Raw genomic sequence first — 72089 nt, forward strand, 5'->3', positions numbered from 1 at the left:
GTGAACTTGCAATTGTATGTTTTAAATAGACACAATACACAAATGTAAATCTTGGACCATAAATGATAAAATATTTTTTTTTATAGGTTGCATTTCATTTTCCAATGGGCATCTTTACAATTTTCTCTGACAATTTCCTTTTCACGAAATGGAATTCCTCCAATTGTGTTATACTATCTTGAAGAGAGCACCCACATTTGTTAACACTACAATAATTGACCTAATGCACAAATAGTAAGAAGTTCAAGAAAGTGTGACTATGGATTAGAAAAAATGATTTAGATTATTTATGTTTTATTAAATACTTTTGTGATGGTAAAAATGCAAGATTTTTTACAAATGAATATGTCAATCCGAGAGGAATATTCAATATTGATTATTGCTAGGACTACTGTCTCATTAATAAATGAAAAAGCCTATTTATCATGCATCACTTTGTAGGCAAATTCTTGGTGTTGCTTGCAGTAGCGTAAATATAGTGCACTTTGGTCACACGGCCGGCATTTTTGAGAGAAATAACTAGATCGTAAAAGAAATTTTTTTGATAGTAGTGTCAGGCTAACTTAATGCAAGAAAGCCGATCAAGTGCAAGTGACAAGTTGGCATGCTTGATTAATGTGGAACCAATCAAAACATGATCAAGGTTGCTTTTAGAAGGTTTGACATGTTTATCTTTGATGTGAAATGCTTTAAGGTAGTAACAAATGGACCAAATACAGCCATAAGGAAGAGACAAGAGTGGGTTTGTTCAAGTTGACTCTATGAAGTTTTGGACCGACAAGAGGAACACCTTTGTGCTACTAGAACATTATGAGCAAGTCGTCTTTAAAGCAGATCCAAAGAATCCAAGATGGGTGTTTATAGTCCAAGTTGCTCCTTGTTATAAATTTTTTTTTTTGAAGGTGAGCAACTAAAAGAAGAACCAGAGAATCATAATGATGGAGTTGATGTTGTTGAAACTCAAGAGTTTAATGGCATATTTGATGTTGAAATCTAAGAGCCAATTATGATGAACCTAGGCATGAGGGAAAGGTCATCAAGTTTTGATGAAGAGCCAAGTACATCCAATGATGAAGGGGAGCAGATAGATGACCTTGATCCTATAGAAGAGCAAGCCATTATAACTAATTGGTTTAAAACTCCTTAGGTGACATTGAAGAGGATGTAGAGGCAATCCTGGAAATTGATCTTTTTGGGGCCATAGATCTAGTCGAGGATGATAGAATAGATGATGATCTATGAGTTTGTAAGTATTAAATTTCAATAATTTTCTTGACTAATAGCTCTAAGAATTAACACAATATACGCAGAGAGAGGTATTAATCGGCTGCTGCCAAAGGAGTACTCCCAAAATTATGTAACTTCAGCTAGAGTGATAATTAAGTGGCCATATATTATAAACATATCCATTAGCCGCCGTGAAACTTTGTAAAAGTGAAAATAAATTACTATTTAGCATACATATGCAAGGTTCACCACTATCCCATCATCGAAAGTTTTGATCCTCCAAAGTACCCAAAAAATAGAATCTAGCAATATTTTTATTTTCTACATTGAATTACACATTTTTAATATAGTAGATGAGCTCAAAAGGGCCAAATGTGGTAATTTTGACCATAAATATGAACATGCTTCAATATTTTTTTTAAATCTGAAAAAAAGCAAAAAAAAAAGTTCTTTTGCCCAATTTATTGGAGCATATACCAGTACATGTACTTGCGCAAATACCGGCGTATATACCAGCGCTTTATGATATGCCTTTTCCCATGGTGTACCACTGCTTATACTGATGCTCGTATGTAAACCATCATTCCCTTCTAGTGTCTTACATAAGCATGAAATCCATTCTCTCTTCTCTCAACTCACATACACTACTGCAACGACAATATTAGGGAGTTTGGGAAATCCCATTTCCCACTTTGTAAAGATTCACAAATGGGGAGCATAGTGAATCCTATCAATCTTGTGTCAAGACCCCCTCATGTGACATATCATTGGAAAGCTCTTATCGTGTAGGCTCTAAATATACAATCTTCGATAAATTTGGAGTTGATTCGCTCAAGATACTCTAATAAATAGATTCAAAAGTCCCACCATTAAGAATTCCCAAAGTGTGGAGATTTCCCCAAACTCCCTAATATGGTCTTTAACACTAGCTAGAGCTTGATAGTTGTGAAATAAAGAACAAGAGAGAAGAGAGTAGTCTTAATCTTGACAACAAGGAATGCACAACATGAGGAAAATTGGCTTATATACTTTATAAACCCTTTTACACTAGGTCACCCAAGAGTAAGTGACCCAAGGGTGCCCATTGCTAGTTCTAAGACTTAAGAATATAATTAGCCATATAAATTAAGGTTTTCATATACTAGCTTGACATTTGGGTTGTGTGGCCATCCCAAGGATGTGTACAATATAGTAAACACATTTTTACAATATATTGGTGACATTATAAAGATGTCTGTATTGACATTAATGATGAAGACATTGTTGATATTGACTTAAGTTTATCATAGTACTCCATACTAAGCAAAGTGGTTAACATCAATACTTTTTCTAGTACATAATCTCACTATTACATAGCCAATATAATCCTAGTTAGATTATTAATTAGGTTAATAATTAAAACTTACTCTTACTGAAGGCCATCTCCCATTCTTCCTTTCTTACATGCCAATCACAACCTTTTGCAAGCTCCTTCTCCTCCTCAAAGATACACTCACCATCATGTTTTACTTGTGTTATTATTGCATCACGTCATCTACTTGAAGGGAAGATGGGTAGTTGTGCAAGCTCCAGAGGATGTGGCAGGTTTCTTGTCGTTCGAGTCCTCCTAAAATTTTGCCGAGAAATGATACATTGTGCCTTGAACTCCTCATATCTTTAAATCCATCTAACCATAGCCTTTGAGTTCCAAGAGCATGGAGTGGACCATGTAAAACTACCACATAAAAATCTGCATGAAGCTCCAGCATTTGTATCATAGGCCAAAAATAGCCTATCACCACAAAGATATGTCAATGAAGAACCTTCAGCAATTGGTACATATAACAATGTCGATCCTCCAACAGTTGAGAGACAAATGCCAATAAAGGAACATCACTAAAAGAATAAGTCAATGAAGCACATGGTGAAATATTATCACTATAAAACCAAGCCAAAATAGGATCTAAGCATCTGCATCAAGAAAGCATGGATGGTTGGATCATCCTCCAAAGAGAATACCATCACATCGGAATGATCCACCAAAGGTACTAGATCAAGAGTATGATCGTCCACTAGAATATCATCTAGAGCATCATAATACTCTTGACTTAGACACAACATCATAGAACATATCATCATTGAAAGAATGATCATCAAGATCATCATGACTATGATCATTGAAAGAATGATCATCAAGATCATCATGACTATGATCCACATAAATATCTTCATGAAGAACATGTGCGTCACCAATCAAAGTGATATCATAAATCTGCTCCTCCTTCCTATGCACTGCGCATAGCACAAGGAGTACCCTCAAGAAACATATATTCTCAAAACATGAGATCATACTCATCAAATAAAATGAACACGTAGGAGCATAAATGTATGATATTTGCATGCCAATAGCATAGGAAATTCCATGCTCTCCTACCATAATATATAATCCACAAGCATATGTCTGAATAACCATCATATAAAAGAGAATATGAAAATATCCATAAAGATCCACATGTCCTGTTACCCATCATAGGTAACAAGCTGAATATATCTCCTATGAATATCTATAAATCCACTTTTGCATGGATAGGCAAATCAATCCCATCATGCACAAAAACATCATGAATATCATCATGGGCCACCATGGTATCATAAAAAATAATATCATGAGAAACATCATCATAATTATGATAAAGAGAAAGCAATACCTGCATAATCACTGCACTATTAACATGATTGGAATGAAGATCAATATCATGTGAACCTGGAGAATCATTAAATAAGATCACATCAATGTGGTCATCACCATCATGTATAGTCGAATCAAATGATAGAGCCTCTAAATCCGGATCATGAACATCAGGAACCTGAAAAATATGCTCAAAGAGATCCTGAATATCTGCATCAATACTAGCCAAAGCTAGCTCCTAATCAAGAATTTGAATGAGATCATCATCCACCACATCGTAAGATACCTGGCTATCGTCAGCCATACCTAAAACTACATCATGTGATGAAATAGACTCAACCACATATGAATCACATAATATGCATCTCTGTGCAAGAATGTTAGCAAAAACAATCTCCCACCAAATCCATGTGGTGCTACCATGACAATGGGCTCGGCAATTTGCATATCCATAGACTACTCTAGAACCATAGAACTATCCTTCTCTGAAAAACCAAAAATCACACCATCGTCATGGTGTACATCATACTTCATATTAGATGGCATCCATCCTCTACCACATCATCAATGCTCTCAAAATCATGAGGCAATATGACATCATCACAGACATGTGAGTCGGAACTATGTACATCACAATATCTATCATCCTAACCATCCGCCAAACAACAAAAAATATCCAATGTGAAGCTAGTGACATATGAGGACTCCACCTAGCACTGCTGGCCTTCCTGATCCTCCCATGCACCCTCAAATCTCACCATATCCATCCCAATATCATGTCTATCAAGGTCAACATCACTCTCATCATCATCCTCATTGTCCACTAAATCATGACATATGTGCACTAGCTTCTTTATAAGCTTTCTCCTTCCCAAGATGTCATACAACCCATCCATCGTTGATTGCAATGCCTCTAAGCAACATAAGTGATAATGTGTGCTCTCTGCTCTTAGTCCATGCATATGAAACCATCCATGTGCTCTATCCAAAGATGCATGAGAAGCTTCCAAGTTGACTTTAGCCCTATGCAATCATCTATGTGATACGGCATGTGCAAGATCATCAAACTTCTCATCCAATGCAAAGTAAACAATATTTTCTTCTATGCCCAACCTCCTTGCATGATGAACATGGACGAAGAGGACACTTAGGTTTGTCATGCCCTCTCTCCACACAATAGGAGCATTTATTTTTCTTATTCTTTTCCCCCATCAGTTCAAAATGCATTTAATGACAAGAATGTAGGCTCCCACATATAACATCCCACATTGATGCAAGACCAAGCATACCATCGATAAGGAGAGCTCGGTGTAGTACCGAGATCCAAGTCGTGAGCTATGCACGGGCCGCCTAGACCCTCATCAGTAAGTGCATAGAGAATTGAATGAAAAGCACCAAGCAAACGCATTAAGAGTTGTGTGATATAGTTGAATGGACAATGCACTAATTGAGAATTTGTGTTGCATCCTTATGGCCTCAACACGAAAAAAAGGATAGAGTTTGCTCTCGGAAGCCATGCAAGTAGTATTACGATGATCCCATCACAATGATCTCCTTCACTCAGGAGTGTTTCTCCATGATCATCCCTAAGTACCACGTTGGATCAACCTTCTCTCTCTCTGATCGATCTGGCACAAGGCATGCACTGCAATTATTCCGGATCCAAATTAGGTGACTCTTACGTCGATCAGCTTTCGCCGCCTGGAGCTTCTGACTATCGTCGTCCCATTGCCATCCTTTCTATCTTCTGGAGAACTGATCTGTTGACAGCAATGATCACCGGCACACTGGTCAAAATACTCGGCTCCTATCACCCGCCCACTCTGCACACAATCGCCTTATGCATGGCATAGTTGGTGATCTCCATATTGCCATAGAGAACGTTGACCATCACTGCTGGCATGGCACCTTTGCAGCAATTCTTCATCACCAAAATGTGGCTGCCTGCAAGATTCGTTCACGCCCAGCAGGATTGCTAAAGTGTTCGTGGAAAACCTCGATTATAATGAACAGAGAAACTAAAGATTGTTTGACAGTGAAAACTTCTTTGCTTGTTTCACTAGAGAATATGCACGTCGAATAGAAGACGGAGGAGGTTATAACTCCTTACCCATAATAAAGGGGTATGAGTGAAGAGATATGCCTTTAGCTAAGGTTAAATGACCATATTGTTATAATGTCCATGTGCATGCCCTAATGGATAATGTGTGCATGCGACGGCTAACATTCACCATCAAACATGGACCTAAAAATGAGCATGTAGTCGCTAATTTTCTATCCAAGATAGAATCCGGAGAACCGACAGTGGATGGCATTCTAGATTGGTTTTTGGTTGCAGAGATGTTTATTTTGGACATTTCACCAAATACATGGTATGATGAGATGCTGATGTTCTTGATGAATGGATGATTTCCAAAAGGTATAAGTAGAGATTATCAAAAGATGCTGACAGTTCGAAGCGGAACATATATAGTTGTTTGCAGGATAGATGTACAAGATGGGAGTGGATCAAATCTTGAGGTGGTGCGTTCAAAATCACAAGAAGATAGCCATAGAAGTCCATCAAGGCATCAGTGGAGGGCACTTCTCTCGTGAAATCACAGGCTAAAAAATATTCTAAGCTGGATTATGGTGGCCGAATAGTGTTGAAAGGTACGTGGCAATTCGCCAAAGCCTTTGATTTTTGCTAGAGCTTAGGGCCACCACATGTAGTGAATAGGATGTTGCACAACCCAATGCTTGGATTTGTGGGCCCATTTAAACCACCAGTTTGGAGGATTGGCAACAAACATATATATTGGTGGTGGTCACTCATTATTGTACCAAATGGATGGAAGCTAAGGCCCTCAAAGACAACACAACTGTTTCTATAGGAAATTTTTTATATGAAATGATAATTCGGCTGTCCAGTGGAACTGGTTAGTGATTAGGGTGGACAATTCTTGAATTAAGTTATCCCGAAATCTTATTGAATATCATACGATCATTCACAAAAATTTTACAGTATATTATCCACAAGCCAATGGTCAGGCAAAATCTACTATTCAAGTATTTTAGCGACTAATGAAGAAGATCATGAATAAAAATAGACTAGATTGGGATCAAAAGCTGTATTCGACACTATGGGCATTTCAGACAATACATAAGGTAGCAAAACTAGAAGTAATCCCTTCTCATTGGTGGTATATGGTCTGGAAGTAGTGGTGCAAATGGAAATCATAATCCCTAGTCTCTGAAGGAATCAGTCATGCGTCAGCTAGATCAACTACTGGCGTTGGGTGAGAAAAGCATCAAGAGTAGCTGGAATGCTGATGTCATTGAGAGACAACGAAAGCTTTTTGTTGACAAAAATACTAAATTTAAAATTTTTGATATAGGTGACCCGATATTATTATTTAGTTCCTTAATGGGTCCACATCCAAGTAAACTTAAGTTAAGATGGACAGGCCCATAGCGGATATCTGCAAAGCTCGACACTGCTACATTTGAATTAACATCATTGGATGGTGTGAGATTGCCAACAGCCAGACAACTTGGACATTCTATGAAATGTGTGTATTCATGTCAGTAGAGGATACAATTGTTGGGACAAGCATGGATACAATTGTAGTCCATGCCAATTGCACTTAACAATCTTTTGGCCTCCGTATGAGAGCTTAGGATCTCATTTTCCTCCAGCAAGGTTTGTTCCTTTAATAACCTACCAAAATGAAACAGTTATGCTTAACCTCAACACCATGTACATTATACACATAAGAAAATTACATCATACGCATGTAATAATACACACATGAATAGTTCTAACACACTTGAATTAGACCACATAAACATCATACGCATGCCATACACACCTGAATAGTTTTGACATGCTTGAATTAGACCACCTAAATATTGATTGTGAGTTCCATGTAGATAGGCATGTGCATAATTTGGATATCCAAGCATGAGGATAAAGTGGTAGATGTGCAAGGTTACGCAATTCCTCTTCTTTGTGTATTGTATCTCGATATCTTGATGTCGCACTATGCTAGCATCCTCCTCCTAAAGTTTATGGACCGAGCACATGTTTGTTGGGATGTTTTTTGTTTAGGGCTAATGGGGCCTCTTATATATAGGAAAGACTAAAGGCAAAGTATCAAATTATGAATTTGAGTTTGCAAGCAAAATGATGGGTGCTAGTATAGGCATCGATATATGCACCAGTATAGGTTTCAATATAGATGCCATTACATATTTAACGGCAGCCATACTAGTGCCTATACCAATACGCATACTGGCAATTACGCCAACATGCATACTAGCACCTATATCGATGTACATATTGGAACATATACCAATATCCATAAAAATTATAGAAATGAGTTTCCCGAACTATGCAAATCATTTTTGTGTTTGTGTGTGTTTGTAAGTTACAGGGTAGGTATACCCTTCTTTCTCCAACCCTTTCCCCTTCTTTCTCTTGCCCTTTCCCCTTCTTTCTCTTGCCTTTGCCATGAATTTTATAATGTGTGTGTGTGTGTGTGTGTTGCAGGTTCATATCTTCTTGCTTTTCTCTGTCAAGTCAAGGTAATGTTACCTAGGGCTTGGCTTGCCCATGTTTCCTTGGCCCTAATTGCTCTCTTATCTATTAATTTTTCCTAATTGGTTTTCTCCTTTTGTGTGTATTTGCAAGACAATGCCTTTTCTTTGAGCCCAAATCTTATCAACCATTTGGGGTAAGCTCTTTTTTTATTTAAGCTTTTCTTGTTTGCACCCTTGGGTGCTGGGGTTTAGGATTAGAGAGAGAGAGAGAGAGAGAGAGAGAGAGAGAGAGAGAGAGAGAGAGCATGCTCTATACTACATGCATAAAGCACTCTTTATACATGCTTAGAGCCTGCATATTCTATGCATGATTTGGCTTAGGCTATGGATAGCCAAGCCTATGCATAGGCTTTGTGTAGAGCATATAGTATGCATGTTCTATGCATGCATGAAGCATACTCTATGGTCTATGCTATATGCATGCATAAAGAGAGCATGCTTTATGAGCCCAACTCTTCTTAGAAACTTGAGACCTAACCTCTTTTTCTATTTAAGCTTTTCTCGTTTTCACCCGTGGGTGTTGGGGTTTAGGATTAGAGAGAGAGAGAGCATGCTTAGAGCATGCTCTATGCATGTATAAAGCATAATCTTTATGCATGCTTAGATCTTTCATACTCTATACATGCTTTGGCCTTTGGCCTAGGCTTGGCTATGCATAACTAAGCCTATGCATGGCCATGCCAATACATAGGCTTCGTCATGCACTCAAGAGATTCACTTATGAAGTATGTAACCTATCACCTGAATTCAACAGAATGACATTATTTATTTATTTATTTTTGAGAGCAATTTATTTATATAAGGGATTCATTTAATAGGATTTTGAAAAAATTACAGATTTGTATTGAAAAAGGGTTAGTTTTAAATATGCAAAATCTGCGGAAAGGAGTTTTAGACCTTAAATGCACGTTAAATACTAGGTTTACATGTAGTGATCTCGCCGAGGCTTGCATATGTGTAGAGCACAGAGCATGCATACTCTATGCATGCATAAAGCACACTCTATGCTCTATGTATGCATGCATAAAGTATGCATAGTCTATGCATGCATAAAGAGAGCATGCTTTATGCTTGCATAGAGTATGCATCCATGCTCTATGCTCTATGCCCTATGCACGCCTAGAGTATGCATAGAGTAATAGTTTTTATGCATAATGTTTAAGCCTAATGCCTTTATGCTTATTGCGTTTTATTGTTTTGTTTTGGAGGTCTCTCTATTCTTGAGCCCAACTCTTCTTTTAACAACTTGAGGTAAGCTCTTTTTCTATTTAAGCTTTTCTTTTTTGCACCCTTAGGTGCTGGGGTTTAGGATAAGAGAGAAAGAGCATGCTTAGATCTTGTATACTCTATGCATGCTTTGGCCCAGGCTTGGCTATGCATAGCCAAGCCTATGCATGGCTATGCCTATGCATAGGCTTTGCCATGCATATGTGTAGAGCATAGAGACTAGAGCATGTATACTCTATGCATGCATAAAGCATACTCTATGCTCTATGCATGCATAAAGAGGATGATTTATGCATGCATAGAGTATGTATGATCCATTCTTTATGCTCTATGCTTTATGCACGCCTAGAGTAAGCATAGAGTAATGGTTTTTATGCATAATTTTTAAGCCTAATGCTTTACCAAGTTTAACTTTCTGTAGGTGTGTGTAGAATCATGGCTGAAACCGTGGAATGTTACATCCCCTTCACCTAGCCTTCTCAAGATTTTGCTTTCATGCCTAGGCCACAAGCCATGAGACCTTAGCTGTTTTGCTAGTTCATATCACAAAGCAACGCTCGAGTAGAGAGCTATGGAATGAATTAATTTGGGGGGACTGGGCCCTCCCATCCCTCTACCACTATAGTCACACTTATCCCCACTGCCTTACATACACTGGCGCCACACACCCCACCTACTCGTCACTTGTATACGCATATGCATGGTAGTAGTGGGGGTGGTTGTTGTGGTGGGAGTGGTGGCACAGATGGATCGACCCCTAAACATCAGCGCCCACCCATATCCTCCACATCTAGTACAACATGCACATATAGGAGTCCTTACACTCAGCGCACAACATCCATAGAGAAAGTTTATTATGTGCACAATAGAGCGGTCGTGCAGGATGAGACATGGAAGGGGATGAAAATGTGTATCCACCAACTGCTTAAGATTCAGTTTGTGCAAAAGATGATAAATAAGTGGGAAGCCTTAGAGGAGCAAGACAAAAATAACTTCATCATCTCGCAATTTAAGAGCGAGTACACTCCTGCATGTGAAGTAGTGCCTCATCAAGCATGCAATGGATCAACCATGTCATGGTTAAAACCATGGCATCACCACCCAGATCGGAGGCAAGGGATTCTTTGAGGGAGGGGAAGCCAAAGCTTATTTGGCTAGATTAGGAGGAGTGGTAGATGATCAAGGTAGAGTATAGGGACACACTTGATAGATACAATCACGAGAAGGAGGCTACATGGTCTTGGATGGAGAGTGTAGGCTCATTGCATCTTAATAGTGGAGGGATACGAGTCCTTGCAAGTGAGCTACGGTACTTTGTAAGTTTTTTTTACATATCTTTGTAATTTTGCGTCTATTAGTTACGTGCATTTAACCTCGTGGAATTTGTTGGTAGGTCATCCTCCATTTCTACAAGAGGAGAAATATGGCTACAAGTTTGGCACATAGGCAATCCTCAAGAAATTGGAGTTTGAGGGCATGCCCATCAATTGGGAATTGGTAACGACTGATCTGGCAAGTATCCTACTTCTATTTGCATCCATCTACTTATTTGCATTGCCATGTTTGCATTGTATTGTAATTTCTTCTTTTGTATGCATTGATGTAGGATGACATGACCCAACCTGGTAATAACCACTAGTAGTGCACTATTATCTAGACACACCTCTTTTGGCATGCTATTTTGACTTATACACATGATGTTTTGGCATATACATAATGTTTCTTTCCATGCCTTGGATTAACATCTCGATTTAATCTTGTAAATATGTAATTATCATTTTACATAAAGTTTTCTCTTAACCAATTGGATAAGTAATCTTACCAATAGGCAGAATGGTGCATCCAATTACAATCTACTAATAGGCAGAATGGTGCATCCAATTACAATCTTACCAATAGGCAGAATGGTGCATCCAATTACAATCTACTACCTGGATACACCATTTTACCCAAAAATACACAGAGAGCACCAGTACAGGCACTGGTATAAGCACCGGTGTGTGTGTTAGTACTATGCATTAGTACTACGCAGGTACCTATGCCTATACCAACATCTATGCTAATGCTTATATCGGTGTCTATACCAATGTTTACACCAATGCCTATACCGGTGTCTATATCGATGCCTATAACAAAACCTATACTGACATCTATACTAATGCCTACTTGTGCTTATACCAGCATCTATAGCGATGTCTACACTGATGCCTATATGAACACCTATACCGATGGCTATACCAGTGAATATGAACCGACACCTGTATCGACATGCATACTAATGCTCGAGGCATTTACAATGCCATGTTTTGGCATCGATATATGTTCAGGTAACCCATCATTCCCTTGTAGTGAGAGTTATTTCCTTTTTCTTCCCCTTATCCTTTACAAATAGGAGGTGGTGGCCACATAGTTTTTTCCATGTGCATTACTCCATACTCAATATATAACAGAGTGCCAACAACATGGGCATGTAATTTGAGTAGCTTTCTACCACTAGGAAGTTTATCATAGGCATGTAATTTGAGTAGTTTTCTACCACTAAAGTAAGTTCAGCATGGTGGTGCAATTTGAGTAGTTTTCTACCACTGGGAAGTTTATCATGGGAGTGCAATTCGAGTAGTTTTCTACCACTATGAAATTTAGCATTTTAAGTAAGAAGTAGCTACCCCAATGATGCTTACATTAACAAGGCTATAAATGTTTGTATATCCCCCCTCCCCCCCTCCCCAACAATTATTTAGGGGGTTCTCTCGACGTGTGGTTTTGGTTTGGTGTCATCCCCACCTCAAAGATTCATATTCCCTCCCTCCGTTATCTAGGGGGCGTGCTCTCAACGTGCAATCTGGGTATGTAATTTTGGGTCTATGACCTTGGCCACTTTCTAGATCGGTGGGGAAAAGGGCTTTGGCATCAATTACAATGCTGCTTTGGCACCTTCCAAGAGGCCTTATGAAGGGTGTGGGAGCTATGGCCATCTAGTGGTGTAGTATAGAACACGGGTCTAGCCATATGCTTGGTTTGAGGGTGCTCATGTGAAATAGGTCTTTATGGAAATATCCCTCCAAGTTTGTGATCATTGTATTGTTGAGTGGTGTGAGAGTGATCACTATGCACTTGTTGTAATGAGTGGGCCACTAAGATGTGTGTAGAAGATCATCACCTATGTAAGAAACAATGCCAATTCTGGCCTTTAGATGCACTCCACCTATTCTCTTTCTATATTGGATCAATATCTCTTTTGGTAGGTGGTCTTGTACTACTTGTATGGGGTATCCACCCTATGTCTCTGTCTCTATTGGATCAAGATTCCTTATAGGTGGTCTTGTACTACTTGTACGGGGTTTCCACCCTATGTCTCTATCTCTATTGGATCAAGATCCCTTACATGTGGTTTCTAGTGATCTTATACTACTTGTATGGGGTATGCACCTCCTTTGACCGAGTGAGGTTGATCTAGAAATCCTCCTCCTTACTTAGCCCTTTGATGACCCATGTTTTGTTTTGAAGATAGTGATGAATTGGGAACATCTATGGAGATTTGCCCCCATGGTGACAAGATGATAAGGCCTCCATACTCAGCACACTATATATGGCATCGAATCCTCCTAAGCTTCCAAGGTATAGCAATCGGTGGTGTGATATATGGCCACATATGCGAGGCTCTGATTGGTACTAATAGTAGAGTGGATGACTCAACCATTCACCACATCCAATATTGCCTTGTCCACCCAAAAGGTCCCTCCTTAACAGAGACGGAGTGCTCGAGGGATATATGCCTTCTCCTTGTTGGTGGGTGTCTCTGTGTTTCAAAGATCTAAGAGTGCCCTTGAAATCAATATCCTTGGTCATTCTTTCTAGAGGGAGCGTGTTGTACAAGTAGAGAGTGTAAGCTAGGGAGCAAGAAAGAGACTGTAAACTTTAGAGAGTGTGTTATAAGAAAATTTGCAATAGTTTGGCTAAGACCTAAAGAATGACATGAAAATAATAGAGGGAGTACCTTTTTATAGCTTTTCATGAATGATAAGGAGGCAACCCTGGAATGATATATGATTCATCGTGCTCTCATGAATGAGGAATGACGTGTCATAGACAACACTAGCACAATCGTTTTTCCTATTATGGAATTTGAGCAAAATGATGCACGATTCAATGAAGTGCAACAATGCGAGATTTGATAATATGAAGAGTGCATAATTCACACTACTATGTGATTTGGTGAGGATTCTTGGCTAATCATTTGGAATGGTACATGGTTCGGTGAGGAATAATGTGTCACCCATAATAGGGATGATGTGTTCAAGGTGCACCATGATTTAGTGTCAAATGATGTGCAATTATTCATAGTTGGACATGTCGTTGACATGAATGAAGTATAATGAGGAATAATGTGTCACTCGACAAGAATGGTGTGTTCAATTTGCATCATAATTCAAGCAATGTATAATTATTCATAGTAGGACATGGTGGACTCGAGGAATAATGTGTCACTTGGTAGGAATGATAAACTCAAGTTGCACCATAATTCAGTGTCAAATGATGCATAATTATTCATAGGAGGACATGGTGGTCGAGGAATGACATGTGATTTGGTATAGAATAACATGCGATCTGACACTTAACAATTTTTTTAATTTCATATGACTAGCCATAGTGACTATTCTTGTGTAGTGCTTTCATTAATTACAAGAAGAGGGAACTCTAAAGGTACTTAATTAATGATAGGAAGAGGGATGTCTAAAGGTGCTCAATTAAAAATACAAGTGCTTCATGGCTGGAATTTGGTGAGGAATGCACACAATTTAGTGCACTTCCTAACTTGAGCATGTGGTGTTCTAGATAGGAATGTCGTGCGATTTGGAAATGCACGATTTGACACTTTAACAAAACTTTAGCTAGTTGTAGTAGTGCCTATTTTGGTGTAGTGCTTTCATGATAAGCAGAGGGATGTTTGAAGGTTCTCAAGAAAACTTACAGGTCTCCACTCTACTTAACTAGTCGTTCAGCCCTCCACAAAAGACAAGCCTAGGTAAATTGAAGATAGGTGTCCTTTTAGACTATATATACCATCATTTCATCTTCCACACTACCTTTGCATGTGGGATTACTTGGCATCTCTTTTCCTAGCTTGCAGTCCCCACCACTACCCATGTGATATTTGCACCTCCAACACCCCCCTCCAATTGAGCATGGAAGGAAGTGGTGAGGGAACATGAACCAGGGCTCTGATACCATCTTGGAAGCCAAGAGTTATCATGCCACCCATGATGTGTTATTATTCTCACACCACATTTGGGTACAATGGCAAGCCCACACATGTACCTTTTCTTCCCACCACGAGGGCTAGTAGCACCCTTGAAGGGACACACATCTGCATGAACCTGAGGTTTTGCATGCTAAGGCAAGTCCCCAATCTACCTGACCAGCCGTCCAATCTTCCACAAAAGACAAGCTTGGGGGAGTTGATGATAGGATGGTTCTTCCCTTTGGTGGATGGTACCCTTTCATCTTCCAAACTGCCTTTGCATGTGCGATTACTTGGCATCCCTTTTCTCATCTTGCAATCCCCACTACTCATGCAAGATTGCACCTCCAACACACCCTCAAGCAACGAGATCTAGTAACAGATTACAATAATTTATTTTTTTTCCGTCATCATACATATATATCTTCCATGACATACGCATGGGTGTCCTAAGCACCGTGAGCTCATGCATCTTGCTGGTCAGAACCCTCCAGGATCCTCCCTTAGGTGTCCTGGCACTTCACTTAGGGACTGCTTCATCGGCCCTCACCCATCGTACCGAAAGCACACCATTTTTCACCATACCGAGGCTAGTCAAGACTGCGCAGGTTTTTGCCATGTGAGCCGTCCTTTGAACACGCCCCGCCAGCTGTTGCAACCGAACTTCCCTTAGAAAAACACATATACCAAATGCTCCCTCTAGCATTCTGGCGTAAGACAGTCCTTTAAGAAAATAGGGTTTCTATGCAAGTTTTCAATTTTGATTTTCTTTTGAATACAATGAGTATATCTTAAATCTGTATCCAAGACTTCTAGATCGTAGGTCTAAATTCCAAACAGAACCCCTCGAATTCTATAACCTTGATCCTCAGATCAAAATCAAAGGGTCTCAACTTAGTTTCAGATTCGGTGGGTGATTTGAGTGTATTTTTCTTGAACTGGTCACATCGTCTTTCCTTGAAACTGACAAAGGAGTTTGTTGGTCTTGGTCATAGCGTGATTCAGGATTTGAGTTTGGTAAGGTCCTTCCCGAACTATCTTTCTCAAAAGGGGTGATATTTCAATTGCTATTTTTCTGAATTTCATTCATTAAATATTTGCTTAATTGATTTCTAAACTAATCATGAATTCCTATGAAGAATAAATTAAACACTTCGATAGTTTTTTTTTCTGAGTTTTCTCATTACCATCCGAGTGAATATGAAACGATAGATTTTTTCTCTCACAGAGTATTTACTTATTCATTTATCAATTATTCATGGAAATTAAACATAGAATTAAAGAGAACTCTAATTTTGATCTTTCTATGCATAGAAATTAGTTCTAATGAAAATAACGCTTTTATAATAAAAATATTTCCAATATGCATCTTTCTATGCATAGAAATTAATTCTAATAAAAATAACGCTTTTATAAGAAAAATATTTCCAATATGCATCTTTCTATGCATAGAATGAAAATAACACTTTTAGAATACACAAACGGAGGGAATTACTCTTTTTGAATAACATAAAGATGAAACTTATTTCCACAAAATTTAAGAAAATTTTGCCATAACCTCCTTTGTATGGTTGATCATTTCTCAATTTTTACATTCCAAATCTACTTAGAATTTACCCCAAGATGAATTTAGCACTCTAATCTAATCAATTCTCATTTTCTTAAGAGTAAACAATACAAAAAGTTTAACTCTATTTATTTGATTACACAACTTGGATAAAGAAGGACTGAATTCACAATGAAGAGAAGGGGGAAGCCTTTCCATCAAGGCATAACATCCAATTTCACATTAAAAAAAGAAAGAAATCAGAAAACCATAGAATAGAATTTAAAGAAGAAGAATTTCTAACTTACATGGAGTTTTGTGAGCTTTCCTTTGGCTTAGGGGATTGAGGGTTCTACTCTTGCTTGGATCAAGAGTGGCCACCAATTCTTTGTAGAGGAATTAGTAAAAAACAAGTGAATAATCAATGAATTCAATGTTTTTGGCTCTGGGAAGGAGTAGAGTAATGGTGCATAAAACACTATTAAGCTTCTACAAAGGGGGAGGCTTCTATTTATAGGAAAAAATGAGCCTCTAACTAAGCAAACTGATTCTAGAATTTTCCAGATCAGTTTGGTCAATTTTTGACCATTTTTGGGTCAATTAAGTTCACTTTTTGGATCTAGTTTTGAATTAGGAGAGAGGAGAGATGAAATATCTAATTTTAATGATTTAAAATTGAAAAGCAATGATGTGAAAAAGGCACCTACTTCATGAGCGGGAATCCCTATCCTTAGGTATCAAAAATTAGCTATTTTTCTTGGTCCTTAGTCCACTCTTCATCTTATGTGAACATTAACTCATTTTTGGGGAGGTTTTTCTTTTATTTTTCAATTTATTTCCTCCCTACATTTGGATTAATCTTATTAGTCCATAGGAAGCTTAATCTAAATTTTTTTGAAAATCTGGACCCTTAGACTAAGGCCTTTTGAACAGATTATAATTTATTTCTAATGCACCTTCTGAAATTCTTTTTGAACTTCTATTTCATGGGAATTTATTTTAATAAGAAGGGATATTTTTCCATCCAAAACTATCTAAAAACTAGATAACCTCTCTCTAGAAAATTTTCTCTCTCTAAGCCAAAATAGGTAGAAACAAGATCTTTTATTATTCTGAAGAGGGGATTGATTACAGGGGAAGATACTGGACATCTTGAGGGCTGGGGATGAATCTTACATTCTCTCCTACTTGAAAAACGCGAGCTATCCTCATCTCGCAAACTGGGGGTAATCGTGCAACAGTTCGACTTCTTTCTCCCAGGTGGCATCTTCAAAAGGATAGAACTTCCATTTGACCAATAATTCTCTCAGAATTCTGTTCCTGAGAACCTTCTCTCAAACATCAAGGATTTTTTCAGGTTGGAGTTCGATCTGCCCTTGGGTTGAAGAAAATAAGATTTCATCATCAAGCACATGATTCGGGCTTGGTACACACTTTTTAAGTAGGCTGACATGAAATACATTATGTACTTTGAGATGAGGAGGCAGAAGAAGCTCGTAGGCTAAGTCACATACTTTCTTTGTAATCAGATATGGCCCACAATACCTAGGGGATAACGTCTTGTACTTCCCAAGAGATAGAGAACTTCTTTTGGGGCGTACTCAAATGAAGACCATATCTGCTTCTTTGAATTTTCTGTCTGTCCTCTTCTTATCTATATACTGCTTCTGTCTATCCTGTGCAGCTTTTATATCTTTGCAAATTGAGTGCATCTGCTGCTCCATGTCATCAAGAATCTGTCTGGACATCTTGACCCTAATCAATGGGTCGGATCAAGTTAATGGAGTTAAGCAATCTTGTCCATACAGAGCTTTAAAAGGGCTCATCCCGATACTTTGGTGATAAGAAGCATTGTAGGCGAACTCGACTATGTGTAGATAGCTTAGCCACTTCTTGGGTTCCCTGCCACACATAGCATGACCGAAGTATATCTTTGATTACTTGGTTTACCCTTTCTGTTTGACCGTCGGTCTTAGGGTGGTAAGCTGTGCTAAGATCCAAGAAAGTTCCTACTGTTTTGAAAAATGCAATCCAGAATCTTGACATGAACTTGGGATCTCGATCACTTACTTTTCTCCTGGGTAGGCCATGCAATCTAAAGATTTCTTTGAGGAACACTTTGACCACATCCACTGCAGTGTAGGTTTCTTTTACTGGAATCAAATGGGCAACTTTGATTAGTCTATCAACTACCACGAAGATGGAGTTGTAACTTGATTGCACTGAAGGTAATCTAGTAATAAAATCCATACTGATACATTCCCAATTCATATGGGGGATGTCTAATGGATATAACTTCCTAAGCATTTTTACTCTCTCGGCTTTGACTTTCTAACATGTCAGACATTGACGTACATGATTAAGTACAACCTTTTTTAGACCAAGCCAAAAAAAGCTTTTCTTTACAGACGTAGGTCTTGATGAAACCTGGATGTCCTGCAATAAGGCTGTCTTAATGAAACCTGGATGTCCTGCAATAAGGCTGTCATGAGCTTCATTTAGAATTTGACCCTTAGTCCCCTCATCATTGGGAATGCATAGCCTGCGATTATAATAGATAATTTCATCATCCAGGTTGTACCCTTGAATTCGGTTCAACTCCTGTGGACTTTTGCTTTCTTGCATGAGTAGGGTAGCAATAGGGCCAAAGAATCTATCCTGCATGATCTTCTCTCTTGCTTTTGCTTCATTAATCAAAGGATTTGACACTACAATAATTGCAAGTAAGGAGGCTTTTCTGCTGAGGGCATCTGCTACCACATTGTCTTTGCATGGGTGGTACTTGATTTCAAAATCAAATTCCTGCAGGGTCTGCATCCACCTTCTTTGGCGCATGTTGAGATCCTTCTGAGTGAAGATCCACTTTAAGCTCTGATGATCTGCCATCAAAGTGAATCTTTGACCCAGTAGGTAATGTCTCCACAACTTCAAGGCATAGACTACTGAAAGTAGTTCCAAGTCGTGGACAACATAATTCCTCTCATGCGTTCTGAGTTTTCGGGATTCATAGGCCACTGCATGACCTTCCTGCATGAGTGCACCTCCTAGGGCAAAACCACTGGCATTAGTTTACTACCTCAAAGGGTAGAGAGAAATCTGGCAACTTCAGAATGGGATTGGTTACCAAGGCAGTCTTCAGCTTATCAAAAGCACTCTGGTACCTGGCAGACCATTGAAACAGGTTATCTTCTTGAGAAGATTAGTCAGGGGGGAATCTATGAGAGCATACTTTGGTATAAAAATTCTATACCAACCAGTCAATCCCAAGAATCCCTTGACTTCTTTCACTGTCTTTGGTTCAGGCCAATCTATGACTGCTTGGACTTTTACAAAATCTGGAGAAATTCCATCTTTGGATACCAAAAGGCCCAAGTATTCAACATGGTCGGCAGAGAAAGTGCATTTGCTCTTGTTTGCAAAGAGTTGGTGCTTCCTTAGAATCTCAAGAACTTTTTGGACATGAGCTTCATGGTCAGTTGCATTCTTTGAGTAAATCAGAATATCATCAAAGAAAACAAGAACAAAATCATCCAAGTATTCTTTGAGAATGTCCCACATTAGGCAATTGAATGTAGCTGGGGCATTTGTCAATCCAAATGGCAGGACAATGAATTCATAATGCCCATAGCGAGTATTGATGGCTGTCTTCGGGATATCTTGATCATTATTCTTGATCTAGTAATACCCTAATTTAAGATCTATCTTTGTGAAGATCTGGGCTCCATTTAGCCTGTCCAGAAGCTCATCAATTCTTGAGATAGGATATTTATTCTTAACTATCAGCTGGTTGAGACCTCTGTAATCGACACAGAGTCTTAACTATCAACTGGTTGAGACCTCTGTAATCGACACACACACAGAGTCTTAACGTTCCATCCTTCTTTTTCTCAAAGAGAATTGGCGCTCCCCAAGGTGAAACACTGGGTCTTACAAACCCTTGTTCTAACAATAGTCTAAGCTGTTTCTTGAGTTTGATGGCTTTAGGAACTGACATTTTGTACGTGCGCTCGGCTACTAGCTGAGCTCCGGGGGTCAATTCTATCACATGATCTACTTCCCGAATCGGAGGCATCTCTGTTAGCTCTGCTGGGAATAAATCATCATATTCACTTAACCATTCAGGTTCTTTAGCTTTTAACTTTGTGTCTACTGGATTCATTTTGACAACATAAATCAGCTGCTTCTTTCTAAGTCCTTTCAGTAATCTAGAAGCTTTTACTAACTGCAGATCTGGGGATCCAAAAATTCCAGTTCCTTGAACTTTTTTCCCGTGAAGGTCACGGAAGGAAATGGTTCCATTGTGACAGTGTATGTCAGCTTGATTTTTGTGGAGCCAATCCATTCCAAGGATTCTGTTGAAAACTCCCAAAGGTAAGACTCTGAACTGGCAGTTATATTACCATCTAGATTGAACTGAATACAATCAGTTATATTACCATCTAGATTGAACTGAATACAATCTGTCTCATGGGTGAGTGAAAGAATCTTCCCACTGGCCAATTCAACTTGCATAGGTTTCCCTGATTTCTGTTCTAAGACTAGCTTCCGCAAGCATCCTGGGAAATAAATGAATGAGTACTGTCTGATTCAATCAAAAGCTTAAAAGGCTTACCCAGCTGGAGTATGGATGACAGAGAATTGACGATTTGGCCCTTGGTTTTCAATTGCTGCATAAATCTATCCTCTTTCCTCTTCCACTACTTTTGCTATTGTGACTGCTCTGGCTGCTGACTGCAGATTGGGATGAAACTCTTTCTCTTTGGTTACCCCAGTTCTGGGAAGGAGTTTTGAGACTACTCTGAACAGAGGTAGATGGCTGAGCTGGAGTTCTCCTGGGATTACCTTGATTTTGGTGAGACAGACCCTGATTTGACTGATACGAAGGGGTTGGTCTTTGCACTCTTGGTCCTTGACTTCCCTATCCCCTTGACATGGCAGGAGTCGGGGGTAGTCTTTTAGCTGCTGGTGACCAAAACCCTGACATCCAAAACACCGGTTCTCACTACTACTGAGCTCATCCCTCTAAATCCCTGAAAGAGGTGGGGCTCTTGAGAAAGTGTTCTGTGGGAAGGGTCTTCCTTCACTTCTGAATCTCCCAGTATCCTGATTCTAATTTGGGCCTTGTTGCCTCTTTGGGGGAGGAAAGTTTGAAGTACTTCCCAGGGTTTGGAATCTTTTAAAGTTAGAGGGTGCAGGCTTCGGCGGAATCTTAACAACAAAGGCTTTGGCAAAGTCCTTTGCCATTCTTACAGCTTCGGCCATTGAGACAGGTCTGACATTCTTCACTAAGGTGTCCAATGGCTAGTTTATTCCTCGAATGAATCTGGCCATCAGCTGCTCTTCATCCAATTGTGGGGAATATTTGAGGAGAAGGCAAAGGTCTAATGGTACTCTTCAATTGTGTTGAAATTTGAGCATTGTGTGATAAGCTATGGTGGATCAAACACTAGAATCAATATCATTAACAAAGTGATTAGCAAATAATTAAGATGTAATTAGTGGATAATTAGCAAATAATTAAGATGTAATTAGTGGATAATTAGCAAATAATTAAGATGTAATTAGTGGGTAATTAGCAAATAGATTAATGTAGGCATGGATACTCAAAAACTAGCAAATTCTCATTAGAGCAATGCCTCAATTTATAGAGTTTACATCAAGTATCAAATCCCACTGATTTCTCCATGATTCACTCCACCTCTTTTCCTTGATAGAGTTTACATCAAGTATCAAATCCCACTGATTTCTCCATGATTCACTCCACCTCTTTTCCTTGATTCTCTCCACCTCTTCACTTTTCCCAGAATATCTCCACACTTCCCAAAATATCTCCACACTTCCCAGAATATCTCTCGCACACACCCTATTCACTTGTATTTTCAACACCTCCCCTCAAGTGAATACTCCTAGTTCACCTAGACCCTATACCAGGTTTGCCTCCCCTTACTTGATAGTCCGCGACTAGTGTCTACACCTCCCCTCAAGTTATCTTAGCACACCTGGACCCTGTATCAAGTTTCTTTCTTACTTGACAGCCCGCGACCAGTGCCTCAAGTCCCTAAACTCCATAGTCCTTGACACTCTTTCTCTCTATGTGTCCAAGGCTACTATAAGTGCCCGCCGCCGCGACCTTGACTAAAGTGCTCACACATACATCTATCTACCACGTGGCCTACATCATCAGTGGCTCAGAGGTGGTTTTACTTGGTTGGGGCAGGTTACATTGGGTTGTGGGGTCTCTCTCTCTCTCTCTCTCAGAAAAGATGATCCGACTCCACTTCCTTTGGAGCCTCCATGAAGTTTGCCGATGTCGTTCCTTCTCCACTAGGTTTGCTGTAGCAGTCTCTCGCCATGTGTCCTGGCTTTCCACATTTGTGGCAAGTGAAGGTCCTTCCTCCTACTCTGCCTCTTCCTCGTCCTCGTCCTTGAGAGAATCCTCCTCGGGTGACGAATGCTTTTTCTTCTCCTGCTATTGAGTCGAGCCATTTCTTCTCTTTGCCTCTGCTCTCTTGCTCTAGTAGAGCTGCTTCTATCTCGTGTAGCTTCAATTCAGGTACATTCTTTAGTGTTGCTACATTCTTCTCTTTGCCTCTGCTCTCTTGCTCTAGTAGAGCTACTTCTATCTCGTGTAGCTTCAATTCAGGTACATTCTTTAGTGTTGCTACAATGTTTTCATATTCACCTTTGTCCACACTCTTCAGAAGCACTGCTAGTGCCTCATCATCTTCTACCTTTTTGCCAATAGCAGAGCCAGCTGTTGCTTAATGCTTTTATATTTGTTTAAGTGTGTGATTAAAGGTTCACTTTCCTTCATGTCCAATTTGTAGAATTGCATTAACAGATTTATCTTTGAATTTTTTGCTTGTGTGCCAAATAATTTATTGAGTTCATCCAATGCATCTTTTGCCCATTGTATCTCTGTGATGTGATGAATGATTTCATCATTTAAACTGAGTGCAATAAGTCCCAATGCTTTTTCATTCCTACTCTTCCACGCATTTTCTCCTCTCTCTGGGCATTCATCTCTTCCCTCAACTAATCCCCACAGATTTTTCCTTATGAGCAAATACATGATTTTTGTCTGCCATGTGTAAAATTGCTCCCCATTAAATTTGGCTATTTCCTGTGCTGCTGTACTCATGGTGATGTGAAGGGGGTCTTACCTCTTGATCCAATTTCAAGATTCAAGGGCAGTGTCTACCCTTTTACAACTCAATCTGGTGTTTAATAGATGATTATAACAAATTTATCAGCATAAAATCACCAAAAATTACATTAAATTAAGGGTAACCAATTTGTACGGAATGGTTGGAGTATCAAACCAACTCCGAATTGAAATCTGAAGTTATAGGGATCTGTATTAGATACCTAATGGTTAATTTGAACCCTCAATTGCACCAAAATACAGTGATTAGCACTGATTAGTAAATTAATCCACTATTTTGTGTGCAGAAAACAGAGTATGTGGGGAGTCTAGATTTGGTGCCTTAGACTTCAAATGAGCTGAAATGCTTTCAAAGGCATCAATAGCAATGAGTCTAGTAGAGGATTAAGCCAAGAAACATAAGATTTGACCAAATATTGAAAGCTTAATCTCTGTTTTACCAAAGTCTTGCAGATTTGATGAAGAGCTTGGATCTCACTATAGACTTGATGAAACTGAATTCTGTCTTCACCAGCTTGTAGAGCATGTTTGAAAACCCTCGGGACTAAGAGGAATTGGAGAGATTTGATTTGATGAAACAGCAATGGCAAAAACTCCTCAGAAAATTGGCGCCAACGAAAATGACGATTTCTCCTAAACGCTTCAGCAGTTTGCTGCGCTGATTTGATGAGCTTGAAGACAAGTGAGATACCTACCTAGGGCTAGAAGGGTTTGGCCTAATTTAAAGTATGCAAGGAGCTAGAGCTCCTCCACCGGCTGGGGGTACAGAAAGCTTCTTGAAAATAGCTTAAAAATTGATTATTTCCTAATTATCTACTAATCTTGATTACTTAGATAATGGGCTCATAAACCTGATGGATTCTAGGCATGGCTCTGATACCATGTTGAAATTTGAGCATTGTGATGAGCTATGGTGGATCAAACACTAGAATCAACATCATTAACAAAGTGATTAGTAAATAATTAAGATGTAATTAGTGGGTAATTAGTGGGTAATTAATAAATAGATTAGTGGGTAATGGGTAATTAGCAAATAGATTAATGTAAGCATGGATACTCAAAAACCAGCAAATTCTCATTAGGGCAATGCCTCAATTTATAGAGTTTACATCAAGCATCAAATCCCACTGATTTCTCCATGATTCACTCCACCTCTTTTCCCTGATTCTCTCCACCTCTTCACTTTTCCCAGAATATCTCCACACTTCCCAAATCTTCTCATGCTACCCTTTATTCTCTCCCAGTAGATTCTTCTCACCTTTTCACAGGTTCTTTCACATTTACATCTTCTCTTTTACAGCCTCTAACCAAGGGCTTGTTCCCGCACACACCCTATTCACTTGTATTTTCAACAAATTGTCCGGCTATCCTGCTTTAGATCTAAGAAATCATTCATTTTGGTTTCAAGGAAGCCCGGAGGACAAAACCTTTTCCTGAGGTATGCTTTAAGATCTGACCAAGTCTGGGTATTTCTGTCGAGACGGTTTGTCTCGCAATGGTTCCTCCATGTGACCCTGGCCATTTCCATAATCTTTAATATGGCGAGAGCCATCTTGCTTCTCTTATTATAGCCAGTTACATCAAAGTATTCTTCCATTGCCTCAATCCACTTTTTCACTACTTCACCTAACTGCTCCCCTTCACCCTTGAAGGGACCAGGTTGGGATTTGTGCAGGGCTTTATGAACATCCGAATCTAACTCTTCCTCATCGATTAGAGGATCTGGTTGCCTTGCATGGGCCGTGCGCCTCATGATTCTGACAAAACGAGATTTTCGTCAACTTAACTTCGACAACAGATTTATGATTATATAATTTTTACAATTTATTCTTTAAACAGATCATTATTTCATCATACTTCTTGAAACAAGATTTACTCTGATAATTTTATTAACCATATTCACAATCATGAAAACAATTTGGATTTTTTTTTGCAAAACATCATTTATTATCAAAAGTTTGAGATATATAATAGAGCATCAGGGCTCCAAAGTCACTGCCTCAATCGCGTACGCATATAGAAGCGAAATGCAAAGGAGACATGCCATGATAAACACGATTCATCAATGAAAGAGGTGCTGTGATTCTACTTCTAGGGATAAAGCGGCTAAGAAGCCTAAAAACTCGGCAAGAAAGTCTAAAATTCCTAGGTGAATGATTAAAGAGTTGTACATAATGAACAACCCCTAGCCTTATCAAGATCATGGCTAAGGAAATATTTTGCCTGAGTCTCTGCCGCCGTTGATTGGTATTGATATTAATACATCTTCCTCCAGAGAACCACATATACCGACGTCACTCTATAGGATCAGGGAAGTATAGATTCTCAAAGTGACGGGCAAGCCTCACTATGCTTACACGGGTTGTAGCGGAGTTGACGAGATGTTCGAAGGCAAAGGCGATCATATCCTGACTCTGCTCCAAAAGTCCAGGAATGCTAGACAAATTTGGCGTATCCATCTAAAATTCCAATTCAATTTATGAGTTTTCAATTTATGAATGCATTTCAAACATAATCTTAGCAAGTGAAAATATTTTTTTCGGCACAGATTTACTTTAGAATTTTAGGCAGTTTCTGCTGCTGTTTCATAAGTTTACAACAAACACCATATTAGTGAATTTGGGAATTTTCCAATTTCTATTTTTGAATACTTAAAAAAGGGGACATGGATAACATGTTTGTAAGTTTCTCAAAACCCTATCATATGACCTATCGTTGGAAAGCGCTTGAAAAATGGAATCTAAAGAGCTATAAAGCGCTCATTTCGGATTAGTGGTGTTCAAGTTATGGTTAATCCAAACTTTTGACCACGTGTCCCAAACTTGTGGAAAATTCCCATATTCCCCAATATGGTGTTAACAGCGCTTTGATACCAATTGTGAGATCCCACTGCCCCCTCCGTGCACTGGATTCCCGATTGCTGGTAGCGAAAGCAGCTCCCTCTTGCGCGGGGGGCAGGGTTTCCCACTCGGGGCCTCGCCCTCGAATGTCCGAGCACAAGACTAAGCTGGTGGTCATTCCGAAAACCAAAACTGGGAAAATTTTCCATGCCCGAAAAACGGGGACGATTTCACCATTTTGATTTTCTTAACGAATTTTTCTAACGAGGTCAAGATACTAAAATATCCTTCACCTGAGTAAACCCGATAGAAGGAAAACTATCATTGACTTGACTTGAAGAAATCAACGCTTTTTTCCTAATTCAAGATCAGGCACAGCCATTTATCTATTCATTTGAGAAGTCTTTAGGTTATTATTTAACTATTTGAGTTCTAAGCGTATTCCTATTGTTCAATTTCATTTTATTAAAACTCTACTGATTCCAGCCTAACCCCATCTGGCCCATGGGTTAGCCACCACCCTACCAGTCGAATCCATAGAACCAAATAATTACTCACCCACCCATAAATTAATGCCTTTCTTAACTTTAGCTTGCACACACTCCTCTTTAAAACTTGAACTTATAAAATGATCCATTGAACAAACAATTATTGATTACAGATATCATAACTCAAAATTTCCATCCAGTTCCTTGTTTCTCAAAAAGAGGTATCACTCTGGACTCTCTGCAGAGACCAGCTCGTCAGCAAAAAACGAGATCCAGTAACAGATTACAATAATTTATTTTTTTCGTCATCATACATATATATATCTTCCACGACATACGCATGGGTGTCCTAAGCACCGCAAGCCCGTGCATCACTTGGTCAGAACCCTCCAGGATCCTCCTTAGGTATCCTGGCACTTCACTCAGGGACCGCTTCGTCGGCCCTCGCCCATCGTACCGGAAGCACACTATTTTTCACCATACCGAGGCTGGTCAAGACCTGGGCAGGTTTTTGCCACGTGAGCCATCCTTTGAACACTCCCCGCCAGCTGTTTTGCACCGAACTTCCCTTAGAAAAACACATATACAAAATGTTTCCTCCAGCATTCTGGTGTAAGACAGTCCTTTAAGAAAATAGGATTTCTATGCACGTTTTCAATTTTGATTTTCTTTTGAATACAATGAGTATATCTTGAACCGATTTCTAGATCACAGGTCTGAATTCCAAACAGAATTCCTCGAATTTTGTAACCTTAATCCTCAGATCAAAATCAAAGGGCCTCAACTTAGTTTCAGATTCGGTGGGTGATTTGAGTGTATTTTTCTTGAACTGGTCACATCATCTTTCCTTGAAACTGACGAAGGAGTTTGGTCTTGGTCATAGCCCGAGTGAGGATTTGAGTTTGGTAAGGTCCTTCCTGAACTATCTTTCTCAAAAGGGGTGATATTTCAATTACGATTCTTCTGAATTTCATTCATTAAATATTTGCTTAACTGATTTCTAAACTAAAATTCTTATGAAGAATAAATTAATCATTTATGTGAAATTCTGACTTCGATAGTTTTTTTTTCTCGAGTTTTCTCATTACCATCCGAGTAAATATGAAACGATAGAATTTTTCTCTCACAGAGTATTTACTTATTCATTTATCAATTATTCATGAAAATTAAACATAGAATTAAAGAGAACTCTAATTTTGATATAAAAATAATTTATGCATAAAATCAATTTTGATGAAAGTAACACTTTTATAATTAAAAAAATCTTTTATGCATCACTTTCTGCATAAAAGTTAATATTGATGAAAGTAACACTTTTATAATAAAAAATTTCTTTTATGCATCACTTTATGCATAAAAATTAATATTTGTGAAAGTAACACTTTTATAATAAAAAAAATTCTTTTATGCATCACTTTATGCATAAAAATCAATTTTCATGAAAGTAACACTTTTATAATAAAAAAAATTCTTTTATGCATCACTTTATGCATAAAAATCAATATTGATGAAAGTAACACTTTTATAATAAAAAAAATCTTTTATGCATCACTTTATGCATAAAAATCAATATTGATGAAAGTAACACTTTTATAATTAAAAAAAATCTTTTATGCATCACTTTATGCATAAAAATCAATATTGATGAAAGTAACACTTTTATAATAAAAAAATTCTTTTATGCATCACTTTATGCATAAAAATCAATATTGATGAAAGCAACACTTTTATAATAAAAAACTATTTCCAATATGCATCTTTCTATGCATAGAAATTAATTCTAATGAAAATAACACTTTTATAATAAAAATATTTCCAATATGCATCTTTATATGCATAGAAATTAATTCTAATGAAAATAATGCTTTTATAATAAAAATATTTCCAATATGCATATTTCTATGCATATAATGAAAATAACACTTTTAGAATACACAAATAGAGGGATTTACTCTTTTTTTATAACATAAAGATAAAACTTATTTCCATAAAATTTAAGAAAATTTTGCCATAACCTCCTTTGTATGGCTGACCATTTCTCAATTTTTACATTCTAAATCTACTTAGAATTTACCCCAAGATGAATATAGCACTCTAATCTAATCAATTCTCATTAAATTTCAAGAGTAAACAATACGAAAAGTTTAACTCTATTTATTTGATTACACAACTTGGATAAAGAAGGGTTGAATTCACAATGAAGAGAAGGGGAAAGCCTTTCCATCAAGGCATAGCATCCAATTTCACATTAAAAAAAGCAAGAAATCAGAAAACCATAGAATAGAATTAAAAAAAGTAGAATTTCTAACTTACATGGAGTTTTGTGAGCTTTCCTTTGGCTTGGGGGATTGAGGGTTCTACTCTTGTTTGGATCAAGAGTGGCCACCAATTCTTTGTAGAGGAATTAGTAAAAAACAAGTGAATTATCAATGAATTTAATGTTTTTGGCTCTGGGGAGGAGTAGAGTAACAGTGCATAAAACACTATTAAGCTTCTACAAAGGGGGAGGCTTCTATTTATAGGAAAAAATGAGCCTCTAACCAAGCAAACTAATTCTAGAATTTTCCAGATCAATTTGGTCATTTTTGACCATTTTTGGGTCAGTTTAGTTCACTTTTTGGATCCAGTTTTTTGAATTAGGAGAGAGGAGAGATGAAATATCTAATTTTAATGGTTTAACATTGAAAAGAAATGATGTGAAAAAGGTGCCTACTTCATGAGGGGGAATCCCTATCCTGAGGTGTCAAAAATCAGTTTTTTAACTATTTTCCTTGGTCCTTAGTGCAGTCTTCATCTTATGTAAACATTAACTCATTTTTGGGGGGGTTTTTCTTTTATTTTTTAATTTATCTCCTCCCTACATTTGGAATAATCTTAATGGTCCATAGGAACCTCAATCTAAAATGTTCAGAAAATCTGGACCCTTAGGCTAAGGCATTTTGAAGAGATTATAATTTATTTCTAATGCATCTTCTGAAATTCTTTTTGAACTTCTGTTTCGCGAGAATTTATTTTAATAAGAAGAGATATTTTTCCATCCAAAAATATCTAAAAATTGGATAATCTCTCTCTAGAACATTTTCTCTCTCTAAGCCAAAATAGGTAGAAACAAGATCTTTTATTATTCTGAAGAGGGGATTGATTACAGGGGAAGATACTGGGCTGGGGAGGAATCTTATAGCCGGGTCTAGAATGCGGCGCCATGCATGTATCCAATTAAGCATTTGCTTTCTTTGCTCTCCTATATCTGTAAATGTTACTGGCAAGAATATACGGAAGTTGTAGCAGACATGTGAATCTCTTTGCTTTGCCTTTGGAAACTCCAATGGTGTCGACCTTTTCTTCAGTGGCATGTACAAAGGGTCCACTCTCTGTGTGTTGGTGGTGCACACATATATTGATGGCTATATTATGGAATTATAAGGTATTCTTTCCTCCAATTCGGCTGTATACCAAAATCTTTCAGTTTGGGGTTGGCATCATCTGTGAGAATTGTTGTATAACCCCCTCTTGTGTGGACTGGATTAGCCTTTCTACACCTGCGGAAGTAGTAACTGATCATAAATGTAACAATTCTGATTTCCAGTAGATGTGTCAAGTGTGGGTTTGCCAGCTTTGTATGTCGCACAACATTGGACCATAACGTGCCCTCTCTAGCCAAAGGCAATAGCTCTTCTAAATGGTCTTGGTGCTCAGATAGAGTATGGTACATATACGGCTACTTTGTTGGTGTGACATCTGAATAGGCTACGGATAGAATCCACTGAGTAGGTTCAAAGGGTGTTATTTACATTAACACCTTGAACACTAGCTTTGGCTTGAGTAGAGGATTCTTGACTTTTATTAAACCTTCTCATTCTGCAATAGACAAGGACTCAAGAATAGAATCATCAGTAATGGCTCAAGTGTATCTTGTGGTAGACTGTGACTAACCTCTTAAGTTGGCCGTGGTGGAAATGGGTCTGGTGCCGGTAACTCCTCGGCGGAAATTCTAAGGTTAGTGGGAAATTCTAAGGGTTGAGAAATAAGTCTAGAAAATATACCGTCGAGAAAGAAGTCTAGAAAATATACCATCGAGAAAGAAGTCTACAAAATATACCGTCGGTCTGAGATTTGTCTCAGTAGGTGGAGCACTTGGATATGGATTAAGTAATTTACTTGTGACATTTCAATATACAGGGTAAGTAGGGTTAGGTGATGAACTTGATGCTTCTTCTTGACCCTCTCCTGAACTAGGGGGTGGGTGGCTAGGTTTGTGGAGCTTCATAAATTCTTGTAGCTCAGTGATATCCTCCAGAGATATGTTAGGATACTCAATATGTGTTTTATCAAAATTATAAATTATGGTGGTTAACATGGCTTCTAGATGTTTAAGGATATTTTGATATAGTTTTAGAATACCAAAAGGATGGTATAATATGGACTCACACAGATTTAAATATTGTTGAGTATTATATACCTCTAACCACCCATGGCTTCTGATCCATTGATAACTGTGAGCTAGAACCTCGTTAGTTGGCCGGTGTTTCAGGAATATCATCTGGAACAAACAGGTCTAATTTATCGACGTTGTTATCCAGGATGTCTGCGTTTTGTAGCACCCGACACCAACTACGAAGGTTGAGCACAATGGGGTGCAATGGATAGAAGAAAATATCTTTAGGATCAATCAGTACTAAGTCCACCCAAAAAATATCAGTCAGTACTAAGTCCCCCCGAAAAATTCCCATGATGACGATATGATTAGCATCACCTTCTGTATTTTGTTTAATAAGTGTTATTTCTCCTAGGCTCAATAGGTCATCAAGCAGATTGATATCATATTGGGGTAAAGAGAGGGTTAGTGTAGACAAACAGAGAGTCAGAGTTTGAGGAGGGGCTCGAGGAGTTATTGGCCAATGAACCTATCTCCGAGGCTCGCTCAAGGAGTAGTCACATCTCATCGGTTGGTTCTTGTCATTGGCTACGTTCCTATGTGCGAGTCCTTGGTGGTGAGAAGATCAAAAATAGTTGTTTCTTGAACCATCCTTCAAATCGCCTTGTTGCTGCCTCTTGTGCTCATTTGGTTGGAGCCTCCATTCCTTGAGCCTCTATAATCTTGTGAAGTCTTTTTGCAGCCAAGTCTTGACTTTCTTGGAGCTACTGTGTTATTTGCATCATTGCTTCTTTGTGTATAGACATCATCCTCTACGTTTATGTCTTATCGGTGCTGATGGTCTCATTAAGTGCTCTTATTTTTTTTGCATTTGCTCTGTTGCTTTGTTCTCTTTCTTGTTAGAGTTGGAGCACTCTTTGTTCTACTTCTTTGAGAGTTGAGGATAGGGAATTTATTCTTCCTTGTAGTTCTTATTCCCTAGCTTGGTAGATGTGTTGTAGCTCCTGTAGCTGTTTAGCCTAGATAGCCACTTGTTCCTTGTTATGTGTGACTTCCCTTTGAATTTTCTCCTTGGCTTGTTCTATCTGCACTTTCAAATCTGTATTTTCCTTGATTTTTTGCACTAAAGTTTGACTCAGAGCAAGATTGTTATTTTCAAGTGTTTGGTATCTGGCTTCTTGCTCCTCGGCAACTTTTAAGCTTTTTATGACATCCTTGTGTGTTGCTTCTGCTGCTGCTAGATGCTCTTTCAGTGTTTGAACTTGAGTGGTAGCCTCTTGGACCTGCTTCCATAGTATTGCATTTCTATCATGAAGCATATGGGTTGTAAGAAGATGGCATCGCCATATGCGTTGCTCTTGTCCCAAAGGGAAGCACTTGTTATACTGGCTGCCCCTTCCAGTCCCTAGAGTGTGGCAAGTGCAAGAGTCCTTCCAGTCCTTCCACATTCTCTTGAAATAATCTGTCATAATCTATATTATGGAGGAAAGATGTCTTTGGAATCTCCTCTGCATTCTCTAGACATTGCCTTTTACTAGGACTTGGTGTCTCTTCAGCCCTTTGTCGTTTCCATGTATCCAGTGTCTCTTCGGGGAGTCCTACTAGGAGTGATGTGGCTTCTTCATTTTCTTGGGGCTTTGCTTCTAGAAATGCCTCTTGTTGAGACTCTTTCTGCAGCTCAGCAGAAGCAGGTGTATCGGACATTGTTGAATTTTTAAGAGGGGAAAGGTTCTTGAAAATTAGTTGTGCTGGACTTTGAGGGCGAGTTAGATGATGTGCTTCCATCCTCTCTGGAGGTGCTATCAAGCTAAGACTTGTTGATTCCTTCTGCCTCGATGCTTCTTGGTATGACGCTATTTTCTAGGCTAGCTCGGCCTCGAGACTTTGTGTCTCCTTAGCAAGGTCCGGCATAATGCCTCTCATCTTCTTCTTTCTTGATCTCCTTCATGATTTCTTTTGTTTCCAATCAGTATGGCTTGTCCTTCCTGCATTTCTTCAGCCGGGTAAGTGGTGACATTACGCCAATTACGTCCTTTCTTCTGGTTCTAGATCTAGAAGAGGTCTCTAAGCTATGTGATTCAGCACTTGTGTCATCAAATAAGGGTTGCAGATCTTTGACTGGTGTGCCTTTAGATAATTTTCCATTTCTCTGTGGATGTAATAAGCCTAGTCATCTTCTTTTCCCTCATGTACTTTGGCTATCCTATTAAGGGGCACCCTGTTGTACTTATCTACTGGCTTTACTTGCATAATGAGCAACATTGCTCTACATGCCTTTTCTGTTACCTCATTCCCTGATGTTGTCACACTCTCGGCTCCATTGGAGTTGTCATACTCTCAGCTCCATTGGAGTTGTCATGCTCTCGGCTCCATTGGAGTTGTAAGAACTCTTCTTCAACATTGCATCCAGGGGCATCTTTTCGTAATTATGTGTGTATTTTAATTGATGGTGGTAATTGTAAAGCCTCCCGCATCAATTCTTCTGTGGTGATCAAATCTTGCTCTCTGGTGCCATCCTCTTTAGTTACCTTTCCCCTCTTCATGGCCTTGTCGTATGTCTTGATGTATTCTGTACACAGCTCTGTATTAATGGTTCGGGCATTGTGCCATCCGCCCCCTAGGTCCACTTTCTCTAGTTTTTCCTTAACTTTAGTATCCTCCAAAATCTGTATAATAAGCACTGAGGACTGTGGTATTGTAGAGCTACCTTTCCATGTGCAGTGTGGAGTTCTTTGTTGATGATTACGTCATGCAATGCCTAGGCATACTAACCCAGATAGCTCAATTTTGGGCCCCATGTGTGGGTCTTCTCTTTCAATTAACTCGGGATCCCATTGCACTGGCTTGTGTCACTGCCGAAGTCTCTGTGGCTTCCGGGTCAGAGGTAGCTGAGGTCAACATCTGTAACATTGAGAAGAAGGTCAGATGCCTTGTTGTTTTCTCTTCTTCTTCTTTGGAAAGTGTCAAGGTTAAATTTGATGGGAAGTGTGTTAATGGAGTGAGCAAACAAAGAGATATAAATTGAAATTGAGAAGGTGCACATCATGATAGTACCGTGAGACGACAGGGTCCAAAACCTGTGAGGTGGGTAAACATCGAGAAAGTGCAAGTTTTTAAGCCGTGAAAGGTGTTTCCATGAAATGGCCTAAACTTGTGAAATGAGTTTTCCGTGAAATGGTGTCTCCATGAAAGTGCAGGTTTTCAAGCTATGAAAGATGTTCCTGTGAAATGGACAAAATCATGAAAGTGTAGGTTTTAAGGCCGTGAAAGATGTTCCCATGAAATGGCCTAAAACCCACGAAATGAAATAGCCGTGAAAGTGCAAGTTTTTGAGCCGTGAGAGAAAGGTGTTTTCATGAAATGGCCTAAACTCCTGAAATGGACAAAATTGTGAAAGTGCTGGTTTTTAGGCCATGAAAGATGTTCATGTGAAATGGCATAAACCCATGAAATGGACAAAATCGTGAAAGTGCAGGTTTTAAGGCTGTGAAAGAAGTTTCCATAAAATGGCCTAAAACTTGTGAAATGGTGTTTCCATGAAATGAAACAGCCGTGGAGAGCACACCCCATGGAAGGGCAACTGTTCGGTAATGATTCGATCACAACTAAGCGAACCACATGTGTACAAATATGCCAGCCCACGGTGAAAATTTCCAAAGAGCAAGAGAAAACAGAAATGTTGTTGAGATTTAAGCTTGATGTCAGCTTGTGCCAGTTGCACTATGTGCTGGCATGTTAGGTAGTAACATGTGTGAGACATAAATGACCGCGTCTAGTTGGTCATAGTGTGTGGACTTTAGCTAGGGTTAGCTATGTGTGGACACAACACAGGTAGTGTGTTGTAGATTATGGATTATGGCTTTATGCATTGTGTGAGAAGGGAGATGGCTTCCCTCTATGGTTAGGGTTTGATAATACATTAGGGTTTGCTCTTGTGTGTGTGTCTCCTCTCCCTCTACCTGTTTTTTATCATGGTATCAGAGCCTGGTGCTCTCTATTAGGGTTTATGAGTGAGTGAGAGACGAGGGAGAAGAAGTTGTGAAGAGAAGCTGTGAAGCTTGCCATTGGAGCTGTGAAGCTTAGAGCACACCAATTTTCATCAAATATGAGAGCTTGGCCTATTGGGTAAGGACTGCTAAACATCCTTGAACAGATTGCAGGTGCAAAAACACACACAACACCAGATTTGAGTTGCCCAAAGCATAGAAAAATTCTGTTTTGCAAGCTCTCCATTGAAGCTTGAGTGTGGTGAATGTATGAGGCAAATGGTTGCAAATCTGACAAAGAATCATTTATCTGGCAAATGAGAATGTATTGGAAACTCATGTGAAAGCCCTACATTGAATTTGGAGCAAAGTTGATGCAAATTAGTGAATGGAAATTCACTGGTTTGAAGTCCTCACACAAAAACAGAGAAGAGATGTCCATTGTGGATGAAATTAAAGCCGATTTTTTGCAAAAATCACCTCATTGATGGATTGTGCACATGCCTTGGAGTGTTGGGTAACTATATATGCCCTCAATTATCCCAACAAACCTCTCAAATCACCCTTACAACAGGCGGCGCAAACAGAATTGAAGAAACAGAGTAGATTTTTCATAGTTTGAAAAGTGGAGGCTAAATTCTAGTTGTGTGATTAATTAAACCCAAAACTTGCTTAGCAATTTTGTGATTCCATACTTGAGAAGGTTGCTATGTGATTGGTTGGAGCAATTATGCATTATGGAGCTGATTAAACAGGATGTCTACAGTGATTAGTGAAACAGAGGGTCATTAATCAGCTAATTACTCTCTCAACTTAAACAACTCGTCTAATTCCTTTTACATGGAGTTAGTTGACATCATTGCTAAGATAATGAATGCTTGGTCTTTCAATTTGGACAAGAATCAAAGGAATTATAGCACTTTTACTACTAGTTTAACTGGTTTTTCTCAAAACAGAGAAGGGGATTTGATATTTTTGGTATGTACGCACCTTGGTTGGTGTTGATATGCAACATTGAGCTTGTTTAGGTGTCAATGCAAGTTATCAACACTTGATTGAACCACTACATTGTAATTTGAAGCCTTGGAAAGCACACCAAAATAGGGTACTGTGGATTGCGTATGCCAGTTCAATTTGAATGCAACCAGTTTGATTTTCTACATCAACAGTGAAGTTTGTTGAGTACTTTGGAGTACCTGGAACACTTATTAGAGTGTGGTTGACCTGAGGAAGGCTCTTTTATAGAATTGGATGTGTGCGGAAGGTGCATTTGCACTAATCAAATATGTTAGACAACCCAGTATAGATTGTGGGTGAGAAGTTGGATAGAAAGAACTTCCAGGCATGGAAGTATAGGATTAAAAGCTTTTTGAAGGGAAAAGGATTTTGGAACCCTATTACAGGTGCAAGGCCAGAGCCGAAACTACCCTGACAACCGACACAACAACAAGTTGTAGCTCATAAGCAATGGTCAGAGAGAGCATACAAAGTTTTGCATTACTTGTCTATATGTATCTCAGATGCTATACTCATACATATACATGATGTTGAGAATCCCAAGGATGCATGGGATACTTGGTAAAGCTGTTTGTTGATACAGATACTAGTGCTCGTAAGTCTCAATTGAGACAATCGATTCATAATGTGAAGCAAAAAGGAAGGAGCATCCATGATTATGTACAAGAGATAAAGAAGTATGTAGATGCATTGGCAACTATCAATGCCCCCATGGCGCCTGATGATGATCTGGTAGACATTACCATGCATGGTCTTAGCAAGGAGTACAAGTCTTTTGATACATCTATCTCTATTCGGAGTACAAGTTTACCAGATTTTCATGAGTTGGTTTCACTCTTGCTTGTTGAGGAAATCAAAATCAGTGACTCTTTTCATGATGCATCTACTAGCCATGATGATAATGGCAGAAATCATGCTTTCTATTCACAAAGGGGATTTAGAGGCAGGGGGAGATTTGCATCACGTAGTCGTGGTGGTAATGGTCGTGGATGGAAAAATAGGTCACCACCACAACAGAATTTTCAACCTACATATGGTGCTAGAGGTGATCGTGGATATACACCTCAGAGAGGCAGAGGTAATCCTCGTGTGGTAGAGGACGTTGGCAAGGCCAACAGACATCTATGCAAAATGTCAAATGCCATTATTGTGGGAAATTTGGTCATATGGCACGAGGTTAATAGTTAAAAAAGGGAGATATTTAGAAGTAATGATGCATTTTTGACACCTCTGCATGGGGGAATTCCCCTCATGAAGGAGGCGCCTATTTCACATGCTTGAATGAGTTTTAAACTCCCAAATAATAATGAGATATTTTCATCTCTCCTCTCTCCTGTTTCAACTAGATCCAAAAAGTGAGCAAAACTGACCTAAATTGACTAAACTGATCTGGAAAATTCTAGAATCAGTTTGCTTGGTTAGAGGCTCTTGTTTTTTTTTAAAATAAATTTGATGAATGCATGATTTGATTGAATCGTAGAGCGGGGTTTGTGTAAGGATGATAACAAAGGCAATCAATGATTATGACATTGTTCGGCAATCGAAGACATAAGACATTGTTCAAAATGCAAAGACATTGTTCATCCAAGGCATTCAATCATTACAATCAATGATTTGAATACATGAAAGAAAAGAAAAGAAAAAGGAAAGGCCCAAGCTCCCACCTCAATCTGTATGTGTCAATTTGTACTCAAAGAAATGAGGTGGAAGGCGATGAAAGGAAGGGCTTGATTGTTTGCATTGTGCACACGATGACCCGTGGATGAAAATGACGAAAAAAGGAAGGAATTTTGATTTTATGGTGCAGCCATCAAACTTGTAGTTGTCTTAATGAAGAATGCCACGTGTCTTCTATGATTGGTCTAGAAAAAGTAACCGCTTCACGACATGAAGCATTTTGGACTAGTTCACGGTGTGAAGCTTTTAAGACCAGTTTACAACGTGAAGCTTTTAAGATCAGTTCACGGCATGAAGTGTTTTGTACCAGTTCATGGTGTGAAACTTTTTGGACCATGTGTGTGCAAGATTGATACCCTATATTTCTCTTCATTCTCAAACACTCAACCATGCATTCAAAGAAGTGAATGATACCCAGTTTTACCTTGTATCCATTTTGTGACTAATGGATACCTTCATCTTTTTATTGCGATGGAAACCAAGGTGGTACTTTGGCACTTTTGGGTAGGTGTTGTTGCAGGCATTTTAACTCCGTGTGAGAGAGCTTGATTCTTCCCTCCACCCAATTGAATAGTGTTTCTACTGAGTCCTATGGATTGGGGCTTGTATCAGTGTCCATTTTTTGCACCTTCTTTTTCCTTCTTTCAATGTCTTTGTCTAGCTCCTTGATTGAGGTGGTTATAGGTATTGATTTTGTTATATTTAACCCATCTTGTTGGGTTGGCTTCTTCCTCCACACCAGTGTTTGTGCACTCTTAGCATTGGTTTTAGTTGGGAGTTAGGTCTGAATGCCTTTACTACCCTTTTCTTTGTATTCGGAGGTGTTTGCAAAACGGTGGAGTTTGGGCACCCATACTGTTGTATTGCCTTGGTAATAACCTTGTGCCATTAGCAAGTCCTTTCAAACCCATTGCTTACAAATGCTTTGTGGAATGCTGCTTTGTTTGGAGTACCACCAACTTACCTGTGAGGACCATTTCTGACCTTTATCTCCATTATGAACCTTTCTTGTTGATTCTTTATTGGCGCCCTTCTCATCCTTGTAGAGCTGGTTTCCAAGTTGACCCTTAGGCACCCACTATTGTGTACCCTATGACTCGGGCTTCTTTTTGCATAGGGATTGCCGAATTGATGCCTTTTTTCCTCCATGAGCTGATGTCACCGTGCTTGGTGTTTCTATATCCTCAATCATGGCCTGCTTTCTTGTGTTTATCAGGCTCCATAAGGGTACATAAATGACATTGTTGCCCTCATTCAGCAGTGTTGTCCTCTTCTCCCATTGGATACTACAATTGTGCTGGCACAAATCCAGGATTGTCCTAGGATCATTTCCTCCTTCATGGAACCTGCAAGCATGACAAACACCTTCACAACCAAGGAATTATTTCTGATGGAAACATTAACACTTAAAAATCCCTCAGATTTCGTAGTTGTTAAGTGCACATTGCCTACTTGTGCATTGGTGGTTTCAAGGTACGGTTTATCTAAGGCTACCCATGTCTCATATGAGATCAGGTTATGACTTGATCCCATATCTATCAATGCAATGTTTGTTGTATGACATTTAGTTGTAGAGAGTCCCACCCTGAGTCACGTTGGCTCAATGTTTAGTTCCTCTTTATCGAGAAGAGTGAGTGAAGCCATGTTCACGTGCAACATTCTCTTCTGGAGTATCTGTTTGGCTTTGGCCTCCCTTGCCTTAGCCTCTTCTTGAGCTTGCTTGATTTTTTCTTTTGCTGCGAGCTCCTTCCGTTGTTTTAAAAGATGTTCTTGCAAGAGTATCTCTTGGGTCAGTGGTCCAAGATATTTGTTAAGTTTGCTTCCATTGACATAACCCTCCATTTGTATGCCCTCAATTGTCTCAATTCTAACCGTCCCCCCTGAGGTGTGACCTCGGACACTCGGAAGGGTCCTAGGCCTCTGTACTCAGAAGGGTCCTAGGCCTCTGTACTTGAGTTTCTTCTTTCTCATGCTCCCTACACCATACATGAGGACAAGATTCCCTGTTTCCAATTCTTTTTGTTTTAAGTTATTGTCGAACCAATGTTTTCTTCGTAGTTTTTCAACCATAAGTCCATGCGATGCAATTAGACTGGTCTTAGCCTTTTAGCTAATGCATTTTCCATCAGACGTTCTTGCACTGCAATCCTTAAGCTTGGAACTAGGTATTCCATAGGCATTACTGCCTCAACACACCATAAGCTAGACGGAAGGGATTGTATCCCATCGCTACCTTATATGATGTTCGGTATACCCATAAGGCTGTTGTTAGCTTATGCTCCCAATCCGTTCGACTTGGTTCCAATGTTTTCATCAAGATAGTACACAAAATCTTGTTTGTACTCTTTGCTTGACCATTAGCTTGTGGATAATAAGGTGATGACTTCCGGTGGACTACTAGGAATCTAGCAAGTAAGTGATCAATCACCTTATTAATGAAATGTGAACCACGATCATTGACTAACTCTAATGGGCAGCCGAATCTCGAAATAATTTGCTCATATATAAGAACTTTGCTGTTGCGTGTGCATCAGCTCGCTTAAGGCTTTGGCTTCTGCCCAACCATTTTATAAAATAGTCCGTGGTATCTGGCAGCTTCAGAATGGGACTGGCACTCTGGCACTTGGTAGACCACTGAAATGGGGTATTCTTTTTGAGAAGGTTAGTCAGGGGGGAAGCTATGAGAGAATACTTTGGTATAAAAATTCTATACCAACCAGTCAATCCCAAGAATCCTCTGACTTCTTTCACTGTCTTTGTTTCAGGCCAATCTATGACTGCTTGGACTTTTGCGGAATCTAGAGAAATTCTATCTTTGGATACCAGAAGGCCCAAGTATTCAACGTGGTCGGTAGTAGAGAAAGTGCATTTGCTCTTTTTGGCAAAGAGTTGGTGCTTCCTTAGAATCTCAAGAACTTTTCGGACATGAGTCTCATGGTCAGCTGCATTCCTTGAGTAAATCAGAATGTCATCAAAGAAAACTAGAACAAAATTATCCAGGTATTCTCTGAGGATGCCTTGCATTAGGCGATTGAATGTAGCTGGGGCATTAGTTAATCCGAACGGCATGACAGTAAATCATAATGCCCATAGTGAGTATTGATGCTGTTTTCGGTATATCTTGATCATTGATCTTGATCTGGTAATACCCGGATTTGAGATCTATCTTTGTGAAGATCTGGGCTCCATTTAGCCTGTCTAGAAGCTCATCAATTCTTGGGATAGGATACTTATTCTTAACTGTCAGGACTGATTTAGACCTCTATAGTCCACACAGAGTCTAAGCGTTCCATCTTTCGTTTTTTGAAAGAGAACTGGCGCACCCCAAGGTGAAACACTGGGTCTTACAAACCCTTGTTCTAACAGCTATCTAAGCTATTCCTTGAGTTTGATGGCTTCAAGAACTGACATTTTGTACGTGCGCAAGGCTACTGGGGCTGAGCTCCGGGGGTCAATTCAATCACATGATCTACTTCTCGGATTGGAGGCATTTCGGTTAGCTCTGCTGGGAATAGATCATCAAATTCATTTAACCACATTCTGGTTCTTTAGCCTTAAGCTTTGAGTCTACTGGGTTCATTTTGACAACATAAATTTGCTATTTCTTTCTAAGTCCTTTCAGCAACCTAGAAGCTTTTACTAACTAAAGGTCTGGGGATCCGGAAACTCTAGTTCCTTGAACTTTGTTCCCGTGAAGGTCATGGAAGGAAATGGTTCCATTGTGACAGTGTATGTCAGCTTGATTTTTGTGGAGCCAATCCATTCCAAGGATCCTGTCAAAAACACCCAGAGGTAAGACTTTGAACTGACAGTCGGTTACATTACCATCTAGATTGAACTGGATAAGATCTGTCTCATGGTGAGTGAAAAGAGTCTTCCCATTGGCCAATTCAACTTGCATAGGTTTCCCCGATTTCTGTTCTAAGACTAGCTTACGCAAGCATCCAGGGGAAATGAATGAATGAGAACTACCCGAATCAATAAAAAGCTTAAAAGGCTTACCCTGATATTCTGCTGGAGTATGGATGACTCAGAACTGATGGTTAGGTCCTTGGTTTTCAATTGCAGCAAAGATCTGCCCTCTTTCCTCTTCTACTACATCTGAAATTGTGACTGCTCTAGCTGCCTGCAATCTGAGGTGGAACTCTTTCTCTTTGGTTGCCCCAGTTCTGGGAAGGAGTTTAGAGGTTACTTTGGACAGAGGCAGATGGCTGAGCTGGAGTTCTTCTGGGGTTTCCCTGACTTGGGCGAGACGGACCCTGATTAGACTGGTATGAAGGGGTTGGTCTCTGAACTCGGGGTCCTTGACTTCCCTGTCCCCTTGACATGGCAGGAGTCAGGTAGTCTTTCAGTTGGTGACCGAAACCTTGGCATCCAAAACATCGATTTTCACTTTTGAGCTCATCCCTCTGATTTCTTGAAAGAGGTGGGGCTCCTGAGAAAGTATTCTAGGGGAAGGGTCTTCCTTCACTTCGGAGTCTTCCTGCATCTTGATTCTGATTCGGGCCTTGTTGCCTCTTTGGGGGTGGAAAGTTTGAAGTACTTCCCTGGGCTTGGAATCTTTTAAAGTTAGAGGGTGCAGGCTTTGGCGGCGGGACCTTTACTACAAAGGCTTTGGCAAAATCTTTTGCCATTCTTACTGCTTTAGCCATGGACACTGGCTTGGCATTTTTGACCAGTGTGTCCAAGGGTTCGTTCATTCCCCGAATGCACTTGGCCATGAGTTATTCTTCATCTAGAGGTGGTGAATATTTGAGTAGAAGAGCAAAGGCCTGGTGATATTCCTCGATGGTTTTGCTCTCCTACTTTAGCTCTAAGAATTTGTTTGTAAGATCCCTGTCCCCACCGCGCAAAGGATTCGGGGTGCTAGCAGCGGAAGTAGCACATCTTGCACGGGGCAGGGTCCCACACTCGGGGCCTCGCCCACGGATATCTGAACATGTGACTAATTCCTCGATTCTTCTAAACCGAACTCGAAAAAAACTTCTCTTGCCCGGAAAGCACGGGCGATTCCAGTAGGATAACTTTTCCCTAACGTAGTCAAAAGCCTTAACTAACTGAGCTCATCTGACCGAACCCGTAAGTCCCATAGTCAGATCAGGGAAAAAGATTGTACTTGGATCATAGAGACCAACGCTTTTTTCCTCATTGAGAGGCACAGCCGTTGATTCTTTTCCATAGAACAATTTTTGTCCGGGATTTACTTCATCTATCGAACTAAACAGAAATTGAGTCTCGATTTATGGATCCATCAGTCCAGCCTAATCCCATCCAGTCCCATGGGTTAGCCAACCGCCCAACCACTGTAGTGATGGGATCCAATTTAGAATTTGGTTAGGTTTTATCCCGGGTACCAGGGAAAAGAGTTCCCAGGCCCCCTAGCCGGATATTCATGCAAATTTAACACCAGTCATGCCACTTACACACCCAATATGAAATTGCCTTTTTCATAGATTCAGCTATCTTTAAAACAATCATTTTACGAATCATAGTATCACTGATCACAATCCTCCAAAATATCCGGTTGAATCTTAATTTCCAATCATTCCTTCATCGGAGTATCTATGGCATTATTGGCGACCAGAATGCCACCACCTGTCCACCAGGGGCCTTTTCAATAGTTCCTAGCTCATAGTACCTGGCAATATAATCACTTATAAAAATCAAGATCAGCAAGAAATCTCCGTTGAAGATCAGCAAGATCAACGAACAGGTCCATATAAAAGAGCCATGGACTCATCTGTTGAGGACCAGCAAGGTCAGTCAACCAGATCCATGCCCGGTTTCAGAAAACAACTCTTACTCCTTGTTCCAATATCTTCCACGACGCACGTGTGGGTATCTTCGGTGACCCAAAGCCTGAGCACCGTATGGTCAGCACCCTCTAGGATCCTTCGCATGTCACCTAGCACTTCACTCATAGGCCGCTTCCTTGGTCCCTCATCCACCGTACTGGAAGCTCACCATTTAAATCAAACCGAGGCTGCTCAAGACCTCGGCCGACCTTGCTACGCGAGATGTCCTCCATTGACTCTCCGTACACCAGTTGCAACTTTATCAGGTAGGTCTTCACGACCACATTCTCAAGATAGTCAAAATGCTTCCCCAGCATTCTTGATATAAAACAGTCATTTACAAACAGATCACAAATATAGTTCTATAATGAATTCACATCTTTCCAGTTTGTTCCACATCAATCCATATTACTTAACCCAAACCCAATTCATAAGTGTATCCATTCTTGACCAGATACATCATTCACTTCACATAACATCCATTCCTATCTTTCTTAATTTACATTACGTCTCATCACATCCATTTCTCATTACATCTCATTCGTTCACATATTATATTATTCATTTCACATTCTGATTCACTTGACATCTCATCTCATCCATTCGTTCATATCGACTTCATATCCATTCACATACATACATTCACATCCACATTCACATTCATACATCCACATCTACATCCACATCCACATCCACATCCATACATCCATTTTCACATCCACATTCATACATTCACATCCACATTCACATTCATACATCCACATCTACATCCACATTCATACATCCACATCCACCTTCATACATTCACATTCCCATTCACATTCATACATTCACATTTATACATCCACATCTACATCCGTATCCACATCCACATCCATACTTCCATTTTCACATCCACATTCATACATCCACATTCCACATTCATACATCCACATCTACATCCACATTCATACATCCACATCCACCTTCATACATTTACATCCCCATTCACATTCATACATTCACATCCACATTCACATTCATACATCCACATTCATACATCCACATCCACATCCACATCCATACTTCCATTTTCACATCCACATTCATACATCCACATCCACATTCCTTATCTACATCATTTCTTTCACATACATACATCTCCATCCATTCTTTCACATACATACATCTCCATCTATTCATCGTTCATTTTCATCTATCTCATTCGTTTCACATCCTCATATCTATTTATAGATATCTATTTATAGAATACAAGAGAATTCTCATTTTTGATATAAGATTTCTTTACGCTTCTATTTATGCATAAATTCCATTTTAAGGAGAATAACACTTTCGAAATAAAAATCAATCTTTTATGCATCTTCCTATGCATAAATTCATTTTAAATGAGAATAACACTTTTGAGTTAAAAATCAATCTTTTATGCATCTTTCTATGCATAAAATCAAAATTGACGAAAATAACTCTTTTGAACTAAAAATAGATGTTTTTATGCATCTTTCTATGCATGAAATTAAAATTGATGAGAATAACACTTTTGGATTAAAATAAATTCTTTATGCATCTTTCCATTCATGAATCCAATTTAGTAGGAATTACACTTTTAGAATAAAAGAATTTCTCTTATGCATCTAATTTAAGCATAAAATCGTTTATGATAAAAATCACACTTTTAATATAAAAATATCTTTTATGCACCCATTTATGCATAAAAATCAAATATGATAAAAGTAACACTTTTACAATAAAATAATAATCTTTTATGCATACCTCTATGCATGAAAATCAAATATGATAAAAGTAACACTTTTATAATTAAAAATAATAATCTTTTATGCATACCTTTATGCATGAAAATCAAATATGACAAAAGTAACACTTTTACAATAAAATAATAATCTTTTATGCATACCTCTATGGATGAAAATCAAATATGTTAAAAGTAACACTTTTACAATAAAATAATAATCTTTTATGCACACCTTTATGCATGAAAATCAAATATGATAAAAGTAACACTTTTACAATAAAATAATAATCTTTTATGCATACCTCAGAGATGCATGAAAATCAAATATGATAAAAGTAACACTTTTATAATAAAATAATAATCTTTTATGCACACCTTTATGCATGAAAATCAAATATGATAAAAGTAACACTTTTACAATAAAATAATAATCTTTTATGCACACCTCAATGCATGAAAATAAAATATGATAAAAGCAACACTTTTACAATAAAATAATAATCTTTTATGCATACCTCTATGCATGAAAATGAAATATGATAAAACCAACACTTTTACAATAAAATAATAATAATCTTTTATGCATACTTTTATGCATAAAAATCAATAATAATGAAAGCAATACATTTATAATAAAACTAAATTTCTTTTATACAAATAATCAAAATGCATCTTCTATGCATGAAAATGACACTTTAGAATATAGAATTCATAAGGATTACTCTTTTAGAATAATGAAAGATAATACTTATTTCCAAATTTTTGAAAATTTTTGCCATAACCAATTTTAAGTCTCTAAAATTAATTAGAAATGCTTCAAGAGTATTTAAATCATTTTAAAGTAACATTTTTCTACTTATTTAAGAGAAACATTATGAAAAACTTGAGTTTATTCATTAATCATTCACCTAGGATAAAGAAAGGTTGGATTTACTAGAGAAGAGAGGGGAATGCCTTTTGCAATGAGGCATACCATCACTTGCAATTTTAGAGAAGACAAAAAGCATAAAAAATCATAAAAACCATAAAAAAATAAGAAAAGAGAAGAATCACCAACTTACTAACGAATTTGAGAGCTTTCCTTTGGCTTGATGGTTTGAGGGTTCAACTCTTGTTTGAGACAAGAGTGGCCACCAATCTTTTGGAAGAGGGAAGGTCAAAAACTAATGAATTATGAGTAAAATTCATTGTTTTTGGCACATGGGAGAGGCAGGGTAATAGTGCAAAAACACTATTAAGTTTCAACAAAGGGGAGGGCTTCTATTTATAGAAAAAAGTGAGCCTCTAACCAAGCAAACTGATTCTAGAATTTTCCAGATCAGTTTGGTCAATTTTTGACCATTTTTAGGTCAGTTTTGCTCACTTTTTGGATCTAGTTGAAACAGGAGAGAGGAGAGATGAAAATATCTCATTATTTGGGAGTTTAAAACTCATTCAAGCATGTGAAATAGGCGCCTCATTCATGAGGGGAATTCCCCCATGCAGAGGTGTCAAAAATGCATCATTACTTCTAAATATCTCCCTTTTTTAACTATTAATCTTGTCCTTAGTCAACTCTTCATCTTGTGTGAGTATTTACTCATTTTTGGGGGATTTTTCTTTTATTTCTTCATTTATCTCCTCCCTACATTCGGATGAATTTTATTGGTCCATAGGAACCTTAATTTAAAATTTCGAAAAAATCTTCACCCCCAGGATAATGCCTCTTGAACAGATTATGCTTAATTTCTAATGCACCTTTTGGAAATCTTTTTGAACTTCTGTTTCAGGGGAACTTATTTTTATAAGAAGAGATATATTTCCATCCAAAAATATTTAAAAACTGAATTACCACTCTCTAGAAGATTTTCTCTCTCTAGGTCAAAACTGATAGAAACAAGATCTTTTATATTTTTGAAGAGGGATTTGACTACAGGGGAAGATAGTGGACATCTTGAGAGGCTGGGGGAGGAATCTTACATTCTACCCCACTTAAAAAACGCGAGATGTCCTCATCTTGCAGGTGGAGTATGATCTCTTTCATCTTCTTCTTCTTCTTCAATCACTTCGAGCGTTACTGCCTTGGAAGTGGACGACCGATTTGGGAACAACTCTCTTTGACTTCCCCTATTCTGAGTTGGAGGTCTTGCATTACTTTGGGTTGAAATTGCAGGTTGGATAGAGGGTCAAAAGAACCGTGATTACTCTCAAAGGAAGGGGCTGGAGTCTGGAATCTTGAGCCCTGATTTCCCTACCCTAAAAACCTTGATCCAAAAGGAGTTGGGCAATCCATATTGTGATGTCCAAATCCTTGACAGTTATAGCATTTCACTCTCTTGTTCAAGGATGGAACTTCTGAAGTTGAAATCCAGGGAATTGAGTTTCGGGAAAAGGACATTTCTTCCATTCTAGAACTTCCCATATCCTGGGTTTGACCCTGATATCTCTTAGGCGGAGGAAGGTTGGAATCACCTTCTGGGAATAAAAACCTCTGGGATTTACTTCATCTATCGAACTAAACAGAAATTGAGTCTCGATTTACGGATCCATCAATCCAGCCTAACCCCATCCACAGTCCCATGGTTTAGCCAACCGCCCAACCACTGTAGTGATGGGATCCAATTTAGAATTTAGTTAGGTTTTGTCCCAGGTACCAGGGAAAAGAGTTCCCAGGCCCCCTAGCCAGATATTCGTGCAAATTTAACACCAGTCATGCCACTTACACACCCAATATGAAATTGCCTTTTTCACAGATTCAGCTATCTTTAAAACAATCATTTAATGAATCATAGTATCACTGATCACAATCCTCCAAAATATCCGGTTGAATCTTAATTTTCAATCATTCTTTCATCGGAGTATCTGTGGCATTATTGGCAACCAGAACGCCACCACCTATCCACCAGGGGCCTTTTCAATAGTTCCTAGCTCATAGTACCCGGCAATATAATCACTTATAAAAATCAAGATGGAATCTCCGTTGAAGATCAGCAAGATCAACCAACAGGTCCATATAAAAGAGCCATGGACTCATCCGTTGAGAACCAGCAAGGTCAGTCAACCAGATCCATGCCCGATTTCAGAAAACAACTCTTACTCCTTGTTCCAATATCTTCCACGACACACGTGTGGGTATCTTCGGTGACCCAGAGCCCGAGCACCGTATGGTCAGCACCCTCTAGGATCCTTCGCAGGTCACCTAGCGCTTCACTCATAGGCCACTTCCTTTGTCCCTCATCCACCGTACCAGAAGCTCACCATTTAAATCGAACCGAGGCTGGTCAAGACCTCGGCCGACCTTGCTACGCGAGACGTCCTCCATTGACTCCCCGTACAGCAGTTGCAACTTTATCAGGTAGGTCTTCACGACCACATTCTCAAGATAGTCAAAATGCTTCCCCAGCATTCTTGATATAAAACAGTCATTTACAAACAAATCACAAATACAGTTTCTATAATGAATTCACATCTTTCCAGTTTGTTCCACATCAATCCATATTACTTAACCCAAACCCAATTCATAAGTGTATCCATTCTTGACCAGATACATCATTTTCCATCCCATCTCATCAGATTCATTCACTTCACATAACATCCATTCCTATCTTTCTTAATTTACATTACGTCTCATCACATCCATTTCTCATTACATCTCATTTGTTCACATATTATATTATTCATTTCACATTCTGATTCACTTGACATCTCATCTCATCCATTCGTTCATATCGACTTCATATCCATTCACATACATACATTCACATCCACATTCACATTCATACATCCACATCTACATCCACATCCACATCCATACATCCATTTTCACATCCACATCCATACATCCATTTTCACATCCACATTCATACATTCACATCCACATTCACATTCATACATCCACATCTACATCCACATTCATACATCCACATCCACCTTCATACATTCACATTCACATCCCCATTCACATTCATACATTCACATCCACATTCACATTTATACATCCACATCTACATCCGCATCCACATCCACATCTATACTTCCATTTCCACATCCACATTCATATATCCACATTCCACATTCATACATCCACATCTACATCCACATTCATACATCCACATCCACCTTCATACATTCACATCCCCATTCACATTCATACATTCACATCCACATTCACATTCATACATCCACATCTACATCCACGTTCATACATCCACATCCACATCCATACTTCCATTTCCACATCCACATCCATACTTCCATTTCCACATCCACATTCATACATCCACATCCACATTCCATATCTACATCATTTCTTTCACATACATATAACTACATCCATTCTTTCACATACATACATCTCCATCTATTCATCGTTCATTTTCATCTATCTCATTTGTTTCACATCCTCGGAAGGACTGGATGAGCTCTCTTGAATCTACCACATGCAAGATTGGAAGGGGCCGCGGCCACAAGTGCTTCACTATGGAGTAGGAACAACGGGTATGGCGGTGCCATCTACTCACACGACCCACATGCTTCATGATCTCAATGCCACACTCTGGAAGCAGGTTCAAGAGGCAAACAACCAAGTCCAGACATTGCAAGAACACCTCACAGCGGTAGAGGCAACCGAGGAGTAGGAAGCCTGGTACCAAGTGCTGGAAAACAATAATCTGGTTCTAAGCCAAACTATTGTACAAAGAATTAAAGAGAATACAGTTTTGAAAGCACAATTAGAGCAAGTCAAAGAGAAACTTCAGAAGGAAGTCACACATAACCAAGAGCTAGCAGCTATCCAAGCCCAACAAGTACAGGAGCTCAAGCATACTTCCCTAGCCAAGGAAGAAGCGCTACAAGGCCAAATCCAAACACTATCCTTAACTCTGAAAGAAGCTGAAAATAGAGTGACCCACTTGCAACAAGAAATAGAACAAAACGTAAAGCAAATGCAAAGAATATTAGAGCACTTAATGACACCATCAGCGCGCCAATCAGGACAAGATACAAAGAATAATGACTACACACCAAGAGGCGATGGTGCAAGTCACACAACAGCTACAAGATAGTCAACAATTGGCTATAGAAAGACTTCAAAGGATAACTGAGGCTCAGCGAAGAGAGGCTACTGCTAGATGAGCATAAGAAGAAGCAACAAGGCACTTTGAGGAGCCAGATGCTGCGAAGATGGTCAGGGAAATAGCGATTTCAAACCTTATCAGCACCAAGGATTCATGCATCCAAGGATTGGAATGTCAACTGGCCATCCAAGAACGAAGTCAACGACAAGAACCCATAGATGAGATGCACCTACTCCTTGAGCGAGCCTCAAAGATAGGTCAGTCAGTAACTCCTTAGGCCCCCTCCTCAAACTCTTACTCTCTTTTTGTCTACACTAACCCTCTCATTGCTTCAATATGATATAAACCTATTTGAGGACCTAAGCCTAGGAGAACTAACACTCGTTAAGCAAAATATTGAACGTGATGTTGATCCCACTATCATTATGGGAATTTTTTGAGGGGACATAGTACTAACTGATCCTCAGGATATTTACATTTATCCCTTGCACCCAATTGTGCTAAACCTTCGTAGTTGGTGTCGGTGCTCAAGAATTTAAAAATCCTGGACAACAACGTCGATAAATTAGACTTGTTTGTTCTAGATGACATTCCTGACACACCGGTCAACTACGAGGTAGTAGCCCAAAGTTATCAATTGATCATAAGCCATGGGTGGCTAGAAGTATACAATACTCACCACCCAGCACTTAAACCTATGTGAATCCTCTTTATATCATCCTTTTGGTATTCTAAAACTATATCATAATATCTACAAGCATATAGAAGAAATGTTAACCAACGTGCGTTACACTTTTGATAAAACACATATTGAGTATCCTAACATAAATCCGGAGGATATAACTGAGCTCCAAGATTTTATGAAGCTCCATATGGGAATTTTTTGAGGGGACATAGTACTAACTGATCCTCAGGATATTTACATTTATCCCTTGCACCCAATTGTGCTAAACCTTCGTAGTTGGTGTCGGTGCTCAAGAATTTCAAAATCCTGGACAACAACGTCGATAAATTAGACCTGTTTGTTCTAGATGACATTCCTGACACACCGGTCAACTACGAGGTAGTAGCCCAAAGTTATCAATTGATCATAAGCCATGGGTGGCTAGAAGTATACAATACTCACCACCCAGCACTTAAACCTATGTGAATCCTCTTTATATCATCCTTTTGGTATTCTAAAACTATATCATAATATCTACAAGCATATAGAAGAAATGTTAACCAACGTGCGTTACACTTTTGATAAAACACATATTGAGTATCCTAACATAAATCCGGAGGATATAACTGAGCTCCAAGATTTTATGAAGCTCCATATGGGAATTTTTTGAGGGGACATAGTACTAACTGATCCTTAGGATATATATTTACTTTTATCCCTTGCACCCAATTGTGCTAAACCTTCGTAGTTGGTGTCGGTGCTCTAGAATTTTAAAATCCTGGACAACAACGTCGATAAATTAGACCTGTTTGTTCTAGATGACATTCCTGACACACTGGCCAACAACGTCGATAAATTAGACCTGTTTGTTCTAGATGACATTCCTGACACACTGGCCAACTACGAGGCAGTAGCCCAAAGTTATCAATGGATCATAAGCCATGGGTGGCTAGAAGTATACAATACTCACTAGCACTTAAACCTATGTGAATCCTCTTTATATCATCCTTTTGGTATTCTAAAACTATATCATAAATATGTAGCTTCATAAAATCTTGGAGCTCAGTTAACCAATGTGCGTTACACTTTTGATAAAACACATATTGAGTATCCTAACATAAATCCAGAGGATATAACTGAGCTCCAAGATTTTATGAAGCTACATATTTATGATATAGTTTTAGAATACCAAAAGGATGATATAAAGAGGATTCACATAGGTTTAAGTGCTGGGTGAGTATTGTATACTTCTAGCCACCCCTCACTTATGATCCATTGATAACTTTGGGCTACTACCTCACAGTTGGCCGCTGTGTCAGGAATGTCATCTAGAACAAACAGGTCTAATTTATCGACGTTGTTGTCTAGGATTTTGAAATTCTTGAACACCGACACCAACTACGAAGGTTTAGCACAATCAGGAGCAAGGGATAAAATTAAATATCCTGAGGATTAGTTAGTACTATGTCCCCTCAAAAAATTCCCATATGTAGCTTCATAAAATCTTGGAGCTCAGTTATATCCTCCGGATTTATGTTAGGATACTCAATATGTGTTTTATCAAAAGTGTAACGCATGTTGGTTAACATTTCTTCTATATGCTTGTAGATATTATGACATAGTTTTAGAATACCAAAAGGATGATATAAAGAGGATTCACATAGGTTTAAGTGCTGGTGAGTATTGTATACTTCTAGCCACCCATGGCTTATGATCCATTGATAACTTTGGGCTACTACCTCGTAGTTGGCCGGTGTGTCAGGAATGTCATCTAGAACAAACAGGTCTAATTTATCGATGTTGTTGTCCAGGATTTTGAAATTCTTGAGCACCGACACCAACTACGAAGGTTTAGCACAATTGGGTGCAAGGGATAAAAGTAAATATCCTGAGGATTAGTTAGTACTATGTCCCCTCAAAAAATTCCCATATGTAGCTTCATAAAATCTCGGAGCTCAGTTATATCCTCCGAATTTATGTTAGGATACTCAATATGTGTTTTATCAAAAGTGTAACGCAAATTGGTTAACATTTCTTCTATATGCTTGTAGATATTATGATATAATTTTAGAATACCAAAAGTATGATATAAAGAGGATTCACATAGGTTTAAGTGCTTGTGAGTATTGTATACTTCTAGCCACCCATGGCTTACGATCCATTGATAACTTTGGGCTGCTACCTCGTAGTTGGTCGGTGTGTGAGGAATGTCATCTAGAACAAACAGGTCTAATTTATCGACGTTGTTGTCCAGGATTTTGAAATTCTTGACACCGACACCAACTACGAAGGTTTAGCACAATTGGGTGCAAGGGATAAAAGTAAATATCTTGAGGATCAGTTAGTACTATGTCCCCTCAAAAAATTCCCATATGTAGCTTCATAAAATCTTGGAGCTCGGTTATATCCTCTAGATTTATGTTAGGATACTCAATATGCGTTTTATCAAAAGTGTAACGCACGTTGGTTAACATTTCTTCTATATGCTTTTAGATATTATGATATAGTTTTAGAATACCAAAAGGATGATATAAAGAGGATTCACATAGGTTTAAGTGCTGATGAGTATTGTATACTTCTAGCCACCCATGGCTTATGATCCATTGATAACTTTGGGCTACTACCTCATAGTTGGCCGGTGTGTCAAGAATGTCATCTAGAACAAACAGGTCTAATTTATTGACGTTATCTAGGATTTTGAAATTCTTGAGCACCGACACCAACTACGAAGGTTTAGCACAATTGGGTGCAAGGGATAAAAGTAAATATCCTGAGGATCAGTTAGTACTATGTCCCCTCAAAAAATTCCCTATCTACAAGCATATAGAAGAAATGTTAACCAACGTGCATTACACTTTTGATAAAACACATATTGAGTATCCTAACATAAATCCGGAGGATATAACTGAGCTCCAAGATTTTATGAAGCTACACAAACCTAGCCACCCACCCCCAAGTTCAAGCTATGATCAGGAAGAAACTTCAAGTTCATCATTTAACCCTACTTACCCCGTGTATTCTAATGTCACCAGTTACTTACTTAATCCGTATCCTAATGCTCCGCCTGCTAACAAGTCTCAAGAAACAGACTGCATTTTTTCTAATCTCCCTTCTCAACCCTTAGAATTTCCCACTAACCCTCTTGCCCCCGAGGAGGTACCGGCACCACCTGACCCATCTCCCTCCCCACGGCAAACTCAGGAGGTACGTCACACTCTCCCACAAGACACCATTGAATCTTTTACTTCAACCATTGAATCTTTTACTTCAACCTTGATACTATTCTGGAGTCCTTGTTTGGTGCAGAGTACGAAGGATTCATTCGGGCTGGGAATCCACTGCTACTAAAGCCAAAACTTATGTTCAAGGTGTTAAATGCAAATAACACCGTTTGAACCAACTCGATGGATTTTACCAGAAGCATACTTAGATGTCACATCGACAAAGCAACCTTATGTACCATACCCTCTCTGAGCACCTCGCCCGGTATTAGAAGAACTCCTACCTTTGGCTGGAGAGGGCACTTTATGGTCTAACGTGGCACGACACACCAAGTTAGAAAATCCATGATTGGCCGACCTATTGGAAATAAGAATGGTGACATTTATGATTAATTATTACTTCCGCATGTGGAGCAAAGTTCATCCACTCCACACAAGAGGAGGGTATACAACAATTATCATAGATAATGCAAACCCCAAGCTGGAAGATTTCGATATACAACAAGACTAGAGGAAAGAGTACCTCACAATCCCACAATATAGCCATGAACTCAAAGAGTGGATCCCCTGTACATGCCACTGAAGAGAAGATGGACACCTTTGGAGTTTCAAGAGGCCAAGCAATAGGATTCACATGTATGTTATAACTTCTTCATCTTCATGCAAGCCACATTTACATACATAAGAGAACAAAGGAAGCAAATGCTGAATTGGATACAGGCATGGCGTTGTATCCCAGACCCGGCAATAGTGGCCAGCATTCTATTCTTAAAATTTCTCGTGGTCCTGATCAATCAACCCAAGGAACGGTATGATAGGTATGATGTAGAGCAGCTACAATTTGACATGAATCAAGGACCCTCTGTTAGAGGCATGATGTTGTATTATCATCGCCTAAGGTGTCTTCCAGCCTATATGCATGTCACATTCGAAGACATGGTCGACACCGGGTTCTGGAGATCACACTCAACATTCAGAAAAGAACCCTAAAAAATCTTCAATCACATCGTAACTCACGAGTTCGATGACCAGGTCTTTCGACCTCGGTAACAAATTTTGAGGACAGAACCTACATCAAGTAGGGGGATGTTAATGCCATTTTAGATTAACAAATATGCTTCTCCATTTGAGGACATTAATAAGTGTCATGCAAAGGCACTATATTATGGAAAAAGATCAAAATTCACACTTTACCTTACAAATTGCTTGATTCTTTGATCACGGTAGAGGCCCCCAACCAATCAATTGGTTTGGTATGCTGATGGAGCCACCAATGGAGATTGAAGGAGGGAAGCTTAAATTTCTTTAATTTGGAGAGAATTTTAGAGAATAGTAAAAATTATCTTTATTTCAGTATAATTCTGGCATAGTATAATTCTCCTATTTTTTTACAAAGGGCTCAGGTTCTATTTATAGGAGAGGGAGGCTCTAACCAAGACCAACTGATTTCTAGAATTTTCCAGATTCTGTTTGGTTGAATTTGGACCAAATTTGGACCTAGTTTGGTTCCTTTTTGATTCGGTTTGATCCAAGAGAGAGGAGAGATAAAAATATCACATTATTTTTTAGTTTAAAACTCATTCAAGCATGTGAAGTAGGCGCCTCCTTGAAGGGACTCCCCTTCCTTACACATGTGTCAAAATGGAATCATTATACCCAAAATATCTCATTTTTTTAGTAATACTCATAGTTTTTTTACTAATAAACCTTGTACATAGTCAACTCTTTATCTTATGTGAGCATTTACTCATTTTTGGGGGGATTTTCTTTATTTCTTCCATTTTTCTCCTCCACACATTTGAATGAATCTTATTGGCCCATAGGTACCTTAATTTAAAATTTCGAAAAAATCTTGACCCCCAGGATAAGGCCTCTTGAACAGATTATACTTGATTTCTAATGCACCTTCTGAAAATCTTTTTGAACTTCAATTTTGGGGGAACTTATTTTAATAAGAAGAGATATTTTTCCATCCAAAAATATTTAAAAACTAAATTATCACTCTCTAGAAGATTTTCTCTCTCTAGGCCAAAACTGGTAGAAACAAGATCTTTTATACTTCTGAAGAGGGATTTGACTACAGGGAAAGATATTGGACATCCTGAGAGGCTGGGGAGGAATCTTACATATTTACATCACTTCGCATCCATTCACATCTACCCAGGTCATCTACCCATGTCCACATCACATCACATCTCATCTACCCTCATCATAACTCCTCCATTCATATTTAACCAGATCCACATCACATCACATCTCATTACATCACATTCACATCTCACCACATCCATTTTGATATCATCAATTCACATTCACATCCATTCACATCTCATCGCATCCATTCACATCTCATCAATCCACTCACATCTCATCACATAACCATTCACATCCATTCACATCTCATCGCATCCATTCACATCTCATCAATCCACTCACATCTCATCACATTACCATTCACATCTCGTCACACCCATTCACATCCAACACACCCATTCGCATCCATCACACCCATTCGCATCCCACATTTATTCACATCTCATCACATCCATCCTCATTTTATCACATCTCTTTCACATCCATCCACATCACATCACATTCATTCCATCCACATTACATCACATTAACATCTATCCATATTACACCACATCCATTCACAGCTCATCACATTCATCCACATCCAATCATTCATTCACATTCACATTCACATCTATCCACATCCATCCATTCATTCACATGCACATCTATCACATCACATCTCATTCTCATCCATCTACATCACATCACATCTCATCCACATCTCATTCTCATCCATCTACATCACATCACATCTCACCCACATCTCATCACATCTCATCACGTCACATTCACATCTTATCACATTACATTCAAACCTTATCACATCTCATTCACATCTTATCACATCACATTCACATCTCCTCTTAATCACATTCACATCTCATCTAATCACATCGCATCCATTAACATCCCATCACATTTATTTACATTTATTCAGATCCACATCACATCTTATCACTCAGATCCACATCACATCTTATCACATCCACTTTTAGTACCATTTTCTACTTTCGATACTAATAGGACTTTTCTAAGTTTCTGCCAATTGCTTGGCCTAGTTAAGGGTACTTTTTCTCAATCCCATTGAATCTACGTATCAAAGTGTTGTTGAGGGTTTAAAAAGGGAAAATAAACCTTATCAGCATTGAATAGTAAAAACTCCAAAAGAGCATTTACCTATTAAATTTTCATTCCTTAAGCTTCATTAATGAGAATTAATTCTAGACTTTCGTTTACTCATTGGATCCTCGATCCTCCCAGGAATTCCAGATTCTCTTTTATGAATAAGAATTATCCAATTTTTCTTGATGGATATTTTTACATTCCTTCTCAAATTTCTCAAGTAAGATATATTCAATATTCTTCTTTTTGAATAAAAGATTCATGGGATTTACAAAAATCAATTCTACCCATATTTTCCAATAAAAATAATAATACTCAAAATTCCACTTTTGATAAATACTCATAATTTGAATAATGCCAAAAATTCCTCTTTTTAACATTTAATTATTTGGATCTTGAATATCATGGGAATTTCTCTTTTTGCATAAAAATAAATTTACCAAAAATTACTCTTTTCTCTTAATCAATTAATTATGCACAATTACAAAAATAATTATTTTCCATGAATATGATGAAAATCATTCTTTTTGCATAGGATGTAAAAATCCTTTATGCATCTTTCTATGCATAAAAATCAAATTTAATGAGAATTACACTTTTGTAATAAAGAACCCTCCCTTCAAAGTATACCAAGAAAAGGAAACATATACATGGGATCATTATATAACCACCCATGATAAATGACATTTCTTTATATCTCGTTGCTATTAGTCAGAGGTGTTGGGACTTTAGGTATCCCCAAATACCAAGTGAGCACTAGCACCACTCTTTGGGGTAATCACATGTCAAAATTCCATCCAAACCCACAATATAAAATGATGGTGTGCCAAAATAATGCCCCCTAGGAGATACAAGCTAGGAGATACAAGGTGTGCCATCTTGTTGAAATAGTAATGTGTGATGGTGTAACATGTGTAGAGCAAGGGCTATAAGATGCACATTAGAAAAAAAGAAAGACTAATGGTCCTAGCTAAAAGGTTGATTTGTATGGTTACATGCAAAAGCTGAAGTTAATGGTAAAAAAGCTAGCACATGGAAAGCACAAGGCGGCACATGGAGTGTGAGCATTTATGGACATGCATGGCACAAGAAGGGTGCATATATCTTGTGGGATAGAACTCCATGAGAGCTATAAAATGATATACACTTAACACTCATTTCTATGAGATTAATAAAGGTTTGTTTTTGAGCTTATTATCTTGCTCAATCTCTTGGGTGATTTTAACATTTAATTTATAGGTCTATTAATCATGGCATTAGTTGTATCTTTTAACCCATTATAAGTTCTTATATTTTAACTTGGTGTATCGGAGCCTAAGGCTTTTAATTAACATGATTTGTAGTTTGATTTTATAACTTCCATTTGGGTTTCAGAGAGATAGAGATAAGCACAAGAGTGCACAAAAAAGTGCTTAGAGGGCGGCCTCAGCAAAGAAGATTTTAATTTCTTGAGTAGTTTGGCATCTACAAAATTGCCATCAAAGAAAAGGAAGGGATAGAAGATGGAAAATTGAGAGTGTAAAGAAGGAAAAGAAGTTTCTATCAAGAGAAAAGCTTGTGAATCTATCTAGTAGGCTCCTCTTTGCTCATAGAGTGCACCCCATCAATAGCAACAGCTCTAGTAATGATAACTCTATGTGTGTAAAAAACATAAAACTTAGGTCCTTGGTGCAGACTCTCAGAGAAACAACCCAAATAGGTTCCACATGAGTGCAACCAAGAGGTAGGGTCTAAAAGCATCAACTAGGCATCGTCATCAAGGAAGCAAAGTGGAGAAGAAAGAGCAAAAGAAGGACCTCAAATAGTAGCTCACAAGCAATAAGTAGCACCCACAGTAGTGCGTGAGGGGAGAAAGGGAGAGCATCCACATCATCGCATGTAGAGATAGGCACATTCTTGTTTTTGTGGGGTTTAAAAACAATATTTATTTAAAAAAAAACCTATGAGATAAGGTTTTAAAAATCTTCTAGCTCAACAACTTGGTGTAAAGAATACATGATGTGTGCAAGAGTGTTTTCATCATCAAGTCTCATCAGTAAAACCTTGGACATCGACTATATTGGCAACAGAAACATCATCGACAAATATTCTCATAAAAAATTTGTAACATTTGTAAATGCTAGAGCAATATTAGGTATAGAGAATTGACCATGAGTCAAAAAGTGTTACAATTTTGTGGATGAATGAGCACATGTGGAATAAGTGTGAGCTCTCTAAAAATCTAAAAACATAGCCACTGAATAAAAGACCAAGCTCAAAGCCTTTAAGTCTAAAGCAAAGACCAAGCCAATAAACCTAGCAGTTGAAGGTTGCTAAGGCAGTAAAGTGCATGAGTAACACTTCTCATCTATAGTTGTAAATAGTAAATGCCCAATTAAGATGAAGAGTTGACTGAGTACAAGGTTTATTAGTAAAAAACTATGAATATTACTAAAAAAAATGAGATATTTTGGGTATAATGATTCAATTTTGACACCTTGGTAAGGAGAAGGGGGCTCTTCAAGGAGGCACCTATTTCACATGTGTGGTAGAGTTTTAAACTCAAAAATATTGTGATATTTTTATCACTCCTCTCTCCTGGATCAAACCACAAAAGGGAGCCAAACTAGATCCAAATCTTGTCCAAAATTCAGCCAAACTGAACCTGGAAAATTCTAGAAACTAGTTGGACTTGGTTAGAGGCCTTCCTCACCTATAAATAGATCCTTAGCCCTTTGTAAAAAAATATGAGAGCTATACCATGCCAGTATTATACTGAAATAATGATATTTTCCATTATCCTCCAAAAATCCTCTATAAATTGGAGAGATTGGAGTTTCTCTCTCTCTTCAATCTTCCTTGGAGTCTTCATCAACATACCAAACCAATTGATTGGTTGGCAGCCTCTACATTGAATAAAGAATCAAGCAATCTAGGAGGTAAAGGGTGGTTTATGGTCTTTTTTTTTTAAACTCCAAATGTTCTCTCTTCTCAACCCCTCTCAAGCTTGAGAAGCATTCAATTGAATGGCTTTTTAATACAATTGAAGTTCTTTAACAAATTGTAGTGATAAACACATAAATTTCCATTTATGCTTAAATCATAATGTTTTTTTTAAGCATTTCTCTCTCTCCCCCAAAAAAGGTCATTCCTATGACCTATTGAATGATTCTCATTATAATCATGGAAAAAATGATTTTTATGTTTATGCATAAATAGTTAATTAGAAAAAAGAGAAATTTCTAGTAATTCATTTTTATGTTAAAAGAGTAATCCCCATGACAATGGAAATCCGTGTATTCCAATGAAGTAAGAGAAAATTGGGATGCTAAAATAATGTATATTTTATTTAAAAATTAAAGAAGGATTTTAGTTAAATTTATCTTTTTGCATAGATAAGTTTAAATGATGAAAGAGGAATTCCCACCATATTGGAATTCAAATATTTAAATGATGAAAGTGGATATTTTATTTAAATTCAAAGATGAATTTTAGATAAATTTATTTTATCTAATGAGAAATATTTAAATGGTAAAAGAGGAATTCCTATGACATTTGGAATTCCATCATTTAAATGGGAAAAGAGAAATTCCTAGCATATTGAAATTAATGGATATTTTATTTAAATTCAAAGATGAATTTTAGATAAATTTATTTTATCTATGAGAAATATTTAAATGGTAAAAGAGAAATTCCTATGACATTTGGAATTCCATCATTTAGATGGGAAAAGAGAAATTCCTAGCATATTGAAATTAATGGGTATTTTATTTAAATTCAAAAATAAATTTTAGATAAATTTATTTTATCTATGAGAAATATTTAAATGGTAAAAGAGGAATTTCTATGACATTTGGAATTCCATCATTTAGATGGGAAAAGAGAAATTCCTAGCATATTGAATTAATGGATATTTTATTTATGAGAAATATTGATGATAAAAGAGAAATTCCCATGACATTGGAATGCAAATAATTAAATGCAAAAAAGAGGAATTCCCATGGTATTTGAGATGATCCAAGAAATTAAATGGAAAGAAGAGAAATTTTTTGTATAATTCAATTTATGATTATTTATCAAAAGTGAAAATATGGGTAGAATTGATTTTTGTAAATCCCATGAATTATTTTAAGAGGAATATTGAATATAATTCAATTGAGGAATTGAGAAGGAATATAGAAATAGTCGTTTGAGAAAAGGAACCTTATAAGGCGAAGCAATTGGTAGAAATTCAGAAAAAGTCCCATTATCGGAATCAAACTAGAAAAAGCTACTAAATGGGAATAGCATGTGAAATGGATGTGATAAGATGTAAATAGGATGCAGTAAGATGTGAATAGATGTAATAAGATGAAAATAGAATGTGATAAGATGTAAATGGGATGCAATAAGATGTGTATGAGATGTGATAGGATGTGAATGGATACGATAAGATGAAAATTAGATGTGATAAGATGTGATGTAATGGAAATGGATGTGGATGTGTATGTGAAAGAATGGATGTGGATGTGTATGTGGAAGAAAGGATGTGGATGTGTATGTGAAAGAATGGATATGGATGTGTATGTGAAAGGATGTGATGTCGATGTGACTGAATGGATGAGATGTAAGGTGATGTGAATCACAATGTGAATGAATGAGATGTGATGTCATGTGAATCGGATGTAAATGAATGATATGGGATGTGAATGGATGAGATGTGATGTGATGTGAATCAGGATAAGAATGAATGAGATGAGATGTGATGTAAATTGAGATAGATGTGAATGAATGATATGTGATATAAATGAATGAGGTGTGATGAGATGAGATGTGAAATGAATGTGATGAGATGTGATGTAAATTGAGATAGATGTGAATGAATGATATGTGATGTAAATGAATGAGGTGTGATGGGATGTGAATATGGGTAGATGCAAGTGGATGAGATGTGATGAGGATAAATGAGGAAAGATGTGATGAGATAAAAAATGATGTGATTGGATGAGAATAGGAAGACATATAAATTGGATATGGATTAAGTAATGTGGACAGATGTGGAACAATGTGAAAGACGAGAGTTCATTATAGAAACTGTATTTATGACCTGTTTTTAAATGACTGTTTTATGTCAATAATGCTGGGGAAGCATTTTGACCATCTTGAGAATGAGGTCGTGGAGACCTAACTGATAAAGTTGCAATAGTTGACGGAGAGTCAATGGAGGACGTCTTGCGTAGCAAGGTCGGCAGAGGTCTTGACCATCGATTTAAATGGTGAGCTTCCGGTACGGTGGATGAGGGACCAAGGAAGCGGCCTATGAGTGAAGCGCTAAGTGACCTGCCAAGGATCCTAGAGGGTACTGACCATACGCAGCTCGGGCTCTGGGTTGCCAAAGATACCCACACGTGCATCGAGGAAGATATTGGAACAAGGAGTAAGAGTTAATTTCTGAAACCGGGCATGGATCTGGTTGATTGACCTTGCTAGTCCTCAACGGATGAGTCCATGGCTCTTTTATATGGATCTGCTGGTTGATCTTGCTCATCTTCAATGGAGATTCCATCTTGATTTTTATAAGTGAATATATTGTCGGGTACTATGAGCTAGGAACTATCGAAAAGGCCCCTGAGGGACAAGTGGTGAGCATTCTGGTTGCCAATGATGCCATAGGTACACGGATGAAGGAATGATTGGAAATTAGGATTCAACCGGATATTTTGGAGGATTATGATCAGTGACACTGTGGTTTCATTAAATGATTATTTTATAGATGGTTAAATCTGTGAAAAAGGCAAATTCATATTGGGTGTGACGGGCATTAAATTTGCATGAATATCCGGCTAAGGGGCCTGGGAACTCTTTTCCCTGGTACCCGAGACAAAACCTAACCAAATTCCTAATTGGATCCCATCACTATAGTGGTTGGGCGGTTGGCTAACCCATGGGATTGGGTGGACTGATGGATCCATAAAATGAGACTCAATTCTGTTATAGTACGTTAGATGAAGTAAATCTCGGATAGTAATTGTTCTTTGGAAAAAGAATCCGGTTGTGCCTCTCTTGATAGGGAAAAAAGCATTGGTTTCTATAATCCAAGTGCAAGTTTCTTCCTTGATCTGACCAAGTGACTCGCAGGTTCGATCGGATCAGTTTGGTCAGTAATGACCCTAACTACGTTAGAGTATAAATATCATGGAGGAATCGCCTGTGCTTTCTGATAGGGGGAAGTTTTTTCGGGTTTGGTTTTTGAAGAACCAAGGGATTAGTCTCTTGTCCAGATATCCGTGGTCGAGGTCCCCAGTGAGGAATCCTGCCCCATGCAAGAAGTGCTACTTCCGTTGCTAGCACCTCGCAAAGGGAGCAGGGATCTTTCAGCTGGTATCAGAGCAAATTGACTAAAGCGGATCAACTGAAAAGCCAAAAATGTCAAAAATTTGTGAAGTAACAATAAAAGGTTGTAACTGTGATAAAATTCATTCAAATTGATATTTAGAATGAAGATTCATAAAATTGAAAGTGGTTCTTTAGATGAAGTACCGTAATTGTATGGAAATCCCTGACTTGCTTGTGATGATGGTATTTACCTTATAATTCCAAGGACCTTAAATGCTATCCAGATGATGAATTCGAATGTGGTTGATATGATTTTAAAATTTTGGTTGAAAATTGATGAGTTGATTTGGATTTTGATTGGAAAAAAAAATGATTCTTGAATTTTGGTTAAAAAGCAATCAGTTGAACAAAGCCACAATGAGGATGAATGGGACGAGTCCTTGTGATGATGTTCGTAACTGGAATGATGATAATGACTTCAGCAAATCACTACGAGATTAGTGGATTTTGCTGACAAATTGCTACTGTTAACACTTGACCTAGTGGATCCAGTTAAGGGATGACAAATTAACAACCTACATAACTGAAACTTCCATGGAGGAATGTTTAGATGGAATTTTCGATCTGATGGACCATTATTGTGTTAAGAATATGAATGATATGTTCTGAATGAGTTGTTATCTGATAATGAGTTCTAAATAAGGGATCTTTATCCCATGATTCTATGGAGAGCTGACTAATCTAAAGAACCCCAGAATCAGTTGGATCTAAAGTCAGATTTGAATTGTAAATAAAAGGACTTAACAAGAATTTTTGTATTGATAGGATCATGGATCGAGGTCGTCGTGGTAGGAATGATAACCCCCAACTCGATGAGGAAGAGCTCGACTTGGATGTTTGTAAACCTCTTCATAGATCGCAGTCTAGACCTTTCAAGGGTGAAGGGGAAAACTAGGGCGAGGCTGTGGAGAAGTGGATCGAAGCAATGGAAGAGTACTTCGATGTCATTGGGTACAATGAGAAGAGCAAAATGGCTCTTGCAAGGCTGAGGATAGTAGAAACAGCCAGAGGGGCATGGAGAAACCATTGCGAGACAAACTGTGTGGATCAAAACACTCAGACATGGAATGATCTCAAAATTTACCTAAGGAAGAGATTCTGTCCTCTCGGCTTTTTGGAAACAAAGATGAACGAATTCTTAGAGTTAACTCAAGGGAGCAGAACTATTGAAGTGTATCACCAAGTGTTCGCTCTCCTCCTCAAATACTCGCCAAGAACAGCTGATGGCCACGCTCATTCAGAGACTGAATGAACCTTTGAATATCCTAGTGAAGAATGCCAAGCCAGTTTCCATGGCCAAAGCAGTGCGGATGGCAAAGGATTTCGCCAAGGCCTTTGATGTCAAGGTCTCGCCGAAGCCAACACCATCACATTTCAAAAGATTTTTGATTCCAGAAGGTGATTCCAACCTTCTGCCGCCTAAAAGATATCAGGGTCAAGCCGAGGATATGGGAAGTTCCAGAATGGAAGATGTCCTTTTCTCGAAACTCAATCCCCTGGATTTCAATTTCAAAAGTTTCACCCTTGAACAAGGGAGTGAAATGCTATAACTGTCAAAGGATTTGGATATCATAGTATGGATTCCCCAACTCCTTTTGGATCAAGGTTTTCGGGGTACGAAAATCAGGGATCAAGACCAACCCGCAGTCTCAATCCAAAGTAATGCAAGACCTCTGCCTCAGAATAGGGAAAGTCAAAGAGAGATGTTCCCAAATCGGCAGTTCACTTCCAAGGCAGTAGCACTCGAAGTGATTGAAGAAGAAAAAGAAGATGAAAGAGATCATACTCCACCTACGAGATGAGGACATCTCGCGTTTTCTAAGTGGGGTAGGATGTAAGATTCCTCCCTCCAGCTTTTGAGGTGTACAGGTGTAAGAACCTCCCCTTCTGATCTTGTAATTATTCCCCTCTTTGAGATAAAAGAAAGATTCTGTTTTACCCTATTTTGACTTGGAAAGAGAAAATGTCTAGAGAGAGGTAATCCAAAATTGAGATATTTTTGGATATAAAAATCCTAGCGTCTAAAATGATTTCCCCTGAAAAATAAATTCAAAAAGAACTTTCCAATGTGCAATTGTAATTAATTGGAAATAAGTATAAAGGACCTTAGCCTAAGGGTCTAGATTTTCAGAAATTTTTGGATTATGGTCCAATTAAGGCTCCTATGGGCCAATAGGATCAATCCAAGTATGGGGGGAGGAGATAAATCCAATTTATCAAAGGAAAATACCCAAAAATGAGTAAATGCCCACTTAAGATGAAGAGTTGACTGAGTACAAGGTTTATTAGTAAAAATCTATGAATATTACTAAAAAAATGAGATATTTTGGGTATAATGATTCAATTTTGACACCATGGTAAGAAGAAGGGGGCTCTTCAAGGAGGCACCTATTTCACATGTGTGGTGGAGTTTTAAACTGAAAAATATTAAGATATTTTTATCTCTCCTCTCTCCTAGATTAAACCAAATCAAAAGGGAGCCAAACTAGATCCAAATCTTGTCCAAAATTCAGCCAAACTGAACCTAGAAAATTCAAGAAACTAGTTAGACTTGGCTAGAGGCCTCCCTCACCTATAAATAGATCCTTAGCCCTTTGTAAAAAAATATGAGAACTATACCATGCCAGTATTATACTGAAATAATGATATTTTCTATTATCCTCTATAAATTGGAGAGATTGGAGTTTCTCTCTCTCTTCAATCTTCCTTGGAGTCTTCATCAACATACCAAACCAATTGATTGGTTGGGGGCCTCTACATTGAATAAATAATCAAGCAATCTAGGAGGTAAAGTGTGGTTTATGGTCTTTTTTTTTTAAATCTCCAAATGTTCTCTCTTCTCAACCCCTCTCAAGCTTGAGGAGCATTCAATTGAATGGATTTTTAATACAATTGAAGTTCTTTAATGAATTGTAGTGATAAAACACATTAATCTAAAAGTATTTTCTATGCTTGTCAAATTGAGGCCAAATAAGTGGCTTTTTAATGCTTTTATGCTATTTAATTCATGGAAAAATTAGAAATCAAGTCCATAGTTGGATATTGATCCAATTAATGGTTATTCTACAATATGATATTACTAAACTTTATGTTTTCAAAATTATTGAGAATTATCAGTAAGCGAAGCTATGGTAATTTTTTTGAAAATTAACACATAAATCATTTTCATTCATAATATGAAAAGAGGACTTCCTACCATATTTGACAAGGATGGAATGAATGAGATGTGATGTGGATGGATGTGAACGAGATGTGATAAGATGAGGATAGATGTGACGAGATGTGAATGAATGTGGGATGTGAATGGGTGTGATGGATGTAAATGGATGTGATGAGATGTGAGTGGATGATGTGAATGTCATGTAATGAGATGCGAATGGATGTGATGTGATGTGATGTGGATATGGTCCGATATGAATGGATGAGATATGATGTGGATATGTTATGATGTGATGTGATGAGGATAGATGTGATGGGATATAATATGATGTGATTGGATGAGAATGGATGAAGGACGATGGGAATACATAATATGACTGGATGTGGAATAAGCAATGTGAATTGATGTAGAAGAATGTGGAATAACGAGAAATGATGTGGAACAATGTGGAAAGATGAGAGTTCATTTTAGAAACTATATTTATGAAACCTATTTTTAAATGACTATTTTATGTCAAGAATGCTGGGGAAGCATTTTGACCATCTTGTGAATGAGGTCGTGGAGACCTAAGTGATAAAGTTGCAATAGGTGACGGAGAGTCAATGGAGGATGCTTCGCGTAGCAAGGTCGACCGAGGTCTTGACCAGCCTCGGTTCGATTTAAATGGTGAGCTACCGATACGGTGGATGAGGAACCAAGGAAGCGGGCTATGAGTGAAGCGCTAGGTGACCTGCGAAGGAGCCTAGAGGGTGCTGACCATATGGTGCTCAGGCTCTGGGTTGCCACCAAAGATACCCATGCGTGCGTCGGGGAAGAAAAATGGAACAAGGTGTTAGAGTTGTTTTCTGAACTCGGGCATGGATCTAGTTCATTGTCCTTGCTGGTCCTCAATGGATGAGTCCATAGCTCTTTTATATGGATCTGTTGGTTGATCTTGCTGATCTTCAACAGAGAGTCCATCTGGATTTTCTTATGTGATCATATTGCCAAGTACTATGAGCTAGGAACTATTGAAAAGACTCCTGAGTGAACAGGTGGTGAGCGTTCTGGTTGCCAATGATGCCATAGGTACAGCGATGAAGGAATGATTAGAAATTAGAATTCAAGCTGGATATTTTGGAGGATTATGATCAGTGATACTATGGTTTCATTAAAATATTGTTTTAAAGACAGTTGAATCTATGAAACAGGCAATTTAATATTGGGTGTGTAAGTGGTGTGACTATCTTGAAGTTTGTTTGAAGCATCAGCTAGGGGGCTTGGGAACTCTTTTCCCTGGTTCTCGGGGGAAAACATAACAAAATTTCTAAGTGGATCCTATCACTACAATGGTTGTGGGCGGTTGGCTAACCCATGGGATTGGATGGGGTTAGGCTAGACTGATGGATCCCTAAAATGAGACTCAATTGTGTTATGTTACGATAGATGAAGTAAATCCCGGATAGTCCTTGTTCTATGGAAAATAATTAACGGCTGTGCCTCTCGAGACGAGAAAAAAAGTGTTGGTCTCTATGATCCAAGTGCAAGTCTCTTCCTTGATCTGACCATGAGACTTACGAGCTCGGTCGGATCAGTTTGGTTAGTGAAGACCTTGACTACGTTAGAATAAAATATCTTGGAGGAATCGCCTATGTATGCTGGGCGAGGGAAGTTTTTCTAGATTTGGTTTTGGAAGAACCGAGGGATTAGTCTCTTGTCTAGATATCCATGGGCGAGGCCCGAAGAGTGAGAGGCTCTGCCCTGTGCAAGAAGAGCTACTTCCGCTGCTAGCACCCCCGAATTCGTCGTTGCACGGAGGGGGTAGGGATCTTTCAGTTGAGGATCAGCAAGGCCAATCAACCAGATCCATACCCGAGTTCAAAAAACAACTCTAACTCCTTATTCCATTTTCTTCTCGGACGCACGCGTGGGTATCTTTAGCGGCCCAGAGCCCGAGCACTGTATGGTCAGCACCCTCTAGGCTCCTTTGCAAGTCACCTAGCGCTTCACTCATAGGCCGCTTCCTTGGTCCCTCATCCACCGTTACTGGAAGCTCACCATTGAAATTGAACCGAGGCTGGTCAAGACCTCGGATGACCTTGCTACGGGAGATGTCCTCCATTGACTCTCTAGTTGTTGCAACTTCATCACTTAGGTCTCCCCACGATCTCATTCACAAGATGGTCAAAATGCTTCCCCAACATTCTTGACATAAAATAGTCATTTAAAAACAGGTTTTATAAATACAGTTTCGAACGAACTCTCATCTTTCCACATTGTTACACATCATTTTTTGTTATTCCACATTCTTCTACTTCAATTCACATTGCTTGTTCCACATCGAGTCATATGAATTCCCATCGTCTTCATCCAATCACATCATATTACATCTCATCACATTCTCATCCAATCACATCATATTACATCTCATCACATTCTCATCCAATCACATCATATTACATCTCATCACATCTCATCCATTCACATCTACCTAGATCCACATCACATCACATTCATCCACCTTACATCTCATCCATCCATTCACATTACATCACATTCATTTATATTCATTCAGATCCACATCTCATCCATTCACATCTCATCACATCATATTCACATCTATTTACATCTCATCATATCATATTCACATCACATCACATCCATTCATATATCATCACATCACATTTACATCTCATCGCATCCATTCAGATATTGTCATATCACATTTACATCCATTCACATCTCATTGCATCCATTCACATCTCATCCACATTCACTCACATCTCATCACATCTATTCATATCTCATTACACCCATTCACATGTCATCACATCCATTCACATCCATCACACCCATTCACATCCATCACATTCATTGCATCCACATCACATCACATACATTCCATCCACATCTATCCTTATCATATCACGTTCATTCCATCCATATCACATCACATCCACATCTATCCACATCACATCTCATTCATTCCATCCACATTACATCACATCTCATTCATTCCATCCACATAACATCACATCACATCCACGTCTATCCACATCACATCTCATTCATTCCATCCACATTACATCACATCCACATCTATCCACATCACATCTCATTCATTCCATCCACATTACATCACATCTCATTCATTCCATCCACATTACATCACATCACATCCACATCTATCCACATCACATCTCATTCATTCCATCCACATTACATCACATCCACATCTATCCATATCTCATCACATCCATTCACATCTCATCACATTCATCCACATCCATCCATTCATCCTCCACATCACATTAATCCACATCCATCCATTCATCCTCCATATTTACATCTATCTACATCCATCCATTCATTCACATTCACATCTATCCACATCCATCCATCCATTCACATGCACATCTATCCACATCCATCCATTCATTCACATTCACATATATCCACATCCATCCATGCATTCACATGCACATCTATCACTTAACATCTCATTCGCATCCATTTACATCACATCACACCCATTCACATCTCATCACATTCATCCATATCTCATCACATCCATTCACATCTCATCACATTCATCCACATCCATCCATCCATTCATTCACATTCACATCTATCCACATCCATCCATTCATTCACATTCACATCTATCCACATCCATCCATCCATTCACATGCACATCTATCCACATCCCTCCATCCATTCACATGCACATCTATCCACATCCATCCATTCATTCACATTCACATCTATCCACATCCATCCATGCATTCACATGCACATCTATCACTTAACATCTCATTCTCATCCATTTACATCACATCACATCACACCCATTCACATATCATCACATCTCTTTCACCTCCTCACATCACATTCACATCTTATCACAGCACATTCACATCCACATCCATTTACATCACATCACATCTCATCCACATCTCATCACATCCACTCACATCTCCTCACATCACATTCACATCTTATCATATCACATTCACATCCACATCCATTTACATCACATCACATCTCATCCACATCTCATCACATCCACTCACATCACATTCACATCTTATCACATCACATTCACATCTTATCACATCCACTTTTAGTATGGTTTTCTACTTTCGATACCGATGGGACTTTTCTAAGTTTTTGCCAATCACTTAGCCTAGTTAAAGGTACTTTTTCTCGATGGATATTTTCATATTATTTCTCAAATTTCTCAAGTGAAATATATTCAATATTCTTCTTTTTGAATAAAAGATTCATGGGATTTACAAAAATAAATTCTACCCATATTTTCTAATAAAATTAATAATACTCAAAATTCCACTTTTGATAAATACTCATAATTTGAATTATGCCAGAAATTCCTCTTTTACCATTTAATTACTTCGAGATCAAATTTCATGGGAATTCCTCTTTTTGCATAAAAATAAATTTACCAAATATTCCTCTTTTACCATTTAATTACTTGGATCTCAAATATCATGGGAATTCCTCTTTTTGCATAAAAATAAATTTACCAAAATTTACTCTTTTCTCATAATCAATTAATTATGCATAATTAAAAAAAATTATTTCGCATGAATATGATGAAAATCATTCTTTTTTCATAGAATGTCTAATCCTAGAATATGGTAGGAAGTCCTCTTTTAGCATTATGCATAAAAATAAGATATGTATTATTTTTTAAAAATTTTGCCATAGCTTCACTGCTATTACTGATAATTCTCAATTTTTTTCTAAAGAATAAAAGCTTGTAACGAAAATATGATAGTATTTCCTCTTTTATGCTTAAAATCAAACTATGAATTTAAATCATAATTTTAACCATAAAATTAAACATAACTATGA

This window comes from Cibotium barometz, chromosome 65 (genome assembly GCF_041138505.1).
Source record: "Cibotium barometz isolate CiBa-2024 chromosome 65, ASM4113850v1, whole genome shotgun sequence".
In the NCBI taxonomy this organism is placed as follows: Eukaryota; Viridiplantae; Streptophyta; class Polypodiopsida; order Cyatheales; family Cibotiaceae; genus Cibotium; species Cibotium barometz.